The sequence below is a fragment of the Canis lupus genome, chromosome 20 (genome assembly GCF_048164855.1).
Source record: "Canis lupus baileyi chromosome 20, mCanLup2.hap1, whole genome shotgun sequence".
NCBI lineage: Eukaryota > Metazoa > Chordata > Mammalia > Carnivora > Canidae > Canis > Canis lupus.
In genome coordinates this window covers 1,480,812-1,552,900 of record NC_132857.1, presented here as the reverse complement: position 1 = coordinate 1,552,900, position 72,089 = coordinate 1,480,812, and positions in this window count along the sequence as shown.

Below are 72,089 nucleotides of genomic sequence, written 5' to 3'. Positions count from 1 at the left end.
TTAACCCTAACCCTAACCCTTAACGCTAACCCTTATCACTAATGCTAACCCTAACCCTAACCCAAAACCTAAACCTAATTCCTAACCCTAACCGTAACCTAACCCTAACCCCTAACCCCTAACCCTAACCCGAACACCTAACCCATAACCCCTAAACCTAACCCTAACCCTTAACCCTAACCCTTAACCCTATCCCTAACCCTAACCCAAAACCTAACCCTTAACCCTAAGCCAAACCCCTAACCCCTAACCCTCACCCTAACCTAACCCTTAACCCTACCCTTAACCCTAACCCTAACCCAAACCCTAACCCTTATCCCTACCCTTAACCCTAACCCTAGGGATCCCTGGATGGCACAGCGGTTTGGCGCCTGCCTTTGGCCCGGGGTGCGATCCTGGAGACCCGGGATCGAATCCCACATCAGGCTCCCGTTGCATGGAGCCTGCTACTCCCTCTGCCTGTGTCTCTGCCTCTCTCTCTCTCTCTCTCTCTGTGTGACTATCATAAATAAATTAAAAAATTTAAAAAATACCCTAACCCTAACCTAATCCTAACCATAACCCTTACCCTATCCCTAACCTTAACCCGTAATCTATCCCTAAACCTAACCCTAAACCTAAACAGTACCCTAACATTAACCCTAACCCATACCCTAAACCTAACCTTAACCATAAACCGAAACCGAAACCTAAGCCCTACCCTAACCCTAACACTAACACTAACCCTAACCCTAACCCTAACTCTAAGCTTCAACAGGACCCTAACCCTAACCCTAACCCGTAACCTAGCCCAAACTTTACAGCATTGGAAGTCAGGTCGTTCCATGAATAAAGCTCTACTACACCTGGAGACACAACCGTTGAAGCCTACAGATTGCCACTTGCGTCCCATGAGCGTCTGACAAACATGTCTAGTGAGGATGTTCGTAACTGCATCTGCAGGCAGTGTGGAACTGGGAAGGACCGCGTGTCAGCTCACCTCGCAGAAGGAAGTTCCCCAGAGAGACAGCTTTCAACAAGGTACTCAGGTTTGGAAGTTAGTATGTAGCTCCCTTCTGAGGAAGGAATTACTCAGAAGTCGTTGGATTGGGCTAGGAGACACTTGCCTCTCACAAAACTTTTGTCCCGTATCGAACGACGTCCTTTCGAAGTGAAAGGTACAGGCGATCAGCATGTGGGAGGAACAAGCCATAAGCTCATCCAAAGGAGTGTGCATCACTTGGAGGCAGGTGTCCGGTAGTCGCGAAATTGACAATGCAGACTCTTGGTTCTCACTCCGCTACTGTCCCGCATAGAACGGAATGCTGTGGAAGCGATCTGTAACAGGCCGTCACACTGTGGGAGGTACAGGCCATAAGCTCAACTCTGAGAAGCGTGTATGCTTTGCAGGCAGATGTCTGCTAGCCACTCTTTTATGGGAGTTAGAACCTAGCTACACTTTAATTGAACAAGGCTGTTGGAAATCGCTGTATTGAACTCAGTTACACGTGACTACAAGCCTGAAACGTCTACATGCTTTTCACAACCTCTTCCAGCACCTAACATAAGGATGTTAGGACCTAGGTCTACAGGCAGTCACGTTGTGGGAGGGTCCCGCCCTCACCTCAACTCTCACAAGGAAGCATGTCTAGAAGCCAGCTTTCAACTAGCTGCATTCTTCTGGCCCTGAGAACGCAGCTGTATTCTAACTCAGGAGGTTCCAAGAATACCACTCTACTCCACCTGGAGACACCTTCAAGGCCTGCATTATTCCACTTGCGTCTCACAGGCTTCTGACAAGCGTCTCTAGTGAAGACGTTGGAAAGACATTCTGCAGGCAGTGTGGAACTGTGAGGGACTGCGTGTGAGCCCAACTCTCGGATGTAAGTTGCCATTGGATGCAGGGTTCAATTAGCTAGTATGGAACTTAGTATGTAGCACCAGTGTAAGACAGGAATTACTAGGAAATCGCAGGATTGAGCTTGGAGGCACTACTCTTGTGGACCTCACCTGGACGAGGTGACTGGTTCCCAAGTAGGACTCCCCTGGACCTGATAACTTTGCTACACACTTTGGCCTCACCTGGCCCTGATGACTCTGGGCCCCACTGAGGCCTCAATCTGGACCTGGTGACTGTGGTCCCCACCTGGGTCTCACCTGGACCTGGTGACTCTCGTTCCCACATGAACCACACCTGGACCTGGTGACTGTGGTGTCCTTCTAGCCTCACATTTACCTGGTGACTCCGGTCCTCACCAGGGCCTCACATGGATCTGGTGACTCTGGCCTGCAGGTTGGCCTCACCTGGAGCTGGTGAGTGGGGTTGCCACCTGGGCCTCACGCATACCTGGTGACTCAGGTCCCCACGTGGGCCTCACTTGGACCTGGTGAATCTGGTCCTTACCTGGTCCTCACCCGGACCTGGTGACTCTGGTCACAACCTGGGCCTCACCTGGACCTGGTAAATCCTGTCCCCATCTGGGCCTCACCCAGTCCTGGTGACTTTGTTCCCCACCTGGACCTGATTACTGTGAACTCCTTCTTTGCCTCACCTGGACAGGTGACTCTGATCCTAACTGGGCCACACCCAGATCTGGTGACTCTGGTCCTCACCTGGGCATGATTGGGACCTGGTTACTCTGTTCCACACCTGTCCCTCACCTGGACCTGATGACTCTGGAAATGCTCTGGGCCTCACTCTGAACTGGTGACTCTGGAACCCATCTTGATGTCACCTGGGCCAGGTGATTCCGGTACCCCTCTAGGCCTCAACCAGACCTGGTGACTCTGGTCCTCAACTGGACCTCACCTGCACCTAGGGAATATGCTCCCCACCTGGGCCTCATATGGACCTGGTGACTCTGATCCCTACTTGGGCATCATAGGGACATGGTTACTCCATTCCCCACTGGGACTCACCTGGATCTGGTAACTCTGGTCCTCACTATGGTCTCTTCTGTACCTGGTGACTCTGGCCCCACCTGGGCCTCACCTGGAACTGGTGACTCTGATTCTCAGCATGGCCTCACCTGACCTGGTGACTGTGGTTCCCACCGGGACCTCACCTGGACCTCATGTCTCTGGTCCCCACTTGGGCCTCACCTGGACCTGGTGTCTTTGGTACCCACCTGGGTAGCATCAGGACATGGTTTCACTCTTCCCTAACAGGGACCCATCTGGACCTGTTAACTCTGGTCTACACCTGGGCCACAACGGGACATGGTGACACTGGTTCCCACCTGGGTCTCCCCTGGACCTGGTGATTCTGATCCCCACCTGGGCCTCAATTCTAACTGGTGATTCTTGTTCCCACATGGACCTCATGTGGACATAGTGGCTGCAGTGTTTACCTTCTCATGGGCCTGGTGACTCTGGTCCCCACCAGCGCCTCACCAGGACCTGGTGAGTGTGGTTGCCACCTGCACCTCACCTGGACCTGGTGACTCTGGTCTGCACCTGAGACTACCCTGGATCTGGTGACTGTGGTCCCCACCTGGCCTCACTTGGACCTGGTGACTCTGATCCCCATATGGGCCTCACCTTGCCCTGTTGACCATGGTCCTCAACTGGGCATAATTGGGACCCAGTTACTGTTTTCCACAACTGGAACTCACCTGGACGAGGTGACTCTGGTCCCCCTCTGGGTTTCACCCTGCCCGGGTGACTGTGAACCCCACTTTGGCCTGAATTTGTCGTGCTGACTCTGTTTGCCACCTGCGCCTCCCCTCGAACTGTTGACTCTGGTTCTTTCAAGTGCCTCCCCTGTACCTGGTGATCCTGGTTTCCATCTGGGTCTCACCTGGACCTGGAGACTCTTGTCACGACCTAGGACTCACCTGGACCTTGTTACTGTGTTCCACACCTGGGCCTCACGTAGACCTGTTGACCATGGTCCCCAGCCAGCCTCACATGGACCTGTTGCCTCTGGTTCCCCCTGAGCCTCACGTGTACCTGGTATCTCTGGTCCACAACTTGGCCTCATCTGGACCTGGTGACTCTGGTCCGCACCTGGGCTCCACCTGGATCTGGTGACTCTGGTTCCCACCCGGACCTCTCCTGGACCTGCTGACTCTCTTTCCAACATGGACCTCCCCTGGATCTGGTGACTCTGGTCCTCAGTTTGGCCTCACTGGACCTGGTGACTCTCGTCCCAACTTTGACCTAACTCAGACCTGGTGAATCTTGTCCCCACCTAGGACTCACCCAGACCTGGTGACTCTTGTCCTCAGCTATGCCTCAATTAGACCTGATGAATCTGGTCCTCACGTGGGCCTCTCATGGACCTGGGACTCAGCTGGATAGAGTGGCTCTGGTTCCCACATGGGGCTCACCTGATACTGGTGACTGTGGTCTCCTATGCCTCACCAGGACCTGGTGATTCTGATCCCCATCTGGGCCTTGCATGGCCCTAGTGACTCTGGTCTCCAGGTAGGCATCATTGTGACCTGGATACTTTATTCCACACCTGGGCCTAACTTTGACTGGGGACCTCTGGTCTCACTCTGGGCCTCAATCGAAACTGGATACTCTGGATCCCCCTCTGGGCCTCACCCTTACATGGTGACTCTGGTCCCCCCCTGGGCTTCACTTGGACCTGGTGAATCTTGTCCTTACCTGTTCCTCACCTGGACCTGGTGACTCTGGTCAACACCTGGGTCTCACCTGGACTTGGTGAATCTTGTTGCCACCTGGGCCTCACCTGGACCTTGTGACTGTGATCCCCACCTGGACCTCACCTGGTTCTGGTGGCTCTGGTTCCCATATGGGGCTCTCCTGGACCTGGATCCTGTGGTCTCCTTCTGGCCTCACCTGGAACCAAATGACTATGATCTATATTTGGGCCTCACCTGGACCTGGTGACTCTGGTCCTTACCTGGGCATCGTTGGTTTCTGGTACTGGTTACTGGTTACTCACTTCGCTACCTGGGCCTCATCTGGACCTGGTGACTCTGGTCACCCTCGGAACCTCACCCTGTCTTGGTGACTGTGGTCCCACCTGGTCCTCACCTGGACGAGGTCACTGCTTCCCACAGGGACCTCAACTGGACCTGGTGAATCTGGTCCTCACATGGGCATCATGAAACCTGGTTACTCAGTTCTACTTCGGGGCCTCACCTGGACCTAGTAACTCTCATCCCCCTCTGGGCCTCACCCTGACGTGGTGACTCTGGTCCCCACCTGGATATAACCTGCACCGGGTGACTCTGGTCCCCCTTTGGGCCTCACCCGGACCTGGTGAATATAATCATCACTTAGGCCTCGTCTGGACCTTGTGACACGGGTCCCACCTGGGCATAATTGGACATGTACTCTGTTCCCCACCTGGGACTCACCTGGCCCTGATAACTTTGCTCCACACTTTGGCCTCACATGGCCCTGATGACTCTGGGCCCCCCACCTAGGCCTCAGTCTGGACCTAGTGACTGTGGTCCCCACCTGGGTCTCACCTGGACATGGTGACTCTCGTTCCCACAAGAGCCACACCTGTACCTGGGGCCTGTGATGTCCTTCTAGCCTCACATTTACCTGGTGACTCTGGTGCCCACAAGGGCCTCACCTGGATCTGGTGGCTCTGGCCTGCAAGTTGGCCTCACCTGGAGCTGGTGAGTGGGGTTGCCACCTGGGTCTCACCCATACCTGGTGACTCAGGTCCCCACGTGGGCCTCACTCTACCTGGTGAATCTGGTCCTTACCTGGTCCTCACCCGGACCTGGTGACTCTGGTCACCACCTGGTCCTCACCTGGACCTGCTGAATCTGGTCCCCATCTGGGCCTCACCCAGTCCTGGTGACCTTGTTCCCCACCTGGACCTGATTGCTGTGGACTACTTCTTGGCTTCACCTGGAACTGGTGTCTCTGATTCTATCTGGGCCTCACCCAGATCTGGTGACTCTGGTCCTCACATGGGCATCATTATGACCTGGATACTCTGTTCCACAAGTGAGTCTCACCTGGACATGATGACTCTGGAAACCATCTTGGTCTCACCCTGACCTGGTGACTCTCATCCCCATCTGAATGTCACCTGGACCAGGTGAGACTGGTACCCCTCTAGGTCTCAGCCAGACCTGGAGACTCTGGTCCTCAACTGGACCTCACCTGCACCTAGGGAATATACTCCCCACCTGGGCCTCATATGGACCTGGTGACTCTGGTCCCTACTTGGGCATCATTGGAACATGGTTACTCTATTCCCCACTGGGACTCACCTGGACCTGGTAACTCTGGTCCTCACTTTGGGCTCTGCTGTACCAGGTGACTCTGGCTCCACCTGGACCTCACCTGTAACTGGTGACTCTGATCCTCAGCATGGCCTCACCTGACCTGGTGACTGTGGTTCCCACCGGGACCTCACCTGGACCTCATGTCTCTGGTCCCCACCTGGGCCTCACCTGGACCTGGTGTCTCTGGTACCCACCTGGGTAGCATCAGGACATGGTTACACTGTTCCCTAACAGGGACCCACCTGGACCTGTTAACTCTGGTCTTCACCTGGGCCACTCCTGGACATGGTGACACTGGTTCCCACCTGGGTCTCACCTAGTACTGGTCAATCGGATCCCCCCTGGGCCTCACCTGTAAATGGTGATTCTCGTTCCCACATGGACCTCATGTGGACCTGGTGGCTGCAGTGTTTCTAACCTCTCATGTACCTTTTGTCTCTGGTCCCCACCAGGGCCTCACTGGGACCTGGTGAGTGTAGTTGTCACCTGCACCTCACCTGGACCTGGTGACTCTGGTCTGCACCTGAGACTACCCTGGATCTAGTGACTGTGGTCCCCACCTGGGCCTCACTTGGACCTGGTGACTCTGATCTCCATCTGGGCCTCACCTGGCCCTGTTGACAATGGTCCTCAACTGGGCATAATTGGGACCCGGTTACTGTGTTCCACAACTGGAACTCACCTGGACCAGGTGACTCTGGTCCCCCTCTGGGTCTCACCCTGACCTGGTGACTGTGAACCCCCCTTTGGCCTCACTTGGAACTTGTGACTCTGTTTGCCACCTGCGCCTCAACTCGAACTGTTAACTCACTTACTTTCAAGTGCCTCCCCTGTACCTGGTGATCTGGGTCACCACCAGGGCCTCACCTGGATGTGGTGACTGTGTTCCACACCTGGGCCTCACGTAGACCTATTGACCATGGTCTTCAGCCGGCCTCACATGGACCTGTTGCCTCTGGTCCTCACCTGGGACACGTGTATCTGGTAACTCTTGTCCTATCCTGTGCCTCATCTGGACCTGGAGACTCTGGCCCCACCTGGGCTTCACCTGGATCTGGTGACTCTTGTCCCCACCTGGACATCTTCTGGACCTTGTGACACTCTTTCCAGCATGGACCTCACCTGGATCTGGTGGCTCTGGTCCTCAGTTTGGCCTCACCTCGACCTGGTGACTCTCGTCCCTACTTTGACCTAACTCAGACCTGGTGAATCTTGTCCCCACCGAGGCCTCAACCAGACCTGGTGACACTTGTCCCCAGTTAAGCCTCAATTTGACCTGATTAATCTGATCCTCAAGTGGGCCTCCCATGGACCTGGGACTCAGCTGGATAGAGTGGCTCTGGTTCCCACATGGGGCTCACCTGATACTGGTGGCCTGTCTTTCTATGCCTCACCAGGACCTGGTGATTCTGATCCCCATCTGGGCCTTTCATGGCCCTAGTAACTCTGGTCCTCACCTAGGCATCATTGGGACCTGGATACGTTATTCCACACCTTGGCCTCACTTTCACCGGGGACCTCCGGTCCCACTCTGGGCCTTAAACTAAACTGGTTACTCTGGTTCCCCCTCTGGGCCTCACCCTTACCTGGCGACTCTGGTCCCCCCCTGGGCTTCACTTAGACCTGGTGAATCTGGTCCTTACCTGGTCCTCATCTGGACTTGGTGACCCTGGTCAACACCTGGGTCTCTCTGGACTTGGTGAATCTTGTTGCCACCTGGGCCTCACCTGGACCTTGTGACTGTGGTCCCCACCTGGCCCTCACCAGGATCTGGTGACCTGGTTCCCATATGGGGTTCTCCTGGACCTGGTTCCTGTGGTCTCCTTCTGGCCTCACCTGGAACAAAACGACTCTGATCCATATTTGGACCTCACGTCGACCTGGTGACTCTGGTCCTTACCTGGGAATCATTGGGACCTGGTTACTCTCTTCTTTACCTGGGCCTCACCTGGACCTGGTGACTCTGGTCACCCTCTGGACCTCACCCTGACCTGGTGCCTGTGGTCCCACCTGGGCCTCACCTGGACGAAGTCACTGCTTCCCACAGGGACCTCACCTGGACCTGGTGAATCTGGTCCTCACATGGGCATCATGGGACCTGGTTACTCAGTTCCACATCAGGGCCTCACCTGGACCTAGTGACTCTCATCCCCCTCTGGGCCTCACCCTGATGTGGTGACTCTGGTCCCCACCTGGATACCTCCTGGACCGGGTCACTCTGGTCCCCCTCTGGGCCTCATCCGGAGCTGGGGAATCTGGTCCTCAACTGGGCCTCAACAGGACCTGGTGAATCTACTCCTCACTTATGCCTCGTCTGGATCTTGTGACTCGTGTCCCACCTGGCATCAATGGGACATGGTTACTCTGTTCCCCACCTGGGACTCACCTGGCCCTGATAACTTTGCTCCACACTTTGGCCTCACCTGGCCCTGATGACTCTGGGCCCCACCGAGGCCTCAATCTGGACCTGGTGACTGTGGTCCCCACCTGGGTCTCACCTGGACGTGGTGACTCTCGTTCCCATGTGAACCACACCTGGACCTGATGACTGTGGTGTCCTTCTAGCCTCACATTTACCTGGTGATTACGGTCCCCACCAAGGCTTCACATGTTTTGGTGACTCTGGCCTGCAGGTTGGCCTCACCTGGACCTGGTGAGTGGGGTTGCCACCTGGGCCTCACCCATGCCAGGTGACTCAGGTCCCCACGTGGAACTCACCTGGACCTGGTGAATCTGGCGCCAACTTAGGCCTCACCCAGTCCTGGTGACTTTGTTCCCCACCTGGACCTGATTGCTTTGGACTCCTTCTTGGCCTCACCTGGAACTGGTGTCTCTGATTCTATCTGGGCCTCACCCAGATCTGGTGACTCCGGTCCTCACCTCGCATCATTGGGACCTGGTTACTTGTTCCACACCTGAGCCTCACCTCACTCGAATCGATTTGTTTCTTTCCAATTCGACTGTTCAGTTCGATTATTTTGGATTTGAATCTTTTCAATTTGATTCTGTTCTTTTAGATTCGATTCGATTCGACTTTTTTCGATTCGATTCTTTTCTATTGGAATCGATTCTTTTCGATTTAATTCAATTCTTTTCAATTCGATTCGATTATTTTTGATTCGATTCTTTTCGATTTTATTCGATTTTTTTCGATTCTTTTCGATTCAATTCAATTTGATTCTATTCGATATGATTCTTTTCGATTCAATTAGATTCGATTTGAATCTGTTCGATTTGATTCTTTTCAATTCGATTCTTTTCGATTTGATTCGATTCAATTCTTTTCGATTCGGTGTGATTCGATTATTTTTTTTATTTTTATTTATTTATGATAGTCACAGAGAGAGAGAGAGAGGCCAAGACACAGGCAGAGGGAGAAGCAGGCTCCATGAACTGGGAGCCCGATGTGGTATTCGATCCCCGGTCTCCAGGATCATGCCCCGGGCCAAAGGCAGGTGCCAAACTTCTGTGCCACTCAGGGATCCCGGTTCAATTCGATTCTTTTTGATTTGATTCTATTCTTTTCAATTCAATTTGATTTTTTTGATTTGATTAGATTCTTTTCGATTTGGTTCGATGAAATACATTTTGATTTCAATCGATTCGATTCTTTTCGATTCGATTCTTTTCGTTTGGATTCGATTCCATTCGGTTCGATTCATTTCAATTTGTTTCGATTCAAATCGATTTTGTTCGATTTGATACGATTCTTTTCGATTCACTTATATTTGATTCTTTTCGATTCGATTCGATTCTTTTCGATTTGTTTCTTGTCGATTCCATTCGAATCTTTTCAATTCGATTTGATTCGATACCTTTCAATTCGAATCAAATCGATTTGATTCTTTTTGATTCGATTCTTTTCGATTCGATTTGATTCTGTTTGATTCTATCGATTCGATTCTTTTAATTCGATTTGATATGATTCAATTCGATTCTTTTGTATTTGTTTCGATTCAATTCGAAACTATTCGATTCAATTCTTTTCGATTCGATTCTTTTCAATTCGATTCTTTTCGATTCGATTCTTTTGATTCAATTTGTTTCGATTCGATTCAATTCTTTTCAATTCAATCGATTTGATTCGAAACTATTCGATTCAATTGTTTTTGATCGATTATTTTCGATTCAATTAGATTCGATTCTTTTTGTTTCGATTCTTTTCGATTCGATTAGATTATTTTCGATTCGATCGATTTGGTTCTTTTCGATTCGATTCGATTCTTTTTGATTCAATTCGATTCGAAACTATTCCATTCAATTCTTTTCGATTCGTTTATATTCGATTCGATTGGTTTCGATTCGATTCTTTTCGATTCGATTTGATTTGATTCGATTCTTTTTTATTAGATTGGATCCTTTTCGATTCGATATGATTCGATTCAATTCTTTTCGATTCGATTCTTTTCGATTCAATTTGGTTCTTTTCGATTCGATTTGATTCGATCGATTCTTTTCGATTCGATTCGATTTGAATCTATTTGATTCGATTCTTATCAATTCGATTTTTTCGATTTGATTCGATTCGAATCTTTTCCATTCGATTAGTTTCTTTTGAGTCAATTCGAATCATTTCGATTCGATTCGATTCTTTTCGATTTGAGTCGATTCGATTCTTTTCGATTCAAATCAATTCGATTCGATTCAATTCTTTTTGATTGGATTGGATTCCATTCAGTTCGATTCATTTAAATTCGATTCGATTTGATTCGATTTTTTCGATTAGATTCGATTCTTTTTTATTCAATTCCATTCAATTCTTTTCATTTCAATTCCATTCGATTCTTTTCAATTGTCTTCGATTCAGTTTTTTTCGATTCCATTACATTCGATTCTTCTCGATACAACTAGATTCTCTTCGTTTCTATTCTCATTGATACAATTCGATTCCTTTCATTTGCATTCTTTTCAATTCGAATCTTTCGATTGGATTCAATTGTTTTTGTTTCGATTCCATTCGATTCTTTTCGATTCCTTTATTTTCGATTCGTCAATTCGATCCTTTTCGATTCGATTCGATATTTTTCGATTCGATTCTTTTCGATTCAATTCGATTCTTTTCGATTCAATTAAATTCTTTACGATTCGATTTGATTCTTTTCATTCGATTTGATTTAATTCGAATCTATTTGATTCGATTCGATTCAATTCGATTCTTTTTGATTCAATTTGATTCGATTCTTTTTGATTCAATTCGATTCGATTTGAATCTATTCGATGAGATTCTTTTCAATCCGATTCTTTTTTATTTGATTCGATTCGATTCTTTTGATTCGATTTGTTTTGATTCTTTTCGATTTGATTCGATTCGATTCTTTTCGATTGGATTCGATTCGATTCTTTCCGATTAGAATTGATTCGTTTCGATTCGGTTCTTTTCGATTGCATTCGATTCGTTTTGGTTCGACTCATTTCAATTCGATTCGATTCCAATTGATTGTTTTCGATTCGATTCTTCTTGATCAATTTATTTGATTCTTTTTTTCGAATCGATTTGATTCTTTTTGATTTGATTACATTCTATTCTTTTCGATTCAACTTGATTCTATTTGTTTCAATTCTTTTTGAGTGGATTCTTTTCGATTCGATTCTTTCTATTCGATTCAATTTGTTTCGATGCGATTATTTTTTATTCGATTCGATTTGATTCGAATCTTTTTGATTCGATTCGATTCTTTTCTATTTGATTCGGTTCAACTCTTTTTGATTCAATTCGATTCTTATTGATTCAATTCTTTTCAATTGAATTCGATTCCATTTTTTCAATTCGATTCGATTCTTTTCAATTCCATTCTACTTGATTCAATTCAATTCTTTTCGATTCAATTTTATTCTATTCTTTTCGATTCGATTTGATTTGATTCTTTTTGATTCGATTCGATTATTTTCAATTCGATTCGATTGTTTTCGATTCTATTCAATTCGATTCGATTTGATTAAAATATTTTCAATTCGATTCGATCCAATTCGATTCGATTCTTTAATATCGAGTCTTTTCTATTCGATTCATTTGGATTTGATTCATTTCGATTCGATTCCTTGTTTTTGATTCGATTCCATTCGATTCTATTCTTCTCGATTCATTGATTCGATCCCTTTCCATTCGATTCTTTTTGATTCAATTATATTCTTTTCAATTCGATCCTTTTCGATTCGAATCTATTCTTTTCGATTCGATTCTTTTCGATTCGATTCAATTCTTTTTGATTCGATTATTTTCGATTCGATTCGATTCAATTATTTTCGATTCGATTCATGTCGACTCGATTCGAATATTTTCGATTCGATTCAATTCGATTTGAATCGATTGGATTATTTCGATTTTCTTCGTCTCGAATCAATTCGAATCGATTATTTTCTATTTGATTCTATTATTTTCTATTCGATTCGTTTTGATTCAATTATTTTCGATTTGATTCGTTTCAATTCGATTCAATTCGATTATTTTTGATTCGATTCGATTCTATTCGAATATTTTCAATTCAATTCGTTTCGATTAGATTCGATTCGTTTCATTTAGTTTCGATTCAATTCGATTAATTTCGATTCAATTCAATTCAATTATTTTCGATTCGATCTCTTTTGATTGGATTATTTTCGATTCGATTCATTTCAAATCGTTTCGATTCGATTCGATTAATTTCGATTCGATTTGAATCGATTTATTTTCGATTCAATTAGTTTCGATTCGATTATTTTCGATTCGATTAATTTCGATTTGATTCGATTATTTTCGATTCGAATCGTTTCGATTCGATTATTTTCGGTTCGATTCATTTCAATTCGATTTGATTATTTTCAATTCGATTCAGTTCCATTCGATTTGATTAGTTTCGATTCGATTCAATTCGATTCGATTACTTTCGATTCGATTCTTTTCGATTCGATTCTTTCCGATTCGATTCTTTTCGATTCAATTCGATTCTTTCCTATTCGATTCTTTTCGATTCGATTTGACACTTTTCGATTCGATTCTATTCGATATTTTCAACTCGATTCGATTTTTTCGTCTCGATTCGATTCTCTTCGATTTGATTCAATTCGATCCTTTTCTCTTTGATTCAATTCAATTCGATTCTTTTGGATTTGATTCGATTCTATTATTTTTGATTCGATTCATTTCGATTCGAATATTTTCGATTCGATTCGTTTCAATTCGATTATATTCAATTCGATTCATTTCAATTCGATTATTTTTGATCTATTCGTTTCAATTCAATTTGATTCGATCATTTTCGATTCAATTCGAATTGATTTGATTATTTTCGATTCGATTCGATTTGATTATTTTCGATTCAATTCGCTTCGATTAGATTCGGTTCAATTCGAATAATTTCGATTCGATTATTTTCGATTTGATTCATTTCGATTCGATTATTTTCAATTTGATTCGATTCGATTATTTTCCATCCGATTCTTTTCGATTCGATTATTTTCTATTCGATTCTATTCGATTATTTTCTATTCGATTCATTTCGATTTGATTATTTTTTATTCGATTCGATTCGATTCAAATATTTTCAATTCGATTCGTTTCGATTAGAATCAATTCGATTTGATTAATTTCAATTCGATTCGATTTTATTATTTTCGATTCGATGTGTTTCCATTTGATTCGATTCGATTATATTCAATTCGATTCGATTCGATTTGAATCGATTATTTTCGATTCGATTCGATTCTTTTCATTCGATTCGATTCAATTTGAATCTATTCGATTCAATTCTTTTCGATTCGACTATTTTCGATTCGATTCGATTCGATTCCTTTCACTTCGATTCTTTTCGATTCAATTTGATTCGATTTGATTTGATTCGATTTTTTTCGATTCGATTCTTCTTTGATTTGTTTTGATTCTATTCGATTCGATTTGATTAGATTCTTTTCGAATCTATTCGATTCTTTTCGACTCGATTCGATTTGATTTGATCTTTTTCGATTGATTCTGTGTTTTCGATTCGATTCAATTCGATTTGATTACCTGGATTCGATTCGATTTGATATTTTTCATTTCAATTCGAAAGTTTTTGATTCGTTAATTTTCGATTCTATTCGATTCGTTTATTTTCGATTCGATTCGATTCTTTTCAAATCTTTTTTTTAATTTTTATTTATTTATGATAGTCACAGAGAGAGAGAGAGGCAGAGACACAGGCAGAGGGAGACGCAGGCTCCATGCACCGGGAGCCCGACATGGGATTCGATCCTGGGTCTCCAGGATCGTGCCCTGGGCCAAAGGCAGGCACCAAACCTCTGCGCCACCCAGGGATCCCTTTTCGAATCTTTTTTATTCAATTTGATTCGATTCTTTTCGATTCGATTTGATTCGATTCGATTAATTTCTATTCGATTCGATACGATTCGATTTTTTTCGATTCAATTAGTTTCGATTCTATTATTTTCGATTCGATTCGTTTCGATTCGATTCGATTCATTTAGATTTTATTATTTTTGATTCGATTCGTTTCGATTCGATTCAATTCGATTATTTTCGATTCGATTCATTTCGATTCGATTATTTTCAATTTCAATTCGTTTCGATTCAATTCGATTCGATTAATTTCTATTCAATTCGATTCGATTCAATTATTTTCGATTCGATTCGTTTCGATTCAATTATTTTCGAGTCGATTCGTTCGATTCGATTATTTACGATTCGATTCTTTTCGATTCGATTCGATTATTTTTGATTCGATTCTATTCGATTCGATTTTTTTCGATTCGATTATTTTCGATTCGATTCGTTTCGATTCAATTCAATTATTTTTTATTCGATTCGTTTAGATTCGATTATTTTTGATTCGATTAGTTTCGTTCGATTCGCTGTTATTGATTAGATTCGTTTCAATTCGATTATTTTCGATTCGATTCTTTTCGATTAGAGTCAATCATTTTCGAGTCGATTCGTTTCGATTTGATTATTTTCGATTCGATTCATTTCGATTTGATTCCATTCGATTATTTTTTATTCGATTCGATTCGATTCTTTTCGATTCAATTCGATTCAATTCGATTTTTGCCATTCGATTCTTCTTTATTTGATTCGTTTCGATTCTTTTCGATTCAATTTGATTCAATTCATTTCAAATCGATCTTTTTGATTTGATTCGATTCGATTCGATCTTTTTCGATTCGATTTGATTTTTTTCGAATCGATTCGTTTATTTCGATTTAATTTGATTCGATTCGATAGTTTTCGATTAGCTTTTTTTCGATTATATTCGATTCGATTCTTTTCGATTCTTTTTAAATTTCGATTCGATTCTTTTCGATTCAATTAATTTCTATCGATTCGATTCGATTTGATTCAATTATTTTCGACTCAATTCGTTTCGATTCAATTATTTTCGATTTGATTCGTTTAGATTCGATTCAATTATTTTCAAGTCATTTCGTTTCGATTCGATTATTTGCGATTCGATTCATTTCCATTCAATACGATTCGATTAGTTTTGATTCGATTCAATATGATGCTATTATTTCGAGTGGATTTGTTTCGATTTGATTATTTTTCATTCAATTCGTTTCGATTCAATTCGATTATTTTTTATTCAATTTGGTTCGAATTGATTATTTTTTATTCGATCCGTTTCGATTCAATTCAATTATTTTTGATTCTATTCTTTTCAATTCGATTATTTTTGATTCGATTCATTTTGATTCGATACGATTCGATTAGTTTTGATTCGATTCAAATATTTTCAATTCAATTCGTTTCGATTAGATTCGTTTCGATTCGGTTAATTTCGATTTGATTCGATTCCTTTCTTTTCTTTTCTTTTCTCTTATTTTTAATTCATGATGTCATACAGAGAGAGAGAGAGAGGCAGAGACACAGGCAGAAAGAGAAGCAGGCTCCATGCACTGGGAGCCTGACGTGTGTTTGGATGCTGGGCCTGTTGGATTGAGCCCTGGGCCAAAGGCATGCGCCAAACCGAGGTGCCACCCAGGGATCCTCAATTCCTTTATTTTCGATTCGATTCATTTCGATTCGATTCGCTTCAATTCGATTCGATTATTTTCGATTCGATTCAGTTTGATTCGATTATTTTCGATTGGATTCGTTTCGATTCAATTCATTTCGATTCAATTCGATTAGATTAATTTTGATTCGATTTCATTCGATTATTTTCGGCTGATTTGTTTTGATTCAATTCGATTCGATTATTTTCGATTTGATTCGTTTTGATTAGATTGGATTAGATTATTTTCAATTCAATTCGTTTTGATTCGATTCGCTTCGATTATTTTTTATTCTATTCTATTCTATTCTATTCAAATCCTTGCTATTCGATTCTTTTCGATTCGATTCTTTTCGATGCATCGATTCGATTCTTTTGTATTCGATTCTTTTCGATTTGATTCGATTCTTTTCTATTCGTTTCGATTCGATTCTTTTCGAATCGATTTGATTCTTTTCGATTTGTTTCGATTTTTTCGATTTGATTCTTTTCGATTCGATTCCATTCTTTTCGATTCGATTCGATTCGATTTGATTCTTTTCTATTTGATTCGATTCGATTCTTCTCGATTATTTCCGATTCCTTTCAATTCGAATCGATTCTTTCGATTCTTTTAAATTCGAATCAATTCGATTCGAATCGTTTTTTTTAATCGATTCAATTCTTTTCGATCGACCCCTTTGATTCGATTCGATTCTTTTCGATTCGAATTGATTCTTATCGCTTCAATACGATACTTTTCAATTAGAATATTTTTGATTCGATTCGATTCAATTCTTCATTTCAATTCGAATCTCTTCGATTCGATACGATTTGATTCTTTTCAATTCCATTCTTTTAAATTCGATATGATTGGATTCGTTTCGATTCTCTTCGATTCGACTCTTTTCTATTCAATTTGATTCGACTCGATTCATTCGATTCCATTAAATTTGATTCGATTTTCGATTCAATTATATTCTGTTCTATTCGATTCCATTCAATTCTATTCTTTTCGATTTGATTCAGTTGTTTTCAATTCGATTCAATTCTTTTCGATTCGATTTGATTCTTTTCATTTCGATTCGATACGATTTTTTCATTTCTATTTGAATCGATTCTCTTCGATTTGATTAGTTTCGATGATTTTCGATTCTATTCGATTCTATTCGATTTTTTTCGATTCGATTCAATTCGATTCTTTTCGATTCGATTCGTTTCTTTTCTATTCTATTTTATTTGATTCTTTTTGATTCAATTTGATTCAATTCGATTCTTTTCGATTCGATTCGATTTTATTTGATTCTTTTCAATTCGTTTCACTTCGATTCTTTTCAGTTCATTTCGAATTGATTCTTTTCGATTTGATTCGATTCAATTCGATTCTTTTGTTTTGATTCGATTCTTTTCGATTCGATTTTTTAGTTACATTCGATTCGATTCTTTTCGTTTCAATTCGATTGTTTTTGATTCGATTCTTTTCATTTCGATTCAATTCTTTTCTATTCGATTTATTTCGATTCTTTTGGATTCTATTTGATTTGATTATTTTCGATTCAATTCGAATCGATTCGATTCTATTCTTTTCGATTTGATTCTTTTCTATTCGATTTGATTCAATTGTTTTCGTTTCGATTCGATTCCTTTCAATGCGATTATTTTCAATTTGATTCGATTCTTTTCAATTGATCGATTCTATTCTATTCGATTCGATTCATTTTGATTCAATTCTTTTCGATTTGATTCGTTATGATTCTTTTCAATTCGATTCAATTCTATTCTTTTTGATTCGAATCTATTCAATTCTTTTTGATTCGATTCGATTCTATTCGATTTTTTCCGATTTGATTCGATCCGTTTCTTTTCGATTTGATTCGATTCGATTCTTTTCGATTCAATTCAATGTGTTTCTTTTCGATTCCATTAGATTCTTTTGGATTCGATTCGATTCGATTCTTTTGGATTCGATTCGATTCTTTTGTTTCAATTCGATTCTTTTTGATTCAAATCGATTCGTTTCTTTTCATTTCGATTTGATTCATTTCGATTTGATTCTTTTCGATTCGATTCTTTTTGAATCGATTCGATTCTTTCGATTCGATTTGATTCTTTTCGTGTCGATTCGATTCTTTTCTTTTTGTTAAATTTTTAAAATTTATTTTTGATAGTCACACACAGAGAGAGAGGCAGAGACACAGGCAGAGAGAGAAGCAGGCTCCATGCACCGGGAGCCCGATGTGGGACTCAATCCCGGGTCTCCAGGATCGCGCCCTGGGCCAAAGGCAGGCGCTAAACTGCTGCGCCACCCAGGGATCCCTTCGATTCTTTCGATTTGATTCTTTTCAATTCGAAATGATTCGAATCTTTTCATTTAGATTCGACGCATTTCGATTCAATTCTTTTCAATTCGATTCGATTCAATTCGATTGTTTTCGATTTTATTCGATTCGAATCTTTTCCATTCTATTCAATTCGATTGTTTTCCATTTGATTCGACACGATTGGATTCTTTTCGATTCGTTTTGATATGATTCAATTCTTCTCGATTAGATACAATTCTGTTCTTTTCGATTCGATTTGATTCTTTTCGTTTCGATTCGACTCAATTTCATTCTTTTTGATTCAATTCGATTAGAATTTAATCGACTGATTCAATTCGATTCTTTTCGTTTCGGTTCAATTCTTTTCTATTCGATTTTTTCTATTCAATTCGATTCTTTTCATTCATTTCAAATCGATTCGATTCGATTCTTTTCGTTTCAAATCGATTCGTTTCAATTCAATTCTTTTCGATTCATTTCTTTTCGATTTGATTCTTTTCGATTCAATTCAATTCTATTAGATTCCATTCTTTTCAATTCGATTCTTTATGATTCTTTTCAATTCGATTCGATTCGGTTCTTTTTGATTCGAATCTATTCTATTCTTTTTGATCTAAATCTTTTCGATTCTTTTGATTCGATTCGAGTTGAATCTTTTTATTTCAAATCCATTCGTTTCGATTCGATTCTTTTTGATTCGATTCTTTTCGATTCGATTGTCTTCAATTCAATTCGATTCGATTCTTTTCGATTTGATTCCAATCAATTCTTTTTGATTTGATTCGATTCGACGACTTTTTTTGTTTGAATTTGATTCTTTTCGATTCGATTATTTTTGATTCGATTTGATTTGAGATTTTCGATTTGATTCGATTCTATTCTTTTCGATTGATTCGATTCTTTTTTCTCATTTCGATTCGATTCTTTTCGATTCAATTCTTTTTTATTCGATTCTATTCTTTTCTATTCTATTCGAAACGATTCGTTTTGATTCGATTCGATTCTTATCGATCCGATTCAATTCGATTCTTTTCGATTAGATTCGATTTTATTCGATTCGATTTTATTCGATTCTTTTCGATTGGTTTCGATTCGATTCTTTTCGATTTGATTCAATTCGATTCTTTTCTATTCGATTCAATTCGATTATTTTCATTTAGATTCGATTCTTATCGATTCGATTTTTTTATTCAAGTCAATTCAATTCGATTTTTTTATTTAGATTCGATTTGATTCGATTCATTTTGATTCGATTCGATTCTTTTCATTTAAATCCGATTTTTTTCAATTCGATTCTTTTCGATTCGATTCGATTGTTTTCGTTTCAACTCGATTCTTTTCGATTCGATGCTTTTCAATTCGATTCGACTTGATTCTTTTTGTTTCGATTCGATTCTCTTGGATTCGTTTCGATTCTTTTCATTTCAATACGATTCTTTTTGATTCGATTCGTTTCTTTTTGATTCAATTCGATTCCTTTCTTTTCTATTTTTTTCTATTCGATTCTTTTCGATTCGATTCCATACGATTTGATTCTTTCCGATTCAATTCCATAAGATTCGATTCTTTTCGATTCAATACGATTCGATTCTTTTAGATTCGATTCGACTGTTTTCGATTTGAATGTTTTTGATTTGATTCGATTAGAATTTGTTCGACTGATTCGATCGATTCTTTTCATTTCTGTTAGATTCTTTTCTATTTGATACTTTTCAATTTGATTAGATTCTTTTCATTCAATTCTATTCGATTCATTCGATTCTTTTCGCTTCAAATCGACTCGAATTGATTCGATTCGATATTTTTCGATTCGATTTGATTCTTTTCGATTCGATTCGATTCTTTTCAATAACTTTTTATTTTTCAAATTTTTATTTATTTATGATAGTCACAGAGAGAGAGAGAGAGGCAGAGACACAGGCAGAGAGAGAAGCAGGTTCCATGCACCGGGAGGCTGACGTGGGACTCGATCCCGGGTCTCCAGGATCACGCCCCAGGCCAAAGGCAGGCGCCAAACCGCTGCGCCACCCAGGGATCCCTCGATTCGATTCTTTTCATTTCGATTAGAATCTTTTCGAACTGATATGATTCGATTCTTTTCGATTCGAATCGATTCGATTCTTTTCCATTCGATCTGATTGGAATTGTTTCGATTCTCTTCGATTTGACTCTTTTTTGCTCAATTAGATTCGATTCGATTCTATTCGATTCCATTAAATTTGATTCGATATTTTCAATTCGATTCGATTCTGTTTGATTCACTTCCATTCAAGTCGATTCGTTTCTATTCGATTCAATTTGATTGTATTCGATTTGATTCAATTCTTTTCGATTCGATTAGATTTCATGCTTTTCGTTTTGTTTCGATACGACTTTTTCATTTCGATTAGAATCGATTATATTTGATTTGATGAAGCACGCCTGCAAGCTAGCTTTCCACTAACTGAGTTGTTATGGCCGTGAAAAAGAAGCAGCATTGTAAGTCAGGACATTCCGTCAATACCGCTCTACCACCCCTGGAGACACAAACATTGATGTCTATTCCTTGGCCCTTGCATCCCACGAGCTTCCGACAACCAAGTCTAGTGAGGATATTCGTAACTCCATGTGCAGGCAGTGTGGAACTGGGAAGGACCGCGTGTCAGCTCACCTCACAGGAGGAAGTTCCCCAGAGAGATAGCTTTCAACAAGGTACTCGGGTTTGGAAGTTAGTATGCAGCTCCCTTCTGAGGGAGGAATTGCTCAGAAGTCGCTGGATTGAGCTAAGAGTCACTTGCCGCTCACAAAGCTTGCGTCCCGTATCGAACGAAATCCTTTGGAAGGGAAGCATACAGGCGGTCAACGTGTGGGAGGTACAAACCATAAGCTCAATCCAAAGGAGTGTGCATGCCTTGGAGGCAGCCGTCTGCTAGGCGCGAAACTGACAAGGCAGACACTTGGTTCTCACTTCGCTACTGTCCCGCATACAACGAAACGCTGTGGAAGCAGACCGTACAGGCAGTCAGGACGGCCGAGGTAAAGGCCATGAGCTCAACTCTCAAACTGTGTATGCTTTGCAGGCCGAGGTCTGCTAGGCACTTATTCAGGGGAGCTAGAACCGAGCTACACTCAAACTGAACGAGGACGTTGGCAATCGCTGCATTGAACTCAGATACACGAGAGTGCAGGCCCGTCACTTCCACAAGATTTTCACAAAACCCCTTCCAGCACCTAACGTAATTATGCTACGACCTATGTCTACAGGCAGTCAGGATGCGGGAGGGTTCTGCCCTGACCTCAGCTCTCACAAGGAAGCATGCCCAGAAGCCAGCTTCCAACCAGCTGCGTTCTTATGGCAGTGAGAACGCAGCAGTATTCTTGAGTCAGGAGGTTCCAAGACTACCACTCTCCTGCACCTGGACATACCCCCCAGGTCTGCATTGTTGCACTTGTGTCTCAGAAGCCTCTGACAAACGTCTATGGTGAAGATGTTGGAAACTCATTCTGCAGGCAGTGTGGAACTGTGAGGGACTGAGTGTGAGCTCAACTCTCAGAAGTAAGTTGCCTTTGGACAGGGCGTTCAGCTAGCTTCTCACCTATGGAACTTAGTATGTAGCACCAGTCTCAGACAGAAATGACTAGGAAATCGCTGGATTGAGCTTGGAGGCACTTGTCTTGTGTGCCGGGACATTCCGCTTACCTCTCACAACACTTCAGTCACGCATCGAGCCTAGGCCTGTTTGCAGCGAAGTGTACCTGCAGGCAGGATGTGGGAAGTACAGGCCATAGGCTCAACACTCAAAAGTGTGTACGCCTGGGGGGCAGATGTCCGCTATCCACTCGTACATGGGAGGTAGAAACTAGCTACACTCTGATAGAAGAAGGCCGTTGGAAATCGCTGTATTCAACTCAGAGAGGCGTGAGTTCAGGCCCAACGCTTCCACATGCTTTTCTCTCCACATCTCCCAGCACCTAACATAAGGATGTTAGCCTCTACGTCTGCAGTCTGGCAGGATGCGGGAGGGTCCTGCCCTGAGCTCTGTTCTCCAAAGGAAGCATGCCTGCAAGCTAGCTTTCCACTAGCTGAGTTGTTATGGCCGTGAAAAAGAAGCAGCATTGTAAGTCAGGACGTTCCGTCAATACCGCTCTACCACCCCTGGAGACACAAACATTGAAGACTGCCCCTTGGCCCTTGCGTCCCACGAGCTTCCGACAAACAAGTCTAGTGAGGATATTCGTAACTCCATGTGCAGGCAGTGTGGAACTGGGAAGGACCGCGTGTCAGCTCACCTCACAGGAGGAAGTTCCCCAGAGAGATAGCTTTCAACAAGGTACTCGGGTTTGGAAGTTAGTATGCAGCTCCCTTCTGAGGGAGGAATTGCTCAGAAGTCGCTGGATTGAGCTAAGAGTCACTTGCCGCTCACAAAGCTTGCGTCCCGTATCGAACGAAATCCTTTGGAAGCGAAGCATACAGGCGGTCAACGTGTGGGAGGTACAAACCATAAGCTCAATCCAAAGGAGTGTGCATGCCTTGGAGGCAGCCGTCTGCTAGGCGCGAAACTGACAAGGCAGACACTTGGTTCTCACTTCGCTACTGTCCCGCATGCAACGAAACGCTGTGGAAGCAGACCGTACAGGCAGTCAGGACGGCCGAGGTAAAGGCCATGAGCTCAACTCTCAAACTGTGTATGCTTTGCAGGCCGAGGTCTGCTAGGCACTTATTCAGGGGAGCTAGAACCGAGCTACACTCAAACTGAACGAGGACGTTGGCAATCGCTGCATTGAACTCAGATACACGAGAGTGCAGGCCCGTCACTTCCACAAGATATTCACAAAACCCCTTCCAGCACCTAACGTAATTATGCTACGACCTATGTCTACAGGCAGTCAGGATGCGGGAGGGTTCTGCCCTGACCTCAGCTCTCACAAGGAAGCATGCCTAGAAGCCAGCTTCCAACCAGCTGCGTTCTTATGGCAGTGAGAACGCAGCAGTGTTCTTGAGTCAGGAGGTTCCAAGACTACCACTCTCCTGCACCTGGACATACCCCCCAGGTCTGCATTGTTGCACTTGTGTCTCAGAAGCCTCTGACAAACGTCTATGGTGAAGATGTTGGAAACTCATTCTGCAGGCAGTGTGGAACTGTGAGGGACTGAGTGTGAGCTCAACTCTCAGAAGTAAGTTGCCTTTGGACAGGGCGTTCAGCTAGCTTCTCACCTATGGAACTTAGTATGTAGCACCAGTCTCAGACAGAAATGACTAAGAAATCGCTGGATTGAGCTTGGAGGCACTTGTCTTGTGTGCCGGGACATTCCGCTTACCTCTCACAACACTTCAGTCACGCATCGAGCCTAGGCCTGTTTGCAGCGAAGTGTACCTGCAGGCAGGATGTGGGAAGTACAGGCCATAGGCTCAACACTCAAAAGTGTGTACGCCTGGGGGGCAGATGTCCGCTATCCACTCGTACATGGGAGGTAGAAACTAGCTACACTCTGATAGAAGAAGGCCGTTGGAAATCGCTGTATTCAACTCAGAGAGGCGTGAGTTCAGGCCCAACGCTTCCACATGCTTTTCTCTCCACATCTCCCAGCACCTAACATAAGGATGTTAGCCTCTACGTCTGCAGTCTGGCAGGATGCGGGAGGGTCCTGCCCTGAGCTCTGCTCTCCAAAGGAAGCATGCCTTCAAGCTAGCTTTCCACTAGCTGAGTTGTTATGGCCGTGAAAAAGAAACAGCATTGTAAGTCAGGACGTTCCGTCAATACCGCTCTACCACCCCTGGAGACACAAACATTGAAGACTGCCCCTTGGCCCTTGCGTCCCACAAGCTTCTGACAAACAAGTCTAGTGAGGATATTCGTAACTCCATGTGCAGGCAGTGTGGAACTGGGAAGGACCGCGTGTCAGCTCACCTCACAGGAGGAAGTTCCCCAGAGAGATAGCTTTCAACAAGGTACTCGGGTTTGGAAGTTAGTATGCAGCTCCCTTCTGAGGGAGGAATTGCTCAGAAGTCGCTGGATTGAGCTAAGAGTCACTTGCCGCTCACAAAGCTTGCGTCCCGTATCGAACGAAATCCTTTGGAAGGGAAGCATAGAGGCGGTCAACGTGTGGGAGGTACAAACCATAAGCTCAATCCAAAGAGTGTGCATGCCTTGGAGGCAGCCGTCTGCTAGGCGCGAAACTGACAAGGCAGACACTTGGTTCTCACTTCGCTACTGTCCCGCATACAACGAAACGCTGTGGAAGCAGACCGTACAGGCAGTCAGGACGGCCGAGGTAAAGGCCATGAGCTCAACTCTCAAACTGTGTATGTTTTGCAGGCCGAGGTCTGCTAGGCACTTATTCAGGGGAGCTAGAACCGAGCTACACTCAAACTGAACGAGGACGTTGGCAATCGCTGCATTGAACTCAGATACACGAGAGTGCAGGCCCGTCACTTCCACAAGATTTTCACAAAACCCCTTCCAGCACCTAACGTAATTATGCTACGACCTATGTCTACAGGCAGTCAGGATGCGGGAGGGTTCTGTCCTGACCTCAGCTCTCACAAGGAAGCATGCCCAGAAGCCAGCTTCCAACCAGCTGCGTTCTTATGGCAGTGAGAATGCAGCAGTATTCTTGAGTCAGGAGGTTCCAAGACTACCACTCTCCTGCACCTGGACATACCCCCCAGGTCTGCATTGTTGCACTTGTGTCTCAGAAGCCTCTGACAAACGTCTATGGTGAAGATGTTGGAAACTCATTCTGCAGGCAGTGTGGAACTGTGAGGGACTGAGTGTGAGCTCAACTCTCAGAAGTAAGTTGCCTTTGGACAGGGCGTTCAGCTAGCTTCTCACCTATGGAACTTAGTATGTAGCACCAGTCTCAGACAGAAATGACTAGGAAATCGCTGGATTGAGCTTGGAGGCACTTGTCTTGTGTGCCGGGACATTCCGCTTACCTCTCACAACACTTCAGTCACGCATCGAGCCTAGGCCTGTTTGCAGCGAAGTGTACCTGCAGGCAGGATGTGGGAAGTACAGGCCATAGGCTCAACACTCAAAAGTGTGTACGCCTGGGGGGCAGATGTCCGCTATCCACTCGTACATGGGAGGTAGAAACTAGCTACACTCTGATAGAAGAAGGCCGTTGGAAATCGCTGTATTCAACACAGAGAGGCGTGAGTTCAGGCCCAACGCTTCCACATGCTTTTCTCTCCACATCTCCCAGCACCTAACATAAGGATGTTAGCCTCTACGTCTGCAGTCTGGCAGGATGCGGGAGGGTCCTGCCCTGAGCTCTGTTCTCCAAAGGAAGCATGCCTGCAAGCTAGCTTTCCACTAGCTGAGTTGTTATGGCCGTGAAAAAGAAGCAGCATTGTAAGTCAGGACGTTCCGTCAATACCGCTCTACCACCCCTGGAGACACAAACATTGAAGACTGCCCCTTGGCCCTTGCGTCCCACGAGCTTCCGACAAAAAAGTCTAGTGAGGATATTCGTAACTCCATGTGCAGGCAGTGTGGAACTGGGAAGGACCGCGTGTCAGCTCACCTCACAGGAGGAAGTTCCCCAGAGAGATAGCTTTCAACAAGGTACTCGGGTTTGGAAGTTAGTATGCAGCTCCCTTCTGAGGGAGGAATTGCTCAGAAGTCGCTGGATTGAGCTAAGAGTCACTTGCCGCTCACAAAGCTTGCGTCCCGTATCGAACGAAATCCTTTGGAAGCGAAGCATACAGGCGGTCAACGTGTGGGAGGTACAAACCATAAGCTCAATCCAAAGGAGTGTGCATGCCTTGGAGGCAGCCGTCTGCTAGGCGCGAAACTGACAAGGCAGACACTTGGTTCTCACTTCGCTACTGTCCCGCATACAACGAAACGCTGTGGAAGCAGACCGTACAGGCAGTCAGGACGGCCGAGGTAAAGGCCATGAGCTCAACTCTCAAACTGTGTATGCTTTGCAGGCCGAGGTCTGCTAGGCACTTATTCAGGGGAGCTTGAACCGAGCTACACTCAAACTGAACGAGGACGTTGGCAATCGCTGCATTGAACTCAGATACACGAGAGTGCAGGCCCGTCACTTCCACAAGATTTTCACAAAACCCCTTCCAGCACCTAACGTAATTATGCTACGACCTATGTCAACAGGCAGTCAGGATGCGGGAGGGTTCTGCCCTGACCTCAGCTCTCACAAGGAAGCATGCCCAGAAGCCAGCTTCCAACCAGCTGCGTTCTTATGGCAGTGAGAACGCAGCAGTATTCTTGAGTCAGGAGGTTCCAAGACTACCACTCTCCTGCACCTGGACATACCCCCCAGGTCTGCATTGTTGCACTTGTGTCTCAGAAGCCTCTGACAAACGTCTATGGTGAAGATGTTGGAAACTCATTCTGCAGGCAGTGTGGAACTGTGAGGGACTGAGTGTGAGCTCAACTCTCAGAAGTAAGTTGCCTTTGGACAGGGCGTTCAGCTAGCTTCTCACCTATGGAACTTAGTATGTAGCACCAGTCTCAGACAGAAATGACTAGGAAATCGCTGGATTGAGCTTGGAGGCACTTGTCTTGTGTGCCGGGACATTCCGCTTACCTCTCACAACACTTCAGTCACGCATCGAGCCTAGGCCTGTTTGCAGCGAAGTGTACCTGCAGGCAGGATGTGGGAAGTACAGGCCATAGGCTCAACACTCAAAAGTGTGTACGCCTGGGGGGCAGATGTCCGCTATCCACTCGTACATGGGAGGTAGAAACTAGCTACACTCTGATAGAAGAAGGCCGTTGGAAATCGCTGTATTCAACTCAGAGAGGCGTGAGTTCAGGCCCAACGCTTCCACATGCTTTTCTCTCCACATCTCCCAGCACCTAACATAAGGATGTTAGCCTCTACGTCTGCAGTCTGGCAGGATGCGGGAGGGTCCTGCCCTGAGCTCTGTTCTCCAAAGGAAGCATGCCTGCAAGCTAGCTTTCCACTAGCTGAGTTGTTATGGCCGTGAAAAAGAAGCAGCATTGTAAGTCAGGACGTTCCGTCAATACCGCTCTACCACCCCTGGAGACACAAACATTGAAGACTGCCCCTTGGCCCTTGTGTCCCACGAGCTTCCGACAAACAAGTCTAGTGAAGATATTCGTAACTCCATGTGCAGGCAGTGTGGAACTGGGAAGGACCGCGTGTCAGCTCACCTCACAGGAGGAAGTTCCCCAGAGAGATAGCTTTCAACAAGGTACTCGGGTTTGGAAGTTAGTATGCAGCTCCCTTCTGAGGGAGGAATTGCTCAGAAGTCGCTGGATTGAGCTAAGAGTCACTTGCCGCTCACAAAGCTTGCGTCCCGTATCGAACGAAATCCTTTGGAAGCGAAGCATACAGGCGGTCAACGTGTGGGAGGTACAAAACATAAGCTCAATCCAAAGAGTGTGCATGCCTTGGAGGCAGCCATCTGCTAGGCGCGAAACTGACAAGGCAGACACTTGGTTCTCACTTCGCTACTGTCCCGCATACAACGAAACGCTGTGGAAGCAGACCGTACAGGCAGTCAGGACGGCCGAGGTAAAGGCCATGAGCTCAACTCTCAAACTGTGTATGCTTTGCAGGCCGAGGTCTGCTAGGCACTTATTCAGGGGAGCTAGAACCGAGCTACACTCAAACTGAACGAGGACGTTGGCAATCGCTGCATTGAACTCAGATACACGAGAGTGCAGGCCCGTCACTTCCACAAGATTTTCACAAAACCCCTTCCAGCACCTAACGTAATTATGCTACGACCTATGTCTACAGGCAGTCAGGATGCGGGAGGGTTCTGCCCTGACCTCAGCTCTCACAAGGAAGCATGCCCAGAAGCCAGCTTCCAACCAGCTGCGTTCTTATGGCATTGAGAACGCAGCAGTATTCTTGAGTCAGGAGGTTCCAAGACTACCACTCTCCTGCACCTGGACATACCCCCCAGGTCTGCATTGTTGCACTTGTGTCTCAGAAGCCTCTGACAAACGTCTATGGTGAAGATGTTGGAAACTCATTCTGCAGGCAGTGTGGAACTGTGAGGGACTGAGTGTGAGCTCAACTCTCAGAAGTAAGTTGCCTTTGGACAGGGCGTTCAGCTAGCTTCTCACCTATGGAACTTAGTATGTAGCACCAGTCTCAGACAGAAATGACTAGGAAATCGCTGGATTGAGCTTGGAGGCACTTGTCTTGTGTGCCGGGACATTCCGCTTACCTCTCACAACACTTCAGTCACGCATCGAGCCTAGGCCTGTTTGCAGCGAAGTGTACCTGCAGGCAGGATGTGGGAAGTACAGGCCATAGGCTCAACACTCAAAAGTGTGTACGCCTGGGGGGCAGATGTCCGCTATCCACTCGTACATGGGAGGTAGAAACTAGCTACACTCTGATAGAAGAAGGCCGTTGGAAATCGCTGTATTCAACTCAGAGAGGCGTGAGTTCAGGCCCAACCCTTCCACATGCTTTTCTCTCCACATCTCCCAGCACCTAACATAAGGATGTTAGCCTCTACGTCTGCAGTCTGGCAGGATGCGGGAGGGTCCTGCCCTGAGCTCTGCTCTCCAAAGGAAGCATGCCTGCAAGCTAGCTTTCCACTAGCTGAGTTGTTATGGCCGTGAAAAAGAAGCAGCATTGTAAGTCAGGACGTTCCGTCAATACCGCTCTACCACCCCTGGAGACACAAACATTGAAGACTGCCCCTTGGCCCTTGCGTCCCACGAGCTTCCGACAAACAAGTCTAGTGAGGATATTCGTAACTCCATGTGCAGGCAGTGTGGAACTGGGAAGGACCGCGTGTCAGCTCACCTCACAGGAGGAAGTTCCCCAGAGAGATAGCTTTCAACAAGGTACTCGGGTTTGGAAGTTAGTATGCAGCTCCCTTCTGAGGGAGGAATTGCTCAGAAGTCGCTGGATTGAGCTAAGAGTCACTTGTCGCTCACAAAGCTTGCGTCCCGTATCGAACGATATCCTTTGGAAGCGAAGCATACAGGCGGTCAACGTGTGGGAGGTACAAACCATAAGCTCAATCCAAAGGAGTGTGCATGCCTTGGAGGCAGCCGTCTGCTAGGCGCGAAACTGACAAGGCAGACACTTGGTTCTCACTTCGCTACTGTCCCGCATACAACGAAACGCTGTGGAAGCAGACCGTACAGGCAGTCAGGACGGCCGAGGTAAAGGCCATGAGCTCAACTCTCAAACTGTGTATGCTTTGCAGGCCGAGGTCTGCTAGGCACTTATTCAGGGGAGCTAGAACCGAGCTACACTCAAACTGAACGAGGACGTTGGCAATCGCTGCATTGAACTCAGATACACGAGAGTGCAGGCCCGTCACTTCCACAAGATTTTCACAAAACCCCTTCCAGCACCTAACGTAATTATGCTACGACCTATGTCTACAGGCAGTCAGGATGCGGGAGGGTTCTGCTCTGACCTCAGCTCTCACAAGGAAGCATGCCTAGAAGCCAGCTTTCAACCAGCTGCGTTCTTAATTTTTTTTTAATTTTTCTTTATTTATGATAGTCACACAGAGAGAAAGAGAGAGAGGCAGAGACACAGGCAGAGGGAGAAGCAGGCTCCATGCACCGGGAGCCCGATGTGGGATTCGATCCCGGGTGTCCAGGATCGTGCCCTGGGCCAAAGGCAGGCACCATACCGCTGCGCCACCCAGGGATCCCAAACCAGCTGCGTTCTTATGGCAGTGAGAACGCAGCAGTATTCTTGAGTCAGGAGGTTCCAAGACTACCACTCTCCTGCACCTGGACATACCCCCCAGGTCTACATTGTTGCACTTGTGTCTCAGAATCCTCTGACAATCGTCTATGGTGAAGATTTTGGAAACTCATTCTGCAGGCAGTGTGGAACTGTGAGTGACTGAGTGTGAGCTCAACTCTCAGAAGTAAGTTGCCTTTGGACAGGGCTTTCAGCTAGCTTCTCACCTATGGAACTTAGTATGTAGCACCAGTCTCAGACAGAAATGACTAGGAAATCGCTGGATTGAGCTTGGAGGCACTTGTCTTGTGTGCCGGGACATTCCGCTTACCTCTCACAACACTTCAGTCACGCATCGAGCCTAGGCCTGTTTGCAGCGAAGTGTACCTGCAGGCAGGATGTGGGAAGTACAGGCCATAGGCTCAACACTCAAAAGTGTGTACGCCTGGGGGGCAGATGTCCGCTATCCACTCGTACATGGGAGGTAGAAACTAGCTACACTCTGATAGAAGAAGGCCGTTGGAAATCGCTGTATTCAACTCAGAGAGGCGTGAGTTCAGGCCCAACGCTTCCACATGCTTTTCTCTCCACATCTCCCAGCACCTAACATAAGGATGTTAGCCTCTACGTCTGCAGTCTGGCAGGATGCGGGAGGGTCCTGCCCTGAGCTCTGCTCTCCAAAGGAAGCATGCCTGCAAGCTAGCTTTCCACTAGCTGAGTTGTTATGGCCGTGAAAAAGAAGCAGCATTGTAAGTCAGGACGTTCCGTCAATACCGCTCTACCACCCCTGGAGACACAAACATTGAAGACTGCCCCTTGGCCCTTGCGTCCCACGAGCTTCCGACAAACAAGTCTAGTGAAGATATTCGTAACTCCATGTGCAGGCAGTGTGGAACAGGGAAGGACCGCGTGTCAGCTCACCTCACAGGAGGAAGTTCCCCAGAGAGATAGCTTTCAACAAGGTACTCGGGTTTGGAAGTTAGTATGCAGCTCCCTTCTGAGGGAGGAATTGCTCAGAAGTCGCTGGATTGAGCTAAGAGTCACTTGCCGCTCACAAAGCTTGCGTCCCGTATCGAACGAAATCCTTTGGAAGGGAAGCATAGAGGCGGTCAACGTGTGGGAGGTACGAACCATAAGCTCAATCCAAAGGAGTGTGCATGCCTTGGAGGCAGCCGTCTGCTAGGCGCGAAACTGACAAGGCAGACACTTGGTTCTCACTTCGCTACTGTCCCGCATACAACGAAACGCTGTGGAAGCAGACCGTACAGGCAGTCAGGACGGCCGAGGTAAAGGCCATGAGCTCAACTCTCAAACTGTGTATGCTTTGCAGGCCGAGGTCTGCTAGGCACTTATTCAGGGGAGCTTGAACCGAGCTACACTCAAACTGAACGAGGACGTTGGCAATCGCTGCATTGAACTCAGATACACTAGAGTGCAGGCCCGTCACTTCCACAAGATTTTCACAAAACCCCTTCCAGCACCTAACGTAATTATGCTACGACCTATGTCTACAGGCAGTCAGGATGCGGGAGGGTTCTGCCCTGACCTCAGCTCTCACAAGGAAGCATGCCCAGAAGCCAGCTTCCAACCAGCTGCGTTCTTATGGCAGTGAGAACGCAGCAGTATTCTTGAGTCAGGAGGTTCCAAGACTACCACTCTCCTGCACCTGGACATACCCCCCAGGTCTGCATTGTTGCACTTGTGTCTCAGAAGCCTCTGACAAACGTCTATGGTGAAGATGTTGGAAACTCATTCTGCAGGCAGTGTGGAACTGTGAGGGACTGAGTGTGAGCTCAACTCTCAGAAGTAAGTTGCCTTTGGACAGGGCGTTCAGCTAGCTTCTCACCTATGGAACTTAGTATGTAGCACCAGTCTCAGACAGAAATGACTAGGAAATCGCTGGATTGAGCTTGGAGGCACTTGTCTTGTGTGCCGGGACATTCCGCTTACCTCTCACAACACTTCAGTCACGCATCGAGCCTAGGCCTGTTTGCAGCGAAGTGTACCTGCAGGCAGGATGTGGGAAGTACAGGCCATAGGCTCAACACTCAAAAGTGTGTACGCCTGGGGGGCAGATGTCCGCTATCCACTCGTACATGGGAGGTAGAAACTAGCTACACTCTGATAGAAGAAGGCCGTTGGAAATCGCTGTATTCAACTCAGAGAGGCGTGAGTTCAGGCCCAACCCTTCCACATGCTTTTCTCTCCACATCTCCCAGCACCTAACATAAGGATGTTAGCCTCTACGTCTGCAGTCTGGCAGGATGCGGGAGGGTCCTGCCCTGAGCTCTGCTCTCCAAAGGAAGCATGCCTGCAAGCTAGCTTTCCACTAGCTGAGTTGTTATGGCCGTGAAAAAGAAGCAGCATTGTAAGTCAGGACGTTCCGTCAATACCGCTCTACCACCCCTGGAGACACAAACATTGAAGACTGCCCCTTGGCCCTTGCGTCCCACGAGCTTCCGACAAACAAGTCTAGTGAGGATATTCGTAACTCCATGTGCAGGCAGTGTGGAACTGGGAAGGACCGCGTGTCAGCTCACCTCACAGGAGGAAGTTCCCCAGAGAGATAGCTTTCAACAAGGTACTCGGGTGTGGAAGTTAGTATGCAGCTCCCTTCTGAGGGAGGAATTGCTCAGAAGTCGCTGGATTGAGCTAAGAGTCACTTGTCGCTCACAAAGCTTGCGTCCCGTATCGAACGATATCCTTTGGAAGCGAAGCATACAGGCGGTCAACGTGTGGGAGGTACAAACCATAAGCTCAATCCAAAGGAGTGTGCATGCCTTGGAGGCAGCCGTCTGCTAGGCGCGAAACTGACAAGGCAGACACTTGGTTCTCACTTCGCTACTGTCCCGCATACAACGAAACGCTGTGGAAGCAGACCGTACAGGCAGTCAGGACGGCTGAGGTAAAGGCCATGAGCTCAACTCTCAAACTGTGTATGCTTTGCAGGCCGAGGTCTGCTAGGCACTTATTCAGGGGAGCTAGAACCGAGCTACACTCAAACTGAACGAGGACGTTGGCAATCGCTGCATTGAACTCAGATACACGAGAGTGCAGGCCCGTCACTTCCACAAGATTTTCACAAAACCCCTTCCAGCACCTAACGTAATTATGCTACGACCTATGTCTACAGGCAGTCAGGATGCGGGAGGGTTCTGCTCTGACCTCAGCTCTCACAAGGAAGCATGCCTAGAAGCCAGCTTTCAACCAGCTGCGTTCTTAATTTTTTTTTAATTTTTCTTTATTTATGATAGTCACACAGAGAGAAAGAGAGAGAGGCAGAGACACAGGCAGAGGGAGAAGCAGGCTCCATGCACCGGGAGCCCGATGTGGGATTCGATCCCGGGTGTCCAGGATCGTGCCCTGGGCCAAAGGCAGGCGCCATACCGCTGCGCCACCCAGGGATCCCAAACCAGCTGCGTTCTTATGGCAGTGAGAACGCAGCAGTATTCTTGAGTCAGGAGGTTCCAAGACTACCACTCTCCTGCACCTGGACATACCCCCCAGGTCTACATTGTTGCACTTGTGTCTCAGAATCCTCTGACAATCGTCTATGGTGAAGATTTTGGAAACTCATTCTGCAGGCAGTGTGGAACTGTGAGTGACTGAGTGTGAGCTCAACTCTCAGAAGTAAGTTGCCTTTGGACAGGGCTTTCAGCTAGCTTCTCACCTATGGAACTTAGTATGTAGCACCAGTCTCAGACAGAAATGACTAGGAAATCGCTGGATTGAGCTTGGAGGCACTTGTCTTGTGTGCCGGGACATTCCGCTTACCTCTCACAACACTTCAGTCACGCATCGAGCCTAGGCCTGTTTGCAGCGAAGTGTACCTGCAGGCAGGATGTGGGAAGTACAGGCCATAGGCTCAACACTCAAAAGTGTGTACGCCTGGGGGGCAGATGTCCGCTATCCACTCGTACATGGGAGGTAGAAACTAGCTACACTCTGATAGAAGAAGGCCGTTGGAAATCGCTGTATTCAACTCAGAGAGGCGTGAGTTCAGGCCCAACGCTTCCACATGCTTTTCTCTCCACATCTCCCAGCACCTAACATAAGGATGTTAGCCTCTACGTCTGCAGTCTGGCAGGATGCGGGAGGGTCCTGCCCTGAGCTCTGCTCTCCAAAGGAAGCATGCCTGCAAGCTAGCTTTCCACTAGCTGAGTTGTTATGGCCGTGAAAAAGAAGCAGCATTGTAAGTCAGGACGTTCCGTCAATACCGCTCTACCACCCCTGGAGACACAAACATTGAAGACTGCCCCTTGGCCCTTGCGTCCCACGAGCTTCCGACAAACAAGTCTAGTGAAGATATTCGTAACTCCATGTGCAGGCAGTGTGGAACAGGGAAGGACCGCGTGTCAGCTCACCTCACAGGAGGAAGTTCCCCAGAGAGATAGCTTTCAACAAGGTACTCGGGTTTGGAAGTTAGTATGCAGCTCCCTTCTGAGGGAGGAATTGCTCAGAAGTCGCTGGATTGAGCTAAGAGTCACTTGCCGCTCACAAAGCTTGCGTCCCGTATCGAACGAAATCCTTTGGAAGCGAAGCATACAGGCGGTCAACGTGTGGGAGGTACAAACCATAAGCTCAATCCAAAGAGTGTGCATGCCTTGGAGGCAGCCGTCTGCTAGGCGCGAAACTGACAAGGCAGACACTTGGTTCTCACTTCGCTACTGTCCCGCATACAACGAAACGCTGTGGAAGCAGACCGTACAGGCAGTCAGGACGGCCGAGGTAAAGGCCATGAGCTCAACTCTCAAACTGTGTATGCTTTGCAGGCCGAGGTCTGCTAGGCACTTATTCAGGGGAGCTAGAACCGAGCTACACTCAAACTGAACGAGGACGTTGGCAATCGCTGCATTGAACTCAGATACACGAGAGTGCAGGCCCGTCACTTCCACAAGATTTTCACAAAACCCCTTCCAGCACCTAACGTAATTATGCTACGACCTATGTCTACAGGCAGTCAGGATGCGGGAGGGTTCTGCCCTGACCTCAGCTCTCACAAGGAAGCATGCCTAGAAGCCAGCTTCCAACCAGCTGCGTTCTTATGGCAGTGAGAACGCAGCAGTATTCTTGAGTCAGGAGGTTCCAAGACTACCACTCTCCTGCACCTGGACATACCCCCCAGGTCTGCATTGTTCCACTTGTGTCTCAGAAGCCTCTGACAAACGTCTAAGGTGAAGATGTTGGAAACTCATTCTGCAGGCAGTGTGGAACTGGGAAGGACCACGTTTCAGCTCATCTCCGAGAGGGATGTTCCCCAGAGAGAGAGCTTTGAGCCCTGTACTCAGGTTTGAAGTTAGTCTGTAGCCCCAATCTGAGGGATGAATTCCTCAGAAGTTGCTGGATTGAACTAAGACACTTTTGCCTCTCGCAAAACTTGCGTCCCGTATCAAAAGAAATATTTTGGAATCGAAGCGTACAGGTGGTCAGCATGTGGGAGGTTCAAGTCCTAAGGTCAATCCAAAGGAGTGTGCATGCTTGCAGGTAGCTCTCCGCTAGGCATGAAATTTACAAGGCAGACACTTGGTTCTCACTCCGCTTCTCTCCTGCATACAATGAAATGCTGTGGAAGCGCAACGTACAGTCATTCAGGATGTGGGAGGTATATGCCTTAAGCTCACCTCTCAGAAGTATGTATGCTTTGCTGTCCAATGTCTGCTTGACACTTATCGAGGCGAGGTATACCCGTGCTACACTCTAATTGAACAACGACGTTGGCAATTGCTGTACTGAACTCAGATACATGTGAGTATAGTCCTGACACTTCCAGTTGCATTTCTCCAATCTCTCCCAGCACCTCACGTACGGATGTTAGGAGCTATTACTATGGGCAGGCAGGATGCGGGAGGGTCCTGCCATGAGATCAGCTCTCACAAGAGACCTTGCCTTGAAGCTAGCTTTCAACTAGCTGCGTTCTAATGGACGTGAGACCATAGCAGTCTTCTAACTCAGGAGGTACGAAGAATACCACTCTACTGCACCTGGAGACAACTTTCAGGCCTGCATTATTCCACTTGTGTCTCAGAAGCTTCTGACAAACGTCTGGTGAAGATGTTCAAAACTCATTCTGCAGGCAATGTGGAACTGTGAGGGACTGGGTGTGAGCTCACCTCTTGGAAGAGAGATGCTTTTGGACTCGGTGTTCAGCTAGCTCTCACGTATTGAACTTAGTATGTAACACCTGTCTAATACAGGAATTACTAGGAAATCGCTGGTTTGAGCTTGGAGGCACTATTCTTGTGTGCTGGGTCTTTCCACTTACCTCTCAAAACACTTCAGTCACGAATCGAGCCTAGGCCTGTTAGCAGCGAAGTGTACCTGCAGGAGGATGTGTGAAGTACAGGCCATAAGCTCAACTCTCAAAAGTGTGTACGCCTGGGAGGCAGATGTCTGCTACCCACCCGTACATGGGAGTTCGAAATTAGCTACACTCTTTGATGAAGGCTGTTTCAAATCGGTTCATTTTTTCAGATAATCGTGAGTACAGGACTGACACTTCCACATGCAAATCGAAGCAAAACAAAAAGAATTGCATCGAATAGAATTGAAAGGAACAAATCGGAAACTATCGTACCTAAACGTAAAAAATCGAATCGAATCAAAACGAAAATAATTGAAACAAATCAAATAAAAATGTATCTAATAAAAAAATCTAATCCTAAAGAAATGAATTGAATCAAATTGAAAAGAATTTAATCTAATCGAATCGAATCAAAAAGAATCGAATCGAAAAGAATTCAATCGAAGAGTTTCGAATTGAATCGAATTGAATCAAAAGAATCTAATCAAACCGAAAATTTTAAATGGAATCAAAAAGAAACGAATCAAAAAGAATCTAATCTAATCGAATCTAAAGGAATCTAATCAAATCGAATCGAAAAGAATCGAATCCAAATGAATCTAATCGAAAAGAGTGGAATAGAAAAGAATCGAATTGTTTCAAAAAAAACGAATGGAATTGAATTGAATGGAAAAGAATCAAATCAAATAGAATTGAAAATAATCGAAACAAATCAAGTAAAAAAGAATCGAATAGAAAAGAATCGAATTGAATCGAATAGAAGTGAATTGAATGAAAAGAATTGAGTCGAATCGAATGGAAAACAATCGAATCGAATCCAATCGAATAGAACAGAAAAGAACTTAATCGAAGTTTCGTATCTAATCGAATTGAATCGAAAAAAATCTAATCAAACCGAAAAGATTCGAATGGAATCAAAAAGAAAGAATTGAAAAGAATAAATCGATTCGAATCGAAAAAAATCGAATCTAATCGAATCGAAAAGAATCGATTCCAAATGAATCGAGTCGAAAGGAGTGGAATCGAAAAGAATCGAATTGTTTAGAAAAAACGAATTGAATTGAATCGAATCGAATAGAAAGTAATTGAATCGAATCGAATGAAAAGAATAGAAAAGAACCCAGTCGAATTGAATGAAAAAGAATCAAATCCAATCTAAAAGAATCGAATTGGGGATCCCTGGGTGGCGCAGTGGTTTAGCGCCTGCCTTTGGCCCAGGGCGCGATCCTGGAGACCCGGGATCGAATCCCACATCAGGCTCCCGGTGCATGGAGCCTGCTTCTCCCTCTGCCTGTGTCTCTGCCTCTCTCTCTCTCTCTCTCTCTGTGACTATCATAAATAAATAAAAATTTAAAAAAAAATAAAAAAATAAAAGAATCGAATTGAATTAAATCGAAAAGAATCGAATCGAATTGAAAAGAATCGAATCAAATAAAAAAAATCGAATCGAATCGAAAAGATTCAAATCCAAAATAATCGCATCTTAGAGTTGAGTCAAAAATAATCAAATCGATTCGAAAAAACAGAATCAAAGGGACTCGAAAATAATCGAATCGAATCGAATCAAAAAGAGTCAAATCGAATCGAAAAGAATCGAATCGAATCAATTTGAAGAGAAAGACATTCGAATAGAAAAGACTCGAATCGAAAAGAATCAAATCGAATTGAAAAAAATCGAATCGAATCACACCAAATCAAAAGAATCGAATCGAATGGAAGTGAAAATAATCGAATCAAATCGAATCAAATCCAAAAGAATCGAATCAAATCGAATCCAAAAGAATCGAATCGATTCGAAAAGAAAGGAATTCCAATCAAAAACATTCGAATAGAAAGATTCGAATCTAATCGAATCGAATAGAAAAGAATATAATCGAATCGAATAGAAAGGAAACGAATAGAAAACTATCGAATGGAAATGAAAAAATTGAATTGATTCGAATCGAAGAGAATCGAGTTGTATAGAAAAAGATAAAATCAAATCGAATATAAGAATCGAATCGAATCGAAAAGAATCAAATCGAATCGAAAAGGATTGAATCGAATTGTATCGAATAGAAAAGAATCAAATCAAATAAAAAAGAATCGAATCAAATCGAAAAGGATCGCATCAAATTGAATAGAATAGAATCGAATCGAATTGAATCGAAAAGAATCGAATCGAATCAAATAAAAAAGAATCGAATCAAATCGATTCGAAAAGATAGAAATTCGAATAGAAGAGACTCGAATCGAAAACAATCGAATCAAATAGAAAAAAATCGAATTGAATCGCACCAAATCAAAAGAATCGAATCGAATGGAAGTGTAAAGAATTGAATCGAATTGAAAAGAATCGAATCAAAAAGAATCGATTCGAAAAGAAATGAATCGAAAGATTCGAATCAAATCAAATCAAATCGAAAGAAACGAATAGAAAACTATCGAATTGAATCGAAAAAATCGAATCGAATCGTAACGAAAAAAATCCAATCGCATCGAATCGAAAAGAATCAAATCGAATCAAAAAGAATAAAATCGAATCAAATCGTTTGGAAAAGAAAGGAATTCGAATCGAAAAGTCTCGAATCGAAAGATTTGAATCGAATCAAATCCAAAACTATCGACTCGAAACGAAAAAAGTCGAATCGAATCCAAACGAAAAGAATCGAATTGAGTCAAAAAGGATCGAATTGAGTCATATCGAATAGAAAAGAATCAAATCAAATCGAATAGAATCGAATCGAGTCGAATAGAAAAGAATAGAAAAAATCTAATAAAAAAGAATCGAATCAAATTGAATCGAAAATATAGAATCGAATGGAAAACAATCGAATCAAATCGAAAAGAATCGAATCGAAAAGAATCGAATTGAATAAAAAAATCGACTTGAACCGAAAGAATCGAATCGAATCGAAAAGAATCGAATCGAACAGAAAAGAACCGAATTGAATCAAATAGAAAAGAATCGAATTGAAAAGAATCTAATCGAATAGATTCAAATCGAAAAGAATCGAATTGAATCGAAAAAAATCGAACCTAAAGGAATTGAATTGAAAAAAATTGATTCGAATGGAATCAAAAACAATGGAATCGAATCAAATCGATTAGAAAAGAAAGCATTTCGAATCGAAAAGACTCGAATCGAAAAGAATCGAAACGAAAAAAAATCGAATCGAATCACACCGAATCAAAAAAATCGAATGGAATGGAAGTGAAAAGAATCAAATAGAAAAGAATCGATTTGAAAAAAATCGAATCAAATCAATTGAAATGAAAAGAATCGAATCGAATTGAATCGAAAAGAATCGAATCGAATCAGAAAGAATCGAATCGAAACCAAAAGTATCAAATCGAATCGAATCGAAAAGAACTGAATCAAATCAAATCGAAAAGAATCGAATCGAATCGACTCAAAAAAGTAGAATCGAAACGCACCGCATCAAAAGAATCAAATCGAATCGAAGTGAAAAGAATCGAATCGAATTGAATCGAAAAGAATCGAATCGAATCAATTCTAAACGAAAGGAATTCGAATCGAAAAGACTCGAATCAAAAGATTCGAATAAAATCGAATCGAAACAAAAAGAATTGAATCAAATAGAATCAAAAAGGACCGAATCGAAAACTATCATATCGAAATGAAAAAAATCGTATCAAATCGAAAAAAATCGAATCGAATCGAATCGAAATGGATCGAATCGATTCAAAATGAATCAAAAAGAATTGAATTGAATCGAAAAGAATCGAATCGAATCGAGTCGAAAATAATCTAAACAAATAAAAAAAGAATAGAAAGAAAAAAATCGAAAAAATCGAAAAGAATCAAATCGAATCGAAAAGAATTGAATTGAATCGAATCGAAAACAGTCGAATTGAATCGAATCCAATCGAATCAAAAAGAATTGAATCGAAGAGTTCGAATCGAATCGAATTGAATCGAAAAGAATCTATTCGAATCAAAAAGATTCAAATAGAATCGAAAAGAAATGAATCAAAAAGAACCATATCAAATCGAATCGAAACGAAGAGAATCGAATCAAATCGAAAATAATCGAATCCAAATAAATCGAGTCAAAAGTAGTGGAATCGAAAAGAATCGAAACGATTCGAAAAACGAATAGAATCGAATCGAATCAAAAATAATCGAATCGAATTGAAAAGAATAGAAATGAATCGAATGAATCAAAAAGAATCGAATCGAATAGAAACGAAAAGAATCAAATCCAATCGAAAAGAATCAAATCGAGAAGAATCAAATCGAATCGTTTCGAAAAGAAAGGATTCAAATAAAAGACACTCGAATAGAAAGATTCAAATCAAATCGAATCGAAAAGAATCGAATCGAATAGAAAAGAAACAAATAGAAAACTATCGAATGGAAACGAAAAATATCGAATAGAATCGAATCGAAAAAGATCGAATCGAATCGAATATAAGAATCGAATCGAATCGAATTGAAAAGAATTGAATCAAATCAAAAAGGATCGAATCGAATTGTATCGAATAGAAAAAAATCAAATCAAATCGAAAGGAATAGAATCGAATCGAAAAGGATCGAATTGAATCAAATCGAATAGAAAAGAATCGGATCGAATCGAAAAGAATCGAATCAAATTGAATCAAAAAGAATCAAATGGAATTGAAAAGAATCGACTCGAATCGAAAAGAATCAAATCGAATCAAATCAAAAAGAATCGAATCAAATCGATTTGAAAAGAAAGAAATTCGAATTGAAGAGACTCGAATCGAATCGAATCGAAAAAAATCAAATCGAATCGCACCGAATCAAAAGAATCGAATCGAATGGAAGTGAAAATAATCGAATCGAATCGAATTGAATTAAAAAGAATCGAATCAAATCGAATCGAAAAGAATCGAATCGCATCAAAAGGAAAGGAATTAAAATCAAAAACACTCTAATAGAAAGATTCGAATTGAATCAAAAAGAATCGAATCGAATAGAAAATAAACGAATAGAAAATTATCGAATGGAAAGGAAAAAAATAGAAACGAATCGAATCGAAGAGAATCGAATCGAAAAAGATCAAATCGAATCGAATATAAGAATCGAATCGAATCGAATTGAAAAGAATCGAATCGAATCGAAAAGGATCGAATCGAATTGTATCGAATAGAAAAGAATCCCATCAAATCGAAAAGAATTAATTGAATCGAAAAGAATCGAATCGAATCAAAACGTTTGGTAAAGAAAGGAATTCAAATCATATGATTCGAATCGAATCGAATCAAAAAGAAACGAATCAAAAACTATCGAATCGAAACGAAAAAAATCAAATCGAATCGAAAAGAATCGAATCGGATCAAAAAGGATCGAATAGAATCGTATCGAAAAAAGAATCAAATCAAATAGAAAAGAATCGAATCAAATTGAATTGAAAAGAATTGAAAAATCTAATAAAAAAGAATCGAGTCGAATCGAAAAGGATCGAATTGAATCAAATCGAATAGAAAAGATCGGAATGAATCGAAAAGAATTGAATCGAAAAGAATCAAATCAAATCGAAAAGAATCAAATCAAATCTATTGGAAAAGAATCGATACAAATCAAATAAAGAATTGAATCGAAAAAAATCGAATCATATTGAAAAGAATCAAACCGAATCGAATTAAAAAGAATTGAATCAAATGAAAAGAATCGAATCGAATCGAAAAGTATCTAATCAAATAAAAAAGAATCGAATTGAATCGAAAAGAATAAAATTGAATCGAAAGGAATAGAATTGAAAAGGATCGAATCGAATCAATCGAAATGAATCGAAACGAATGGAATTGAAAAGTGTCGATCGAAAAGAATCGAATCAAATGGAACAGAATCGAATCGAAAAAAATCGAATTGAATCGAAATGAATCGAATAAAAAATAATCGAATCAAATCGAATCGAAACGAATTGAATAGAAAATAATCGAATCGAATCACATCGAAACGAATCGAATCGAAAATAAACGAAATGAAATGAATTGAATCGAAAATAATCGAAACGAATCTAATCGAAACGAATAGAACCGAAAATAATCGAATCGAATCAACTCGAAAATAATCGAATTGAATCAAATCGAAACGATTCAAATAAAAAATAATCGAATTGAAACGAATCGAATCGAAAATAATCGAATCGAAATGAAACGAACCGAATCAAATCGAAACGAATTGAATAAAAAATAACCTAATCAAATCTAATCGAAAGGAATAGAACGGAAAATAATTGAATCAACTCGAAAGGAATCAAATCAAAAGTAATCGAATGGAATCGAAACGAATAAAAAATAATCGAATCGAATCGAATTGAAACGATTCGAATCAAAAATAATCAAATCGAAATGAATTGAATCGAAAAAATCGAATCGACTCGAATTGAATCGAAACGAATCGAAAATAATCAAATCGAATTGAGTCGAAACGAATCGAATCGAAAATAATCGAATCAAAACGAATCGAATCGAAAATTATCGAATCGAATCAAATCGAAAATAATCAATTCGAACAGAAAATAATCGAATCGTATCGAATTGAAACGAATCGAATAAAAAATAATCAAATCGAAATGAAATGAATCGAATAAAAAATAATTGAATCGATTCGAATCAAAACGATTTTAATCGAAAATAATCGAATCGAATTGAATCGATACGAATCGAATCGAAAATAAATGAATCAAATCGAATCGAAAGTAATAAAATCGAGTTGAATCGAATCGAAAATAATCGAGTCGAATCGAATCGAAACGATACGAATCGAAATGAATTGAACTGAAAATAATCGAATCGAATCAAAACGAATCAAATCAAATCAAAAATATTCGAATCGAAACGAATCGAATAGAAAATAATCAAATCGAATTGAAAATAATTGATTCGAATAGACTACAATCGAAAATAATGGAATTGAAATGAATCGAATCGAAAGTAATCGAATCGAATCGAAGAGAATCAATCGAAAAAGATCGAATCGAATCGTATCGAATAGAAAAGAATCAAATCAAATCGAAAAGAATCGAATTGAAACGAAAAGAATCGTAAAAAATCTAATAAAAAAGAATCGAATCGAATAGAAAATATCGAATCGAATGGAAAAGAATTGAATAGAAAAGAATCGAATCAAATCGAAAAGGATCAAATCGATTCAAATCTAATAGAAATGAATCAAATCGAATTGAAAAGAATCGAATCGAATCGAAAAGAATCAAATCGAATCGAAAATAATAGAATCCAAATGAATCGAATCAAAAAGAGTCGAATGAAAAGAATCGAATTGATTCAAAAAAAATAAATCGAATCGAATCAAAACAAATTGAATCGAAAAAAATCGAATTGAATCAAATCAAAAAGAATCGAATCCAAATGAATCGAATCTAAAAGAGTCGAATCGAAAAGAATCGAATCGATTAAAAAAAAAGAACAAATCGAATGGAATCGAATCGAAAATAATTGAATCGAATCGAAAAGAATAGAAAAGTATCGATTCGAATCAAAAAGAATTGACTCGAATTAGAATCGAATCAAATTGAATCAAAAAGAATCAGATTGAATCGGAAAGAATCGAATCGAATCGAAAAGAGTCAAATCGAATCGAATCGAAAAGAACTGAATCGAATCAAATCAAAAAGAATCAAATTGGAATCCCTGGGTGGCGTAGTGGTTTGGCGCCTGCCTTCGGCCCAGGGCGTGATCTTGGAGACCCAGGATCGAGTCCCACATCGGGCTCCCGGTGCATGGAGCCTGCTTCTCCCTCTGCCTGTGTCTCTTCCTCTCTCTCTCTCTGTGACTATCATAAATAAATAAAAGAAAAAAATATTTTAAAAAAAGAATCGAATTGAAAAGAATCGAATAGAATAGATTCAAATCGAATCAAATCGAATAGAAAAGAATCGAATCGAAAGGAATCAAATCAAATTGAATCGAAAAGAACTGAATTGAACCATATCGAAAAGAATCAAATTGAAAAGAATCAAATAGAATAGATTCAAATCAAATTGAATCGAATCAAAAAGAATTGAATCGAATCGAATCAAATCTAATTGAAAAGAATCTATTCGAATCGAAAAGAATTGAATCGAAAGAATAGAATCGAATCGAAAAGAATTGAATAGAATCGAAAAAAATTGAATCGACTCAAATCTAAAAGAAGCTAATCGAATTGAATCGAAAAGAATCGAATCGATTCGAATTGAAAAGAATCGAATCAAACCGAATCGAATCAGATCCAAAAAAATCGAATCGAATCACCCCGAATCCAAAGAATTGAATCGAATGGAAGTGAAAAGAATCGAATCGAATCCAATCGAATTGAATCGAAATGAATCGAATCGAATCGATTCTAAAAGAAAGGAAATCGAATAGAAAAGACTCGAATCGAAAGATTTGAATCAAATCGAATCGAAACAAAAAGAATCGCATTGAATAGAATCGAAAAGAACGATTCGAAAACTATCGTTTCGAAACCAAAAAAATCGAATGGAATCGAATCGAATCAAAAAGGATTGAATCGAATCGAATTGAAAAGAATCAAATCAAATAGAAAATAATTGAAACAAATCAAATAAAAAAGAATCGAATAGAAAAAATGAAATCGAAAAGAAATGAATTGAATCGAAAAGAATCGAATCGAATTGAAAAGAATCGAATAGAAAAGAATTCAATCGAAGAGTTTCGAATCGAATCGAATTGAATTGAAAAGAATCTAATCAAATCGAAAAGATTCGAATGGAATAAAAAAATGAATCTAAAAGAATCGACTCGAATCGAATTGAAAAGAATCGAATCTAATCGAATCGAAAAGAATCGAATCCAAATGAATCTAATCGAAAAGAGTGGCATCGAAAAGAATCGAATTGTTTCAAAAAAAGAATCAAATTGAATGGAATCGAAAAGAATTGAATCGATTCGATTCTAAAAGAAAGGAATTCGAATCAAAAAGACTCGACTCGAAAGATTCGAATCAAATCGAATCGAAACGAAAAGAATCAAATCGAATAGAATCGAAAAGAAACGAATCGGGATCCCTGGGTGGCGCAGCAGTTTGACGCCTGCCTTTGGCCCAGGGCGCGGTCCTGGAGATCCGGGATCGAATCCCACGTCGGGCTCCCGGTGCATGGAGCCTGCTTCTCCCTCTGCCTGTGTCTCTGCCTCTCTCTCTCACTGTGTGCCTTTCATGAATAAATAAAAATTTAAAAAAAAAGAAAGAAAAAGAAAAGAAACAAATATAAAACTATCATATCGAAACGAAAAAAATCATATCGAATGAAAAAAATTGAATCGAATCGAATCGAAAAAGATGGAATCAATTCGAAATGAATCAAAAAGAATCGAATCGAATCGAAAAGAAATGAATCGAATCAAAAATAATCGAAGCAAATCAAATAAAAAAGAATCGAATAGAAGAGCATCGAATTGAATCGAAAAGAATTGAATCGAATTGAATCGAAAACAATCGAATCGAATCGAATCGAAAAGAATTGAATCAAAGAGTTTCGAATCAAATCGAATTGAATTGAAAAGAATCTAATCGAACTGAAATTATTTGAATGGAATCAAAAAGAAACGAATTAAAAAGAATCGAATCGAATCGAAAAGAATCGAATCAAATCGAATCGAAAAGAATTTAATCCAAATGAAAGTTGAAAGGAGTAGAATCGAAAAGCATCAATCGAAAAAAACTAATCGAATTGAATCGAATAAAAAATAATTGAATCGAATCGAATTGAAAAGAATAGAAAAGAACCGAATCGAATTGAATCGAATCGAAAAGAATCAAATCGAATCCAAAAGAATCAAATCGAATTGAATCGAAAAGGATCGAATCGAAAAGAATCGAATCGAATCAAAAAGAATCGAAAAGAATAGAAAAGTATCTATTTGAATCGAAAACAATCGACTCGAATCGAATTGAAAAGAATCGAATTGAACCAAAAAATTGAATTGAACCAAAAAGAATCGAATTGAATCGAAAACAATCGAAATGAATCGAAAAGAACCGAATCAAATCAAATCGAAAAGAATTAAATTGAAAAGAATCTAATCGAATAGATTCAAATCGAATTGAATCGAATCGAAAAGAATTGAATTGAATCGAAAAGAACCGAATCGAATAGAAAAAAATCGAATTGAATCGAATCTAAAAGAATCAAATCGAAAAAATACATTCGAATGGAATCAAAAGGAATCGAATCGAATCAAATCGATTTGAAAAGAAAGAAATTCGAATCAAAAAGACTCGAATCGAAAAGTATCAAATCAAATAAAAAAAATCGAATCGAATCGCACCGAATCAAAAGAATCAAATCGAATGGAAGTGAAAAGAATCGAATCGAAAAGAATCGAATTGAATTGAATAAGTCGAATCAAAGAGAATTGAATTGAATCGATTCGAAAAGAAGTGAATTGAATCAAATTGAATCAAAAAGAATCGAATCCAAATGTATCAAATCGAAAAGAGTCGATTCAAAAAGAATCAAATCGATTCAAAAAACAAACGAATCTAATGATATCGAATTGAAAATAATCGCATCGCGTCGAAAAGAATACAAAAGTATTGATTCGAATCAAAAAGAATCAACTCGAATCGAATCAAAAAGAATCGAATCGAATCATATTGGTCGAAAAGAATCAAATCGAATTGAATGGAAAAGAATCAAATCGAATCGGAAAGAAATGAATCGAATCAAAAGGAATCAAATCGAATCGAATCGAATCGAAAAGAACTGAATCGAATCAAATCGAAAATAATCGAAGAGAATAGATTCATGTCGAATCGAATCGAATCGAAAAGAATCAAATCGAAATGGAATTGAAAAGAACTGAATCGAATCAAATAGAAAAGAATAGAATTGTAAAGAATCGAATAGAATAGATTCAAATCAAATCGAATCGAATCAAAAAGAATGGAATCGAATCAAAAAGGATCGAATCGAATCAAATCAAATATAAAAGAAACGAATCGAATCGAACTCGAATCGAATCGAAAAGAATCGAATCAAAAAGAATCGAATCAAAACGATTCAAATTGAAAAGAATCGAATGAAATCAAATAAAAAAGAATCGAATCAAATCAAATCCAATCGAAAAGAATCGAAACAAATCGAATGAAAAAGAATCTAATCAAATCACAAAAATCGATTTGAACTGAAAAGAATCGAATCGAAAAGAACCGAATCGAATCAAATGGAAAAGAATCGAATTGAAAGGAATCTAATCGAATAGATTCGAATCGAATCGAAAAGAATTGAATCGAACTGAAAATAATCGAATCAAAAAGTATTGAATCGAATTGAAAAAAATGAATCAAATCTAATCTAAAAGAATCGAATCGAATTGAATCGAATTGAAAAGATCATATCGAATCAAATAGAAAAGAATCGAATCGAATCAAATCGATTCGAAAGAAAGGAAATCGAATCAAACAGACTCAAATCAAAAAGAATCAAATCAAATCGATTCGAAAAAATCGAATCGAATCGCACAGAATCAAAAGAATCAAATCGAATGGAAGTGTAAAGAATCGAATCGAATCGAAAAGAATCGAGTCGAATCGAATCAAAAAGAATCTAATCAAATCGAAAAGAATCGAATCGACACAATTGAATCGAATTGAATCAAATTGAAAAGAAACTAATCGAAAACTATTGAATCGAATAAAAAAATCGAATCGCATCGAAAAAAATCCAATCGAATCGAATCGAAAAGTATCGAATCGAATCAAATCGTTTGGAAAAGAAAGGAATTCGAATCGAAAAGACTCGAATCATAAGATTCGAATTGAAACGAATCAAAAGGAAATGAATCGGGATCCCTGGGTGGCGCAGCGGTTTGGCGCCTGCCTTTGGCCCAGGGTGCGATCCTGGAGACCCGGGATCGAATACCACACCGGGCTCCCTGCATGGAGCCTGCTTCTCCCTCTGCCTGTGTCGCTGCCTCTCTCTCTCTCTCTCTTTCTGTGATTATCATGAATAAATAAATAAATAAAATCTTTAAAAAAAAGAAACGAATCAAAAACTATCGAATCAAAACGAAAAAAATCGAATCGAATTAAATAGAAAAGAATCAAATCAAATCGAAAAGAGTCGTATCGAATCGAATCGAAAAGAATAAAAAAATCTAATAAAAAAGAATCGAATTGAATTGAAAATATCGAATCGAATGGAAAAGAATCGAATCGAATTCAATCGAAAAGAATCGAACAGAATCGAATCGAAAAGAATCGAATCAAATCGAAAAGAATCGAATCCAAAATAATCGAATCCAAGAGTCGAATCGAAAAGAATCGAATCGATATGAAAAACCCGAATCGATTCTATTCTTATCGACTCGAGAAAAGAATCGAATTGAATCAATAGAATAGAATCGAATTGAAAAGAATCGAATCGAATCAAATCAAATCGAAAAGAATCGAATCGAATCGATTCGAAAAGAAATTCGAACAGAAAAGAATCGAATTGAAGACTCGAATCGAATCGAATTGAAAAAATCGAATCAAATCACACCAAATCAAAAGAATCGAATCGAATGGAAGTGAAAATAATCGAATCAAATAGAAGCAAATAAAAAAGAATCGAATCAAAAAGAATCGAATCGAATCGATTCGAAATGAAAGGAATTCAAATCAAAAACACTCAAATAGAAAGATTCGAATAGAATCGAATCGAATAGAAAAGAATTGAATCGAATCGAAAAGAAACTAATAGAAAAATATCGAATCGAAACGAAAAACATTGAATCTAATTGAATCGAAGAGAATCAAATCGAATCAAAAAGATCAAATCGAATCGAATCGAAAAGAATTGAATCGAATCGAATCGAATCGAAAAGAATCAAATCTAATCGAAAAGAATTGAATTGAATTGTATCAAAAAGAAAAGAATCAAATTGAATCGAATCGAATAGAAAAGAATCGATAAAATCTAATAAAAAAGAATCGAATCGAAACGAAAATATCGAATCGAATGGAAAAGAATCGAATCGAATCGAAAAATATTGAATGGGAATTAATCGAATCGAATAGAAAAGAATTGAATCAAATCGAAAAGAATTGAATTGAATTGAATCGAAAAGAATCGAATCGAAAAGAATTGAATCGAATAGATTCGAATTGAATCGAACCGAACGATTGAAAATAATCGAATCGATTCAAAAAGAATAGAACTGAATCGAAAAGAATCAAATCGAAAAGAATCGTATCAAATAAAAAAGAATGGAATGGAATCGAAAAGGATCGAATCAAAAAGGATCAAATCGACGAATCGAAAAAAATCGAATAGAAAAGAAACGAATCGAATCGATTTGAAAAGAATCAAATCAAATCGAAAAGAATCGAAACGAATCGAATCCAAATGAATCGAGTCAAAAAGAGTCGACGAAAACAATCGAATCAATTAAAAAAAAACGAATTGAATTGAAAAGAATCGAAAAGAATTGAATCGAATTGAAAGGAATCGAATCGAATCAAAAAGAATCGAATCGAATCAAATCGATTCGAAAGAATCGAATCAAATCGAATTGAAAAGAATCAAATCAAATCTCAAATAATCGAATCGAATCAAATCGAAAAGAATCGAAAAAAATCTAATAAAAAAGAATCAAATCAAATCGAACATACAGAATCGAATGGAAAAGAATCGAATCGAATCAAAAAGAAATGATGGAAAAGAATCGAAACGAATTGAATCGAAAGGAATCGAATCGTATCGAAAAGAATCGAATTGAAAAGAATCGAATCGAATTGAAAAAATCGAAAAGAATAGAAAAGTATCGAATCGAATCCAAAAGAATCAACTCGAATCGAATAGAACAGAATCAAATTGAATAAAAAAATCGAATTGTACCAAAAAGAACAGAATTGAATCAAAAAGAATTGAATCGAATAAAAAAAGAACCGAATTGAATCAAATCGAAAAGAATCAAACTGAAAAGAATCTAATCGAATAGATTCAAATCGATTTGAATCGAATCGAAAAGAACCAAATCGAAATGAAAACAATCGAATCGAATCGAAAAAAATCTAATTGAATTGAATCTAAAAGAATTGAATCAAAAAAATCGATTCGAATGGAATCAAAAAGAATCGAATCGAATCAAATCGATTCGAAAAGAAAGGAATTCGAATCGAATTGAATCCAAAAGAATCGAATGGTATCGAATTGAATCGAAAAGAATCGAATCATATCTAATTGAATTGAAAAGAATCAAATTGAATAGAACCGAAAAGAATCGAATCGAATCGAATCGAAAAGAAATCAAATCGTATCGAATAGAAAAGAATCAAATCAAATTGAAAAGAATCGAATCGAATTGAATCGAAAAGAATCGAATCGAATCTAAAACAATTGAATCGAAAAGAATCGAATTGAATCAAAAGGAATCGAAAAGAATAGAAAACTATCAATTCGAATCGAAAAGAATTGAATCGAATCGAAAAGAATCGAATTGAACCTTAAAGAACAGAATCGAATTGAAAAGAATCGAACCGAATCAAAAAGAACCAAATTGAATCAAATCAAAAAGAATCAAATTGTAAAGAATCTAATCGAATAGATTCAAATCGAATTGAATCGAATCAAATAGAATAGAATAGAATAGAAAAGAATAGAATCGAATAGAAAAAAATATAATTGAATCGAATCTAAAAGAATTGAATCAAAAAAATCGATTCGAATGGAATCAAAAGGAATCGAATCGAATCAAATCGATTCGAAAAGAAAGGAATTCGAATCGAATTGAATCGAAAAGAGTCTAATGGTATCGAATTGAATCGAAAAGAATCGAATCATATCTAATTGAATTGAAAAGAATCAAATTGAATAGAACCGAAAAGAATCGAATCGAATTGAATCGAAAAGAATCGAATCGTATCGAATAGAAAAAAATCAAATCAAATTGAAAAGAATCGAATTGAATTGAATCGAAAAGAATCGAAAAAAATCTAAAAAGAATTGAATCGAATCGAAAATATTGAATAGAATGGAAAAGAATCGAATCGAATCGAAAATAATTGAGTGGAAAAGAATCGAATCGAATTGAATCGAAAGGAATCGAATTGAATCGAAAAGATTCGAATCAAAAAGAATCGAATCGAAAACAATTGAATCGAAAAGAATCGAATCGAATCAAAAGGAATCGAAAAGAATAGAAAACTATCAATTCGAATCGAAAAGAATTGAATCAAATTGAAAAGAATCGAATTGAATCAAAAAATCGAATTGAACCTTAAAGAACAGAATCGAATTGAAAAGAATCGAATCAAATCAAAAAGAACCAAATCGAATCAAATCGAAAAGAATCGAACTGTAAAGAATCTAATCGAATAGATTCAAATCGAATTGAATCAAATCGAATCGAATTGAAAAAATCGAATTGAATCGAATCTAAAAGAATTGAATCGAAAAAATCGATTCGAATGGAATCAAAAAGAATGGAATCGAATCAAATTGATTCGAAAAGAAAGGAATTCGGGATCCCTGGGTGGCGCAGCGGTTTGGCGCCTGCCTTTGGCCCAGTGCGTGGAGCCTGCTTCTCCCTCTGACTGTGTCTCTGCGCCCCTCTCACTCTCTCTGTGACTATCATAAATAAAAATTAAAATTTAAAAAAATGAAAAGAAAGGAATTCGAATCGAATTGAATAGAAAAGAATCGAATAGATTCGAATCGAATCGAAAAAATGTGAAACGAATGTAATCAGATCAAATGGAAAAGAATCGAATCGAATCGAAAAGAATTGAATCAAATCGAACCGAATCAAAAATAATCAAATAGATCGAATCAAAAAGAATCGAATCGACTTGAAATGAATAGAGTAGAATCGAATCGAAGCGAAGTGAAAAGATTCGAATCGAATCGAAATGAATCGAATTGAATCCAAAACAATTGAATCGAATCGAACAGTATCTAATCAAATCCAAAGAATTGAATCAATTCAAATCGAAAAGAATCGAATCAAAAAGAATCGAATTAAAACGAAAAAAATCCAATTGTATCGAATCAAATCGTAAACAATCAAATCGAATCAAATCGGAAATAATCAAATTTAATCGAATCAAAAAGAATCGAATGGTATCGAATTGAATCGAAAAGAATCGAATCATATCTAATTGAATTGAACAGAATCAAATCGAATAGAACCGAAAAGAATCGAATCTAATTGAAAAGAATCGAATCGTATCGAATAGAAAAGAATCAAATCAAATTGAAAAGAATCGAATCGAAAAGAATAAAAAAATCTAATAAAAAAGAATCAAATAAAAAATATCGAACCGGATGGAAAAGAATGGAATCGAATCGAAAAGAATCGAATCGAATTGAATCGAAAGGAATCAAATCGAAATGAAAAGAATCGAATCTAAAAGAATCGAATCGAATAAAAAAAATTGAATCGAAAAGAATCGAATCGAATCGAAAGGAATCAAAAAGAATAGAAAACTATCAATTCAAATCGAAAAGAATCGAATCGAATAGAAAAGAATCGAATTGAATCAAAAAAATAGAATTGAACCTTAAAGAACAGAATCGAATTGAAAAAAATCGAATCGAATTGAAAAGAACTGAATCGAATCAAATCGAAAAGAATCGGATTGAAAAGAATCTAATCGAATAGATTCAAATCGAATTGAATCGAATCAAATCGAATTGAAAAGAATCGAATCGAATTGAAAAAAATTGAATTGAATGGAATCTAAAAGAATTGAATCGAAAAAATCGATTCAAATGGAATCAAAAAGAATCAAATCAAATCAAATCGATTCGAAAAGAAAGGAATTCGAATCGAATTGAATCGAAAAGAATCGAATCGAATCGAAAAAATTCGAAACGAATCTAATCAGATCGAATGGAAAAGAATCGAATCGAATTGAAAAGAATTGAATGGAATCGAACTGAATCGAAAATAATCGAATAGATCGAATCAAAAAGAATCGAATCGATTCGAAATGAATAGAGTAGAATCGAATCGAAGCGAAGTGAAGAGATTCGAATCGAATCGAAAAGAATTTAAAAGAATCGAATTGAATCCAAAAGAATTGAATCGAATCAAAGAGTATCGAATCGAATCCAAAAAATCCAATTGAATCAAATCGAAAAGAATCGAATTGAAAAGAATCGAATCGAAATGAAAAGAATCCAATTGTATCGATTCAAATCGTAAACAAACAAATCGAATCGAATCAAAAAGAATTGAATGGTATCGAATAGAATCGAAAAGAATCAAATCATATCTAATTGAATTGAAAAGAATCAAATCAAATCGAATCAAATAGAATCGAAAAGAATCGAATCGAATAGCAGCGAAAAGAATCGAATCGAAGAGAAAAGAATCGAATCGAATCGAACCGAATCGAAAATAATCAAATAGATCGAATCAAAAAGTATCGAATCAATTTGGAATGAATAGAGTAGAATCGAATCGAAGCAAAGCGAAAAGATTCGAATCGAATCGAAACGAATCAAATTGAACCCAAAAGAATTGAATCGAATTGAACAGTATCTAATCGAATCCTAAGAATCGAATCAAATCAAATCGAAAAGAATCGAATCAAAACGAAAAGAATCCAATTGTATCAAATCAAATCATAAACAATCAAATCGAATCGAATCGAAAAGAATCAAATTGAATCGAATTGAAAAGAATCTAATGGTATCGAATTGAATCGAAAAGAATCGAATCATATCTAATTGAATTGAAAAGAATCAAATTGAATAGAACCGAAAAGAATCGAATTGAAAAGAAACAAATCGTATCGAATCGAATCAAAAAGAATCGAATCGAATAGCATCGAAAAGAATTTAATTGAATCGAAAAGAATCGAATCGAAATGAATCAAAAAGTATTGAATTGAATTGAATCAAAAAGAGTAGAATCTAACTGAAAAGAATCGAATCGAATCGAATGGAATTGAATCGAATTGAATCGAAAAGAATTGAATTGAATAGAATTGAATCGAAAAGAATCAAATAGATTCGAATCGAATCGAATCAAAAAAATTCGAAATGAATCTAATCAGATCGAATGGAAAGGAATCGAATCGAATCGAAAAGAAATGAATCGGGGATCCCTGGGTGGTGCAGCGGTTTGGCGCCTGCCTTTGGCCCAGGGCGCGATCCTGGAGACCTGGGATCTAATCCCACATCGGGCTCCCGGTGCATGGAGCCTGCTTCTCCCTCTGCCTGTGTCTCTGCCTCTCTCTCTCTCTCTCTGTGTGACTGTCATAAATAAAAAAAATATTATTAAAAAAAAGAAAAGAATTGAATCGAATCGAACCGAATCGAAAATAATCGAATAGATCGAATCAAAAAGAATCGATCGATTTGAAATGAATAGAGTAGAATCTAATCGAAGCGAAATCGAAGCGAATCTAATCGAAGTGAAAAGATTTGAATCGAATTGAAAAGAATCGAAACGAATCAAATTGAATCCAAAAGAATTAAATCGAATCAAACAGTATCGAATCGAATCCAAAGAATCGAATTGAATCAAATTGAAAAGAATCGAATCGAAAATAATCAAATCGAAACGAAAAGAATCCAATTGTATCGAATCAAATAGTAAACAATCAAACCGAATCGAATCGAAAAGAATCAAATTGAATCGAATTGAAAAGAATCGAATCATATCTAATTGAATTGAAAAGAATCAAATCGAATAGAACCGAAAAGAATCGAATCGAATCAAAAAGAATCGAATCGTATCGAATCAAATCGAATCGGAAAGAATCGAATCGAATAGCATCGAAAAGAATCGAAATGAATAGAAAAGAATCGAATCGAATTGAATCGAAAAGAATCGAATCGAATTGAATAGCATTGAAACGAATCAAATCGAAAAGAATCGAATTGAATAGGATTGAAACGAATAAAAATGAAAAGAATCAAATCGAATCGAAAAGAATCGAATCGTATCGAATACAATCGAAAAGAATCGAATCATATTGAATTGAATCGAAAAGAATCGAATAGAATAGAACTGAAAAGAATCGAATCGAATACAATCAAAAAGAATCGTATCGAATCGAATCGAATTGAATCGAAATGAATCGATTCCAATCGAAAAGAATCGAATCGAACAGTACCGAATCGAATTGAAAAGAATCGAATCAAATAAAATCGAAAAGAATCTAATTGAAATGAAAAGAATCGAATTGAAAAGAATCGAATCGAAACAAAACAAAAAGAATCAAATCGAAGAGAATCGAATCAAATAGAAAAGAATCAAATCGAAAAAATTGAATCGAAAAGAATCGAGTTGAGTTGAATCGAAAAGAATCGAGTCAAATCATATCAAATAGAAAAGAATCGAATCGAAAAGAATCGAATCAAATGGAATAGAATTGAAAGGAATCGAAAAGAATCAATCGAATCAAATTGAATCGAAAAGAATCGAATCGAACAGTACTGAATCGAATTGAAAAGAATCGAATCAAATAAAATAAAAAAGAATCTAATTGAAACGAAAAGAATCGAATCGAATGGAATCGAATTGAAAAGAATCGAATCGAAACGAAAAGAATCAAATTGAAGAGAATAGAATCGAATAGAAAAAAATCGAATCAAAAAAATTGAATCGAAAAGAATCGAGTTGAGTTGAATCGAATCAAGAAGAATCGAGTCGAATTGTATCGAATAGAAAAAAATCGAATCTAATCGAAAAGAATCAAATCGAATGGAATCATATCGAAAGGAATCGAAAAGAATCAATCGAATCGAATTGAATCGAATAGATTCGAATCAAAACGAATCGAAAAAATTGAAACGAATCGAATCATATCGAATGGAAAAGAATCGAATCAAAATGAAAAGAATCGAATCGAACCGAATTGAAAAGAAACGAATCAAACAGAACCGAAAAGAATCGAATTGAATTGAATCGAAAAGAATCATATCGAATCGAATCGAATTGAATAGAAAAGAATCGAATCGATTCCAATCGAATTGAATCGAAAAGAATCGAATCGAACAGTATCGAATCTAATTGAAATGAATCGAATCAAATAAAATAGAAAAGAATCGAATCGAATCGGATCGAATTGAAAATAATCGAATCGAATCAAATCGAAAAGAATAGAATTGTATAGAATCTAATTGAAAAGAACCGAATCACATTGAATTGAATTGAAAAGAATCGAATCGAAAAGAATCGAAACGAATCGAATCGTAAAGAATCGAATCGAAAAGAATCGCATCGAAAATAATCGAATCAAATTGACTCGAAAAGAATTAAAAAGATTCGAATCGAATCAAAAAGAATCGAATCAAAAAGAATCGAAACGAATCGATTCGAAAAGAATCGAATCGAATGAAATTGAATCGAAAAGAATTGAATCGATTCGAATTGAAAATAATCAAATCGAATAGAATTGAAACGAAAAAATCGAATTGAATTGCATCGAATCGAAAATAATTGAATCGAATTGAATAAAAATAATCGAATCAAATCGAATCGAAAATAACTGGAATTGAATTGAAACGATAATCGAATCGAATCAAATCAAATCGAGTTGGATCGAAAAGAATCAAATTGAATCAAATAGATTCAAAAACAATCGAAACAAATCGAATCAAATTAAAAATAATCGAATCGAATCGTATCGAATCGAATCGAAAAGAATCAAATTGAATTGAAAAGAAAAGAACCGAATCGAAAAGAATCGAATAGAATCGAATCAAAGAGAATCAAAATGAATCGAATCGAGTAGAATCGAATCGAACCTAGGCGAAAAGAATCGAATCGAATCAAAAATTATCTAAACGAATCCACTTGAACCCAAAAGAATCTAATCAAATCGAAAAGAATCAAATCAAAATGTAACAAATTGAATCCAATTGATCGAATCAAATCGAAAAGAATCGAATCAAAACGAAAAGAATCGAATAGAATGGAATTGAAAAGAATCAAATCGAATCGAATAGAATAGAATCGAACAGAAATGATTCGAATGAAAAGAATCTTATCGAATCGAATCGAAAAGAATTGAATCGAATCAAAAAGAATCAAATCGAATCGAATCGAAAAGAATCGAATCGAAGAGAATCTAATCGAAGAGAATCTAATCGAATTGAAAAGAATCGAATCGAAAAGAATTGAATCGAATGCAATCAAATCGAAAGGAATCGAATCGAATCGAATTGAAAAGAATCAAATCGAATTGACTGAATCGAAAAGAATCGAATCAAATCGAATCGAAAATAATTGAATCGAATAAAAAATAATCGAATAGAATCGAATCAAAAATAAATGGAATAGGGATCCCTGGGTGGCGCAGCGGTTTGGCGCCTGCCTTTGGCCCAGGGCGTGATCCTGGAGACCCAGGATCGAATCGCATGTCGGGCTACCGGTGCATGGAGCCTGCTTCTCCCTCTGCCTGTGTCTCTGCCTCTCTCTCTCTCTCTCTGTGACTATCATAAATAACAAATAAAAATTAAAAAAAATAATAATTGGAATTGAATTGAATCGATAATCAAATCGAATCAAATCGATTCGAAAAAATCGAATCAAATTACATCGAATCAAAAATAATGGAATCGAATCATATTGAATCGATTCGAATTGAAAAGAATCGAATCGAAATGAAGTGAAAAGAATCGAATAAAATCAAATAGAATCAAATCAAAAAGAATCGAATAGAAACGAAAAGAAATCGAATCGAAAAGATAGAATTGAATCGAATTGAAAAGAATAGATTTGAATTGAAAAGAATCGAATCGAATCAAAGAATCGAATAGAATCAAATTGAAAAAATCAAATTGAATCGCAACGAATCAAAAAAATCAAATCAAATGTAAGTGAAAAGAATCGAATCAAATCGAATCGAATCGAAAAGAATCGAATCGAATCCATTCTAAAAGAAAGGAATTTGAATCGAAAAGACTCGAATCGAAAGATTCGAATCAAATCGAATCGAAACAAAAAGAATCGAATCGAATAGAATCGAAAAGAAACGAATAGAAAACTATCATATCGAAACGAAAAAAATCGTATCAAATCGAATCGAATCAAAAAGGATCGAATCCATTCAAAACGAATCAAAAAGAATCGAATCGAATCAAAAAGAATCGAATCGAATCAAATCGAAAATAATCGAAACAAATCAAATAAAAAAGAATCGAATAGAAAAAATCGAATCGAATTGAAAAGAATCGAGTCGAATTGAAAAGAATTGAATCGAATCGAAAACCATCGAATCGAATCAAATTGAAAAGAATTGAATCGAAGTTTCGAATCGAATCGAATTGAATCGAAAAGAATCTAATCGAATCAAAAAGATTCCAATAGAATAGAAAAGAAACGAATCAAAAAGAATCGAATCCAAATGAATCGAGTCGAAAGGAATGGAATCGAAAAGAATCGAATCGTTTAGAAAAAACGAATCGAATCGAATAGAAAATAATCGAATCAAATCGAATTGGAAAGAATAGAAAAGAATCGAATCCAATCGAAAAGAATCAAATCGAATTGTAAAGAAACGGATCGAATTGAATCGAACAGAATCGAATCGAATCGGAAAGAATCAAATCGAAAAGAATCGAATCGAATCCAAAAGAATCCAATCGAAGAGTAGAATCGAAAAGAATTGAATCGATTCGAAAAGAACCGAATCGAATCAACCTGAAAAGAATCGAATCGAAAAGAATCGAAACGAGTCAAAAAGAATCGAATCGAATCGAAAAGAATCAAATTAAATCGATTCAAAAAGAAAGAAAATCGAATCGAAAAGACTCGAATCGAAAAGACTCGAATCGAATTGAATCGAAAAGAATCGAATCGAATCGAAAAGAAACGAATAGAAAACTATCGAAACAAAATAAAAAATCGAATCGAATCGAAGAGAATCGAATTGAATGGAAAAAGATCGAATCGAATCGAATCGAAAAGAATCAAATCGAATCGAAAAGGATTGAATCAATTTGTATCGAATAGAAAAGAATCAAATCAAATCGAAAAGAATCGAACCGAAAAGAATAAAAAAATCTAATAAAAAAGAATAGAATCAAATCGAAAATATTGAATCGAATGGAAAAGAATCGAATCGAATGGAAAAGAATCGAATCAAATTGAATAAAAAAAATCGAATTGTATCGAATGGAATCGAAAAGAATCGAATCATATTGAATTGAATCGAAAAGAATCGAATAGAACCGAAAAGAATCGAATCGAATACAATCGAAAAGGATCGTATCGAATCGAATCAAATTGAATCGAAAAGAATCGATTCCAATGGAATTGAATCGAAAAAGAAACGAATCAAACAGTTCCGAATCTAATAGAAAAGAATTGAATCAAATAAAATCGAAAAGAATCTAATTGAAACGAAAAGAATCGAATCGAATCGAATCGAAATGAAAAAAATCAAATCGAAGAGAATCGAATCGAATAGAAAAGAATCGAATCAAAAAAATCGAATTGAAAAGCATCGAGTTGAGTTGAATCGAATCGAAAAGAATCGAGTCGAATTGTATCGAATAGAAAAGAATCAAATCGAATCGAAAAGAATCGAATCGAATGGAATCGAATCGAATCGAATTGAATCGAAAAAAATCAATCGAATCGAATTGAATCGAAAAGAATGAAATAGATTCGAATCGAAATGAATCAAAAAATCGAAACGAATCGAATCATATCGAATGGAAAAGAATCGAATCGAATCGAAAAGAATCGAATCGAACTGAATCGAAAAAAATCGAATCGAACAGAACCGAAAAGAATCAAATCGAATTGAATCGAAAAGAATCGTATTGAATCGAATCGAATTGAATCGAAAAGAATCGAATCGATTCCAATCGAATTGAATCGAAAAGAATCGAATCGAACAGTATCGAATCTAATTGAAATTAATCAAATCAAATAAAATAGAAAAGAATCAAATCGAAATGAAAAGAATCGAATCTAATTGAATTGAAGAATCTAATTGAATCGAATCGAAAAGCAACGAATAGAAAATCGAATCGAAACGGAAAGAATCGTATTGAATCGAAAATATTGAATTGAAAAGAATCGAATTGAATCGAATCTAATCAAAAAGAATCGAATTGTATCGAATCGAAAAGAATCAAATCAAATCGAATCGAAAAGAATAGAATTGTATTGAAAAGAATCGAATCGAATTGAAAAGAATCGAATCGAAAAGAATTGAACTGAATGCAATCAAATCGAAAAGAAACGAATCGAATCAAATTGAAAAGAATCGAATCGAATTGATTGAATTGAATCGCATCGAATTGAAAATAATTGAATCGAATTGAATAAAAAATAATCGAATCTAATAGAATCGAATCAAGAATGGAATTGAATCAATAATCTAATCCAATCAAATCGAGTCGAATCGAAAATAATCGAATCAAATCAAATTGATTCGAAAAAAATTGAATCAAATTGCATGGAATCAAAAGTAATCGAATTGAATAGTATTGAATCGATTCGAATTGAAAAGAATCGAATCGAATCGAATTGAAAAAATCAAATTGAATCGAATCAAAAAGATTCGAATCCAAAGAATCGAATTGTAGAGAATCTAATCGAAACAAAAAGATTCGAATCGAATCGAATCGAGTCGAAGAGAATCGAATTTAAACGAAAAGAATCGAATCGAATTGAAAAGAATCAAATCGACTCGAAAAGAATTGAATAGAAAAGAATCAAATCGAATAAAAAAGAATTGAATCGAAAAGAACCAAATCGAATCAAATCGATTGAAAAGATCGAATCAAAAAAATCAAAGAGAATCGAAACGAATCGAATTGAATCGAATTGAAAATAATCGAATCGAATCAAATAGATTCAAAAACAATCGAATTGAATTGAATCAAAAAGAATCGAATTGAATCAAAAAGAATCAAACCGAATCGAAAAGAATCGAATCAAAAAGAATCAAAATGAATCAAATTGAGTAGAATCGAATCTAAGCTAAGGGAAAAGAATCGAATCGAATCAAAAATTATCTAAACGAATCCAATTGAATCCAAAAGAATTGAATCGAATCGAATCGAAAAGAATCTAATCGAAATGTAACAAATCGAATCCAAATGATAGAATCGAATCAAATCGAAAAGAATCGAATCGAAAAGAATCTAATTGAAACGAAAAGAATCGAATCAAAGAGAATGTAATCGAAATGAAAAGAATCGAATCTACTCGAATAAAAAGAATCGAATCGAAACGACAAGAGTCGAATTGAATCGAATCAAAAAGAATCAAATTGAAAAGAATCGAATCGAATTGAAAAGAATCAAATCGAAAAAATCGAATTGAAAAGAATCGAATTGAATTGAATCGAATCGAAAAGAATCGAATCGAATTGAATCGAATTGAAAAGAATTGAATCAAATCGTATTGAATTGAAAAGAATTGAATCGAAGAGAATCTAATCGAAACGAAAAGAATAGAATCGAATCGAATCAAAAAGAATCGAATCAAAACAAGAGTCAAATCGAATCGAATCGAAAAGAATCAAATTGAAAAGAATCAAATCGAATTGAAAAGAATAGAATCGAAAAAATTGATTCGAAAAGAATCGAAAAGAATTGAATCGAATCAAAAAGAATCGAATCGTATCGAATCGAAAAGAATCTAATCGAATCAAAAAGAATCGAATCAAATGGAATTGATTCAAATCGAATTGAATTGAATCGAAAAGAATCAATCGAATCGAATTGAATCAAATAGATTCGAATCGAAACGAATCAAAAAAAATCGAAACGAATCACATCATATCGAATCAAAAAGAATCGAATCGAATCGAAAAGAATCAAATCGAACTGAATCGAAAAGAATCGAATCGAACAGAACTGAAAAGGATTGAATCGAAAAGAATTGTATCGAATCGAATCTAATTGAATCAAAAAGAATCGATCGATTCCAATCGAATTGAATCGAATCAAACAGTATCAAATCTAATTGAAATGAATCGAATCAAATAAAATAGAAAAGAATCAAATCAAAACGAAAAGAATCGAATCGAATTGAATTGAAAAGAATCAAATTGAATCTATTCGAACAGCAAAAAATCAAAAAGAATCGAATCAAATGGAAAGAATCAAATCGAATCGAAAAGATCGAATTGAATCGAATCGAATCACAAAGAATTGAATCGTATCGAATCGAAAAGAATCAAATCGAATCGAATTCAAAAGAATAGAATTATATTGAAAAGAATCGAATCGAATCGAAAAGAATCAAATCGGGGATCCCTGGGTGGCGCAGCAGTTTGGCGCCTGCCTTTGGCCCAGGGCGCGATCCTGGAACCCAGGATCGAATCCCACATCAGGCTCCCGGTGCATGGAGCCTGCTTCTCCCTCTGCCTATGTCTCTGCCTCTCTCTCTCTCTGTGTGTGTGTGACTATCATAAATAAATAAAAAAAATTTTTAAAAAAGAAAAGAATCAAATCGAATCGAAAAGAATTGAATCGAATGCAATCAAATGGAAAAGCATCTAATCAAATCGAATTGAAAAGAATCAAATCGAATTGACTGAATCGAATCACATCGAATCGAAAATAGTTGAATCGAATTGAATAAAAAATAATCGAATCGAATCAAGAATAATTGGAATTGAATGGAATTGATATGGAATTGAATCAAATCGAGTCGAATCTAAAATAATCGAATCGAATCAAATCGATTCGAAAAAAATCGTATCAAATTGCATTAAATCAAAAGAAATTGAGTTGAATCGTATTGAATCGATTCGAATTGAAAAGAATCGAATTGAATCGAATCGAATAGAAAAGAATCACATCGAATCGAATCAAAAAGAATCGAATCCAAAGAATCGAATTGTAGAGAATCTAATCGAAACGAAAAGATTCAAATCGAATTGAATCAAATCGAAAAGAATCGAATCTAAACGAAAAGAATCGAATCGAATCAAAAAGAATCGAATCGAAAAGAATCGAATCATATCGAATGGAATCGAAAAGAATCGAATCGAATAGAACCGAAAAGAATCGAATCGAATACAATCAAAAAGAATCATATAGAATCGAATCGAAAAGAATCGGATCGAATCTTATATACTCGAATCAAAAAGAATCGAGTCGTTTCGAATCGAAAATATCAAACCGAATCGAAAAGAATCGAATCGAAAAGAAAAGAATCGATTCAAATCGAAAATAATCGAATTGAATCAAAACGATTGGAATCGATACGAAACGAATCGAATCGAAAATAATAGAATCGAATTGAACCGAATCGAAATGAAAATAATCAAATTGAATCGAATTGAAAATAATCGAATCAAATCAAATCGAAAATAATTGAATTGAATCTAATCGAAAATAATCGATTCGCATTGAATCGCATCGAAAATAATCGAATTGAATTGAATTGAAAATAATGAACTTGAATCGAAAATAATCGAATCGAAAGTAATCTTATCGAATCGAAAATAATCGAATCAAATCAAATCAAATCGAAAATAATTGAACCGAATCGATTGAATTGAGTTGAAAATAATCGAATCGAATCGAACCGAATTGAATCGAAAATAATCAAATTGAATCGAATCGAAAATAATCGAATCGAATCGAAAAGAATTAATCAAATAAAAAATAATCAGATCTAATCGAAAATAATCGAATCGAATCCAATCAAATCGAATCGAAAATAATCAAATTGAATTGAAATGAATCGAAAATAATCGAATCGAATCAAAATTAATCAATCGAATCAAATCGAATCGAATTGAAAATAACCACATCAAATCGAATTGAATCGAAAATAATCGATTCGCATCGAATCGAATCGAAAATAATCCAATAGAATTGAATTGAAAATAATCGAATTGAATCGAAAATAATCCAATCAAATCGAAAATAATCCAATCGAAAAGAATCGAATCGATTCCAATCTAAAATAATCGAACCGAATCTAAAATAATCTATTTGCATCTAATCGAATCAAATCGAAAATAATTGAATCGAATTGAATCGAAAATAATCGAATCGAATCTAAAATAATCGAATCGAATCTAAAATAATGGAATCGAAAAGAATCGAATCGATTCAAATCGAAAATAATCGAATCGAAAATAATCGAATCAAACCAAAAATAATCGAATCGAATTGAATCAAAAAGAATCGAATTGAATGCAATTGAATTGAATCGAAAAGAATCAAATCGAATCGAAAAGAATAGAATCAAATCGAATCGATAATAATTGAATCGAATCATCGAATCGAATGGAATCGAAAATTATTGATTCGTATCGAATCAAATCTAATCGAAAATAATCTAATCAAATTGAATTGAAAATAATCGAAACGAATCGAAAATAATCGAATCGAATTGAAAATAATCGAATCGAATAGAATCAAAAAGAATTGAATCAAATCGAATCGATAATCGAATCAAATCATCGAATCGAAAATTATCGATTCGCATCGAATCGAATCGAATCGAAATTAATCTAATCAAATTGAATCGAAAATAATCGAATCAAATCGAATATAATCGAATGGAATCTAAAATAATCGAATCGAAAAGAATCGAATCGATTCGAATCGAAAATCGAATCGAATCCAAAAGAATCGAATCGAATAAAAAATAATCGAATTGAATCGAAATTAATCGAATCGAATTGAATCTTGTACAATTCGTTTCGATTCTTTTTTATTTGATTCGATTCTTTTCTATTTGATTCAATTCGATTTGATTCTTTTCAACTGGATCGATTCTTTTCGATTCGCTTCTTTTTGATGTCATTCGATTCGATTCTGTTCGATTTGATTCAATTCGATTTGATTTTTATCGATTTGATTAGATTCTTTTTGATTTGATTCGATTTGATTCTTTTCACTTCGATTCGATTCGATTTTTTCAATTCGTTTTGATTCTTTTTGATTCAATTCGATTCTTTTCGATTTGATTCTATTTGATTCCATTCTTTTTGATTCGATTCTTTTCTATTCGATTCAAATCAAATCTTTTCAATTCGGTTCGATTCTATTCGATTATTCAAATGAATTGAATCGAATCGAAAAGAATAAATTGAATCGATTCAAAAAGACTGGAATCGAAGAGAATCGAATCGAATCGAATCAATCGAATCGAAAACAAATAGAATGGAAACGAAAACAATCGAATTGAATCGAAAAGAATCGAATCGAATTGAAAATAATCGAATCAAATCGAATTGAATCAAAAATAAACCGAATCGAATAAAAGATAATCAAATAGAATCGAATCGAAATATCGATTCGAATCGAATCGAATCGAATTGAAAATAATCGAATTGAATTGAATCGAAAATAATCAAATTGAATCGAAAATAATCAAATCGAATTGAAAATAATCGAATCGAAAATAATCAAATCGATTCGAATGGAAAATAATCGAAACGAATCGAAAAGAATTGAATCAAATCGAAAATAATTGAATCGAATCGAAAATAATCAAATCGAATTGAATCAAATCGAATCGAATTAAAACGAATCGATTCAAAAATAATCGATTCACATCGAATCAAATCGAAAATAATCTAAACGAATAGAATCGAAAATAATCGAAGTGAATCGAAAATAATCGAAGTGAATCGAATCGAATTGAATAGAAAACAATTGAATCGAATCTAAAATAATCGAATCGAAAAGAATCGATTCGATTCGAATCATAAATATTGAATCGAATCGAAAAGAATCGAATTGAATTGAAAAGAATTGAATCGAATTGAAAAGATTCGAATCGAATCGAATGTAATCGAATTGAAAATAATCAATTCGCATTGAATCGAATCGGAAATAATCGAATTGAATTGAAAAGATTCGAATCGAATCGAAAATAATCTAAACTAATCCAATCGAATCAAATCGAAAATAATCGAATCGAATCAAATCAAATCGAAAATAATCGAACCGAATCGAACCGAAATGAATCTAAAATAATCGAATCGAATCAAACTGAATTGAATCAAAAATAATCGAATCGAATTGAACCGAATTGATTCGAAAGTAATCGAATCGAATTGAATCGAAAATAATCGAATCGAATCGAATCAAATAGAATCGAAAATATTTGAATCGAATCGAATCGAAAATAATCGAACCAAAACAAATAAAATTGATTCGAAAATAATCGATTTGAATCGAACCGAATTGAATCGAAAATAATCGAATCGAATCGAATCGAATCAAAAATAATTGAATCGAAACAAAAATAATCGAATCGAATGCAATCAAATCGAATAAAAAATAATCAAATTAATTTGAATTGAATCGAAAATAATTGCATCGAATCGAACTGAATCGAAAATAATCGATTCGCTTCGAATCAAATCGAAAATAATCCAATCTAATTGAATCGAAAATAATCAAATCGAATCGAAAATAATCGGATCGAAAAGAATCGAATTGATTCGAATCAAAAATAATCGAATCAAATCGAAAGAATCGAATCGAATCAAATCGAATCAAAAATAATCGAATCGAATCAAATCGAATTGAAAATAATCGATTCTCATCGAATCGATTCGAATAAAAAATAATCGAATTGAACCGAAATGAATCGAATCGAATCAAAAATAATCGAATCGATTTGAGTAAAAAATAATCGAATCTAATGCAATCGAATTGAATCGAAAATACTCGAATAGAATCGAATTGAATAAAAAATAATCGAATCGATAAGAATCTAATTAAATCGAATCAAAAACAATCGAATCAAACCATCGAATTGAGTTGAATCAAAAATAATTCAATCGAATCGAAAAGAATCAAATTGAATCGAATCGAATCGAATTGAAAAGAATCGATCAAATCGAAAAGAATCGAATCGAATTGAAAAGAATCGAATCGAAAAGTATCGAATCGAATCGAATTGAATCGAACAGAATTGAATCGAATTGAATCGAAAACAATCGAATCCAATCGAAAAAATTGAATCGAATCGAATCGAAAAGAATAGAATTGATTCGAAAAGATTCGAATCGAATTGAATCAAATCGAAAAGAATCGAATCAAATCGAAAAAAAATCGAATCGAATCGAAAAGAATCGAATCGAAACGAAAGATTTGAATCGAATTGATTCCAATCGAAAGGAATCGAATTGAATAAAAAAATCAAATTGAATCGAAAAGAAGAGAATCGAATCGAAGAGAATCGAATCGAAAAGAATAGAATCAAATCGTATTGAAAAGAATCGAATCAAATCAAATGGAAAAGAATTGAGTCGAATCGAAAAAAATCGAGTCGAATTGAAAAGAATCGAATCGTAAAGAATCCAACTGAAATGCATCGAAAAGATTTGAATCGAATCGAACTGAAAAGAATGAATTGAAACGAATCGAAACAAAAAGACTCGAATCAAATCGAATCGAAAAGAAGCGAATCGAATCAAATTGAATCAAATAGAAAAGAATCTATCTATCGAAAAGAATCGAATCGATAAGAAACGAATTGAAAGAATTGAATCGAATCGAATTGAAAAATAATTGAGTCAAATCGAATCGAATCAAAAAGAATCGAATCGAATCAAATCCCTAACCCTAACCCCTAACCCCTAACCCCTAACACTAAACCTATCCTAACCCTAACCCTTAACCCTAAACCTAACCGTACCCCTAACTCTAACCCTAACCCTACCCCGAACACTAACCCAAAACTTAACCCGTACCCTAACCAAACCCGTACCCTAACCCTAACAGGTACACTAACATTAACCTGTACCACAACGCTAACCCATACCCTAACCCGTACCCTAACCCTAAGCCCGTAACCTAACCCGTACACTAACCCATCCCCTAACCCTAACCAGTACTCTAACACTAACCCGTACCCTAACCCGTACCCTAACCCGTAATCTAACCCTAACCCTAACCCTAACACATACCTAACCATAACCCTAACCCTAACCCCTAACCCTAAACCTAAACCTAACACCTAACCCTAACCCTAAACCCTAACCCCTAAACCTAACTCTAAACAAAAACCTAACCCTAACCCCTAACCCTAACCCTAACCCCTAACCCGAACCTGAACCCCTAACCCCTAACCCTAACCCTTAACCCTAACCCTTAAACATAACCCTAAACCTAACCCTAACCATAACCCAAACCCTAACCCTAACTCCTAACCCTAACACTAACCCTAACCTGCCCTAACCCTAAACCGTACCCTACCCTAACCCTAACCATAACCCATACCCTAACACTAAAACTACCCCTAACATAACCCTAACACTAATCATAACCCTAACCCTATCTCTAACCTAACCCTAACCCTAACCTAAACCTAAACCTCACCCTAACCCTATCCCTAACACGTAAACTAACGCTAACCCTAACCCTAACCCGTAAACTAAACCTAACCCTAACCCTAACCCTAAACAGTACCCTAACCCTAACCCTAATGTGTACCTTAACCCTAACCTTAACCCTAAACCTAACCCAAAGCCGTACCCTAACCCTAACCCTAACCAAAACCCATACCCTAACTCTAACTCTCCCGGACCCTAATCCTAACCCGTACCCTAACCCTAACCCTAATCCGTACCGTGACCCTAAACCTAACCCGAACCCTAACACTAACCTGTACACTAACCCGTAACCGTACCCGTACCCTAACCCATAAACAAACCCATACCCTAACCCTAACCCTACCCTGAAGCCGTACCCTAAGCCTAACCCTATCCCCAACCCTAACCCTAACCCGTTCCCTAACCCTAACCCTAAACGTATCCCATACCCTAACCTGAACCATAACAACTAACCCTAACCCATAACCTAACCCTAACCCTAACCCTATCCCAAAACCTAAACCTAACACTATACCTAACCCTAAACAGTACCCTAACCCTAGCCCTAACCCTAAACCCTAACCCTACCCCTAACCCTAACACTAACCGAAACCTAACCCTAAAACTAACCCTAACCGTAACCTACCCTAACCTTAACCCGTACCCTAACATGTACCCTAACCCAAACCCTAACACTAACCCTAAACCTAACCCTATCCTGTACCCTAAACCAAACCCTAAATCTAACCCTAACCCGTACCCTAAACCTAACCCAAACCCTAACCATTACCAGTACCCTAACCCATACCTTAACCCATACCGTAATCCATACCATATCGCTAAACCGTACCCTATCCCTAACGCTAACCCTAATCTATACCCTAAAACTAAGCCTAAACCGAACCCTAATCATAACCCTAACACTAACCCTAACCCGTAGCCTAACCCTAACCAGAACCCTAAACATAACCCGAACTCTAACTCTAACCCTAACCCGTACTCTAACCCTAACCGTAACCCTAACCTGTAACCTAACCCTAACCCTAACCCTAAGGCTAAACAGTACCCTAAACCTAACCCTATCCCATACACTAACCCTAAACCTAACCCTAAACCTAACCTTAACCCGTACCCTAATCCTAACCCGTACCCAAACGCTTACCCTAACCCTAACCCGTACCCTAACCCAAACTCTAACCAGTACCCTGACCCTAACCTTACCCCAACCCTAAACCTAACGAAACCCAATCCCTAATCCTAACCCTAACCCTAACCTAATCCTAACATTAACATTTACCCTATCCCTAACCCTAACCTATAACCTAACCCTAACCCTAACCCTAAACAGTACCCTAAATTTAACCCTAACCTGTACCCTAACCCTAACCATAAACCTAAACTGAACCCTAACCCGTACCCTAACCCTAACCCTAAAACTAACACTAACGCGTACCCTAATCTGTAACCTAACCCGTAACCTAACCCGTAACCAAACCCTAACCCTAACTCTAATCCTAACCCATAGCCTACCCCTTACACTGAAACTACCCCTAACCCTAACTGAACCCTAACACTAACCCTAACCATAAACCTAACCCTAAGTTTAAACAGGACCCTAACCCTAACACTAACCCGTAACCTAACTCAAACTTTACAGCATTGGAAGTCAGGTCGTTCCATGAATAAAGCTCTACTGCACCTGGAGACACAACCTTGAAGCCTGCAGCTTGCCCCTTGCGTCCCATGAGCTTCTGACAAACATGTCTAGTGAGGATGTTCGTAGCTCCATCTGCAGGCAGTGTGGAACTGGGAAGGACCGCGTGTCAGCTCATCTTGCAGAAGGAAGTTCCCCAGAGAGACAGCTTTCAACTAGGTACTCAGGTTTGGAAGTTAGTATGTAGCTCCCTTCTGAGGGAGGAATTACTCAGAAGTTGTTGGATTGGGCTAGGAGACACTTGCCTCTCACAAAACTTTTGTCCCGTATCAAACGACGTCCTTTCGAACTGAAAGGTACAGGTGGTCAGCATGTGGAGGAACAAGCCATAAGCTCATCCAAAGGAGTGTGCATCACTTGGAGGCAGGTGTCCGGTAGTCACGAATTGACAATGCAGACACTTGGTTCTCACTCCGCTACTGTCCCGCATAGAAGAGAATGCTGTGGAAGCGATCCGTACAGGCCGTCAGATTGTGGGAGGTACAGGCCATAAGCTCAACTCTGAGAAGCGTGTAGGCTTTGCAGGCAGATGTCTGCTAGCCACTCTTTTATGGGAGTTAGAACCTAGCTACACTTTAATTGAACAAGGCTGTTGGAAATCATTGTATTGAACTCAGTTACACGTGCCTACAAGCCTGAAACGTCTACATGCTTTTCACAACCTCTTCCAGCACCTAACATAAGGATGTTAGGACCTATGTCTACAGGCAGTCAGCTTGTGGGAGGGTCCCGCCCTCACCTCAACTCTCACAAGGAAGCATGTCTAGAAGCCAGCTTTCAACTAGCTGCATTCTTCTGGCCCTCAGAACGCAGCAGTATTCTAACTCAGGAGGTTCCAAGAATACCACTCTACTCCACCTGGAGACACCTTCCAGGCCTGCATTATTCCACTTGCGTCTCACAAGCTTCTGACAAGCATCTCTGGTGAAGACATTGGAAACACATTCTGCAGGCAGTGTGGAACTCTGAGGGACTGCGTGTGAGGCCAACTCTCGGATGTAAGTTGCTGTTGGATGCAGGGTTCAATTAGCTAGTACGGAACTTAGTATGTAGCACCAGTCTAAGACAGGAATTACTAGGAAATCGCGGGATTGAGCTTGGAGGCACTACTCTTGTGAGCCTCACCTGGACGAGGTGACTGGTTCCCACCTGGGACTCTCCTGGACCTGATAACTTTGCTCCACACTTTGGCCTCACCTGGCCCTGATGACTCTGGGCCCCACCTAGGCCTCAATCTGGACCTGGAGACTGTGGTCCCCACCTGGGTCTCACCTTGACCTGGCGACTCTCGTTCCAACATGAACCACACCTGGACCTGGTGACTGTGATGTCCTTCTAGCCTCACATTTACCTGGTGACTCCGGTCCCCACCAGAGCCTCACATGGATCTGGTGACTCTGGCCTGCAGGTTGGCCTCACCTGGACTTAGTGAGTGGGGTTGACAACTGTGCCTCGCCCATACCTGGTGACTCAGGTCCTCACGTGGGCCTCACTTGGACCTGGTGAATCTGGTCCTTACCTGGTCCTCGCCCACACCTGGTGACTCAGGTCACCACCTGGGCCTCACCTGGACCTGGTGAATCTGGTCCCCATCTGGGCCTCACCCAGTCCTGTGACTTTGTTCCCCACCTGGACCTGATTGCTGTGGACTCCTTCTTGGCCTCACCTGGAACAGGTGACTCTGATCGCATCTGGGCCACACCCAGATCTGGTGACTCTGGTCCTCACCTGGGCATCATTGGGACCTGGTTACTCTGTTCCACACC